Source organism: Peromyscus californicus, unplaced genomic scaffold (assembly GCF_007827085.1).
Source record: "Peromyscus californicus insignis strain IS unplaced genomic scaffold, ASM782708v3 Scaffold_8__1_contigs__length_139910024, whole genome shotgun sequence".
Taxonomy (NCBI): Eukaryota; Metazoa; Chordata; class Mammalia; order Rodentia; family Cricetidae; genus Peromyscus; species Peromyscus californicus.
The window spans coordinates 81385681-81457608 of record NW_026294606.1 but is presented as its reverse complement, the minus strand read 5'-3'; the positions used below and the strand labels follow the sequence as shown (position 1 = coordinate 81457608).

At 42.9% G+C, this 71928-nt stretch overlaps 1 protein-coding gene across 1 annotated transcript; it reads left to right on the top strand.

The window, feature by feature from the left end:
• The first annotated feature begins 14062 nt into the window (after positions 1-14062).
• Positions 14063-62229, top strand: Itgb1 (integrin subunit beta 1). The gene is made up of 16 exons (XM_052727805.1): positions 14063-14245; positions 34713-34779; positions 36717-36802; positions 39068-39290; positions 42413-42583; positions 43130-43368; positions 45570-45725; positions 46673-46768; positions 47056-47145; positions 49053-49193; positions 49579-49778; positions 51304-51542; positions 51755-51977; positions 53716-53948; positions 55030-55196; positions 61072-62229. Exons 2-16 carry the CDS (start codon positions 34713-34715, stop codon positions 61135-61137), a joined length of 2397 nt encoding a protein of 798 aa, XP_052583765.1. The 5' UTR covers positions 14063-14245; the 3' UTR covers positions 61138-62229.
• Positions 62230-71928: the final 9699 nt, after the last annotated feature.

Genomic DNA, 71928 nt, shown 5'->3' with positions numbered 1-71928 from the left:
CACCCATTTTGAAAAAGTATGCCTTACAAAGAATGTGAGGAAAGGATCCTCAATCTCTAGGTTTTGCTTCCAGATACTTCCAAGAGAACCAGGTGAAGCAGGAGGGAGAAGCCAGCTGAGGACTACGTGTGGGAGACTGGGAGTTCCTGTGCTCCGCTCCCTGCAGTGGACACCACTCACAGACGATAAGCTAAAGAAAAAAGCCTCCCGGGGTTGGGGATTTAGCTCAATGGTAAGTGCAAGGCCCTGGGTTCGATCCTCAGCTCAAAAAAAGAAGAAAAAGAAAAAAGCCTCCCAAACAACAAGCAGTCAGTTCTGGCCCGCAATTTTAAAGGGATGCTTGAAAACGAAAAGTTGATATATTCATATTTGCACTTTCCCCTGTAACGTTGGACTACACTGTGTTTTCACATTTGTGAGAAGATGTGTGATTTCGTGATTTGAAACTCACAGTGCAGTATCGGAACTTCTGCAGTTTCCCTGTTTTCTCAGGCCCTTTGGTATTATTGGGAAAGAGTGACAGTCTACGGGCTCTGAGATGATCTACTAAGATTTTGACCTGAATGGCTGGCACATAAATAGACTGTGACCTATTTTTTTTAATTAAAATTATTCATTCATGCATATAAAATGCCAAGAAATTGAAAAACCATGATGCTAAATGTCACTTTTGATTTTCAAATATGGAGGGCAGAGATCAAAGGGTATAATGGGGCATGGATATAACCTCGGTGTGTTATATGAGCATTCAAAACGTCACAACAAAACCCCTTATTTTGTGCCAAGAACCTGGGGGACCGTCTTCTCCTGGTCCCAAGAGCAAACTTCTCTATATTCCCTCTTCCTGCATTTTTTTTTTTCAGTACTGTGGACCAAACTCAGGACTTGACATTCGCTAAGCAAGTGTTCTACCGCTAACGCTAACATACTTTCCCAGCCCCTAATGCTTTTATTTTTAAATCTTTCCTTCTGTTTTAGTGTGCCATTGCTATAAAGTGACAACATGACCAAACCAACTCTTATGAAAGAAAACATTTAATTGGGGCTTTGCTTACATTTCAGAGGGTCAGTTCATGATCATCCTGGCAGGAAGCAGACAAGTATGATGCTGGAGTAGCGGCTAAGAGCTTTACATCCTGACCCACAGGCAGCAGGCGAGAGAGAAGACGCTGGGCCTGCCCTGTGCTTTTGAAACCTCAAAGTCCACCCCGAGCAACACACGACACACCTCCTCTAGCAAGGCTACATCTCCTAATCCTCTCAAAAACAGTTCAACTGTTCACCAAATAGATGAAGCATGCAAACCCATGAGCTTATGGGAGCCATTCTCAATCAAAACCAAGCCCCACCCCCCTACCCCACCCCCACCCCGCACCCCTTTCTTTCTATTTTTTGAGACAAGGTCTCACTCTGTAGTGCTGGCTGGCTTAGAACTAGCTTTGTAGGCCAGGCTGGCCTTGAACCCACAGAGATCCACCTGCTGGATGCTGGGATTAAAGCCATGCACCACCACCTTTTTTTTTTTCAATATTTATTTTCATTTATGTGTGTGTACAGGAGAGACTCACAGGCAGCTGTGAGCTGCCTGGTGTGGGAACCAAACCTGGGTTCTCTGGAAGAGCAACAGGAATTACTTACTCTGAATCTTCTCCCAGCTCCAAGTTCAAAGATCTTTTTAATTTTTTTTCCTGCTATGGATGGAGGAGAGGAACCAAAGACACAGTCTAAGGATAAGGAGGGACCTCTGTGCTATTCTAGGTATTCTCTGCAAGAATTTGGAAGGGGAGGAGTAGCTTATGCTGCCTGTGAGGATCTGGAATGTACGGAGGAGCTATGGGATAACACCAGAGTACCCAGACTGTGTCCCATTAGCACTGTGTTGTGTTCCTTAACAGACATCAAAGTAACGAGGCCTCCTGGTTTTCTTCTACTGAGGGTAATGTCATGCGACAGATTTGATGGCAGATATTCAGGTGACATGGATTGATGTCAGGGTGTTCAGCAGTAGACTGAGTTAGCCACGTCTAACTTCCACAACACTATCAATACATGAGTCTACATAAATTAGTGTTTCAGTGTTATTGGTTAAAAGTTACACTTAATTTCCGAAGATTAAATAAAGCAAAACAGAATGTACTACCACCTTTTTAAAGACAAGGTCTTGTGAAGTCCAGCTTGTTCTCAAACTTGCTATATAACTAAAAATAACATTGAACTTCTGGTCCTCTGATAGCCACCTTCCAAGTGCCAGAATCACACATGTGAGTCACCAAGCCTGATTTTTCAGTGCTGGGATGTACCCCAGAGCCTTGTGCATGCTGCGTAAGCTCTCTACCAACTGAACCACATACCCAGGCTTTATTTTAATGCTTTTATTTATAGTGACTTCCTTTTTAAAAAAAATATTTATTTTTATTTGTGTATGTGTGTGTGTGTGTGTGTGTGTGTGTGTGTGTGTGTGTGCGCGCGCACACACGTGTGCGCCTGTGTAGCACGAATCTTAAAAGTTCTTATTAATAAAATCAAACCTGAGCCAGTTATTGGGGTACATGCTGGAAGGTCAGAGTACCAGAACAAGCCACAGCTAACCTCACCTGGTCAACTTCTCAACTGGTCTTGTTTCCTCAGACTGGAAGCCTCTGTGTCCTCATATCCGAAAGGCTCTCAGCTGAACTGTTGCTCCAAAGCCTGAAAGCTTAACCAGCCAAATGCTTCTAGTTTCTGGTCCTCACGCCTTATAAACCTTTCTGCTTTCTACCACCACTCCCTGGGATTAAAGGCTGCTTTCTGGTATTAAAGGCATGAGTCACCATGCCTGGCTGTTTCCAATGCGGCCTTGAACTCACAGAGATCCAGAGGGATTTCTCCCTCTGGAGTGCTAGGATTAAAGGTGTGTGCTAACATTTTCTAGCCTAAGTATCTTGTGGCTTTTCTGTTCTCTGACCCCAGATAAGTTTATTAAGGTACACAATATTTTGGGGAACACAATACCACCACACGCCTGTGTTTACCTGCGTGAGTTTGTGTGCACCATGTTCATGCAGTTGTCCAAAGAGGCCAAACAGAAGGCATTGGATCCCCTGGAACTGAAATTACTGGAGGTTGTGAGTGGCCCATTGTGAGTGCTGGAGATTGGATCTGGGGTTTGCAACAGCAGTAAGCACTCCTCCCTGATAAACTATTTCTCCAGGTCCTAGTGCTCTTTCTTAGGGGCATGAATACATCATCAAGGGCATATTAAATAATCGCAAATTATTCCTCAGTGTGTATATTATGTGTGTTAATATGTGATATTTTGGGGTTTTTTTTGTTTTTTTTCTTTTTGGTTTTTCGAGACAGGGTTTCTCTGTGTAGCTTTGCGCCTTTCCTGGAACTCCCTTGGTAGCCCAGGCTGGCCTCAAACTCACAGAGATCCGCCTGGCTCTGCCTCCCGAGTGCTGGGATTAAAGGTGCGCACCACCACCGCTGATATTTGTTTCTAATCTGAAACTGATCCAGTTATCTCTCTCAGCTGTGATGTTTAAATGCTTGAATAGTTCTGAAGTCACAGCTTCAGACCTTGAGTCTAGGTGGCTCTTGAGAAGCCCATCGCTGTGGCTGGGGATGTAGCTCGGTTGTCCAGCACTTGGCAAGCATGTGCAAGGGTGTGGGTTGGTCCCCGGGACCACACAGAAAGGAGAAGAAACTTTTAGCTGGGTGTGGTTGAGCATCTCTATAATTGTAGCATTTGGGAAACAGAGGCCAGGAGGCTCAGTTACTTAAAAGGCATTCTTAGCTCCATAGCCAGTTAGAGGCTAACCTAGGCTACTTGAGACCCTGCCCCTTCCCCAAAGTAGTCTTCTAAAACTCCCCAGCAGTATAGAAAGCTCAAAGCTAAACTGAAAATTGACTCGAAACAGTGGCAATATTTCTTGTTTTAGAAGTCACACAAAACTTAGATTTACAGAAAAAACAAAAAAGAAGAAACTAGATGACTTTGAATGGCCTGTAGGAAGTTCAGATTTTCGAAAGATGAGAATAGGTATTCAACAGGACACTGGCAACATCAAATCACAGGAAAACAGAATAGTTAGTTAAAAACTGTTTCCTTCCACTTTTTTTTTTTTTTTTTTTTTTTTTTTTTTGCATAACACCCTGACTGCCCAGCTGCAAGATTTTTCATGTGCTTGAGTTGGTGACTCTGATTTACATGGCAAACCTGTCTTGGATCAGTCGTTCTGGTAAAGAAAACAAAAAAGGAGAAAAGAAAGAAAGAAAAACTGGCTTCGAGTATCGATTTTATGTCAATAATATCCTTGTTTTTCTTGTAATGTCGGGCACCAGCTTTGTTCTGCTCTGCCAGTGGAGCACCAGCGAAAACCTTTCTCTTTAATAACCAAAGGAAGAGGACATCCATCATTCAAAAATAAAAAACTCCAAGGAGAGATGAGAAATCATTTAGCATGTTCCTTAGACTTCCGCTTCGAGTTTACTAAATGGTTCAACAGTGAAGAACAGCCTTCTCCAGCGTCCTCTCGGTAGGTACACAGTGTAACTGACGCTGTTCTGGGCAGATAGGGTCACGATCGGTGGGTGCTTGGAAGAACATGACACAGGAAATAAATGCAAAGAAGTACTTTGAAGGGTCCTCCTTTTTTGTTTTACTCTTGAAGGAACACTAGTACCTGTTGGTGGCAGTACACTTTATGAAAATACCTCTGAAATTCACTTTTTTTTTCCTTTTAGGAGAACCCATTACAGTTTAGGGTCCTTTGTTTCTTTCTATGCATTAGGCCATGCATTTGTACAGAATGGGCTCCAGCAGCTCAGGCTCCTTCCCTTTAGTTCTCACAGTGTGTGTGTCTATGGGTGGAGCAGCCTGGCTCTTCAGCTGAAGCCAGGTGCCCTTCTCTTCGGCTTCCCTTTTTCTTCTGATCATTCTCCTTCACCCGTTTGAGGAAGCTGTCTCGACTCTTAGAGTGCTTGACGTGCTCAGTCTGCACAGTAATCCTCTTGGTGAGAGACTTGCCCTTAGTTTACAGTGATGCCTACAGCATGCTGGGTGACATGGTAGACTTTTCTGGTTTTTGCCACGGTAACGCTTGTGGGATATTCCTTTTTGAACAGTGCCCATTCCCTTGCTGTCTACAATATCACCCGTCTTGTAGAGTCGCATGTAAGTGGCCAAAGGAACAAGTCCATGTTTCCTAAAAGGCCCAGAGATCATAGTGAGCGCCCTCCTCTCTCCCTTTGTGTGTGTCATTTTGGCTGCCGCTGGAAAGGACATTCATTTTTTAAGGTGTCTCCATGTCCTTTTCAAGATAATTAAAAGAACCTAGGCTGTCTCCTTGTTTTCTGGCATACACCAATCTCATTTCACTTCAATCCGTCTTGTGTGAGGTTTCCTATTTGAGGTTGGAATCAGCCTCTGGTTGGCAAAGGGTGAGGTTTCTTTCCACTTGGCCGTGGTTTTAACACTACAGTGCATATCATTATTTCTAAGTGTTTTTAGTACTCCAAACTAGGGAATATGGTTTTTAAAGAATATAGTAAAGCATAACATAAAATTCACCATCTTAACGGATTTCAGAGGATGGGTCAAAAGTGTTAAGGATTTTCTCACTATCATGTGACCAGTCTTCAGAATGCTTTTCATCTACAAAGCTAATTCTCCGCCCATAAAGAGCAATGGCTTCCCATTCCCCATCCCTACAGACTTCAGTCCACATCAGCTGCTACTGTCTGTCTCTGTGATTTTCCTACTGCAGGTCCCACTGCACAGTATTTATGTGTTTTGTAACTAGCTTACTTTATTTTATTTATAACTAGCTTTTTAATGTTTACTTACAGCGCATGATATCTTCACATTCATTCATGTTGTGGCATGTATCAAGATCTCTTTTCCCATCAGGATGGAATATTATTCAATTGAACTTGCCATGGACCACACTTTCTTTTTGTTTCCATCTATTGTGGGTACACAGGCTGCTTCCACAGGCATGGCATGTAATGCTGCTATGAACAAGGGTGGCACATGTCTGTAATCCCAGCCCCAGATACACAGGAACTTTGAAGCTAGCTTGGGCTACATGAGACCCTGTCTCAGACGGGTAGATGGAGAGACAGATCGATAAAGTTCTCTTCAGAGTATATCCAGAGTGGAACCTGTGGGTCCTGTTTCTATTTTCAATTATTCAAGGAACAACTGTCTTTCAGAGCAGGTGCCCTGTCTTCGTGCCCGCCAACCACACAATGATCCCAGTTTCCTTGCATCTTTGTCCTACTTGCTATGTTCTGGGGGTTTGTTTTGTCCTAATAACACTCATCTTCATGGAAAAGAGTTTGTGACTTTATAGTAAGTGTAGAGAGAACTAATATAATTGTAGGCATAAAATTATGTTAGACACATAAGGGATGGTCACTGCCCTTGAGAAAGTTGGTACATATAAGGTCTCTAATAAATGTATGGAACTACAAAATCTGGAATGATTAGGCTGGATAATCTTCATGATGGTTGTATGTCCTTTTACAGTGATATGTAACAACTATAACATTGTCCTTTACATGTTTTTAGGTTCCAAGTCCTAGCACCATGTTCATGTCCTCAGTTCTTCAGAGAAACACTGAGATGAGTAAGGTGTGAGGAAACAGGAACTCGTTCTCTTGAGACTGAGGATTTCATAGAGGTAAGAACCTGTGGCTGCCTTGTTTTATTCCTCTGATCTTTCAGCTTTCACCCCAATATCTGGCTCCGGGTTTTTTATTACTAAGACCGTTTAGCAATTTGTGTTACATCGAAACAGGAACTCGCTCTCTTGAGACTGAGGATTTCATAGAGGTAAGAACTTGTGGCTGGCTGTTCTGTTTCTCTGATCTTTCAGCTTTCACCCCAATATCTGGCTCTGGGTTTTTTATTATAAGACCTTTTAAAATTCATGTTACAGATGGGGATATTACATCATTTTTACTGCAAATGCTGATCCTGGAAACTGGGCTTACTCATACTGATAAACTGTCTTTTCATTCTTTCTCCCTGGAGAATGGCCAGGCTGGCCTCCACAGTGGTGCTGGAGCAGAGCAGACATTGTTTCTGCAAAGTTATCCAGAGGATCAGAGGAGGTAAGTGCCCTTGATAAGCATGTGAACTCTGGAGTCAGCCTGTCTGGGTTCTGATTTCAGTAACTTAGTATTGCTCTCTTGTCTCTTTTTTCCTGACTGATAAAACACAGGTCATTCTAGTCCTATATCACTGCAGGGCATTTTCTCTATCTTGTTACACTTTAATAATTTCATTTTTGAATTCGAGACAGTTGGCCCAGCATGATGGTACGTTTGAAATCCCAGCCCATAGGAGGCTGAGGCAAGACGATTGTGAGTTCCAAACTAACTTGGGCCTCTCCACAAAAAAAACAAAACAAAACAAAACAAAAAACAGGCTGAGGATGTGCTCAGTTATATAGTGCTTGACTAGCCTGCATGATGCCCGAGTTTGATCCCTAACACCTCAGAAGATGGGCATGTGGTATACTAGGATCAGGAGTTCAAGGTCATCTTCAGCTACATAGCAACTTTGACAGCAGGCTACATTACATGAGACCCTGTGTCAAATAAAACAACAAAAAAGCAGTTAATTATTCAAGTTATTGAATCCATTCAATCATTCACAAGAGCATGTTTTAAAAATAGAAGATTCAGGGTAGAGAGATGGCTCACCAGTTAGGAGCACTTGCTGCTCTTCCAGAGGACCTGGGTTCAGTTCTCAGCACTCACGTTGGAGGCTGGCAACAACTTGCAGCTTCAACTTCAAGGGATCTATGTCCTCTTCTGGCCTCCAACCACAACACACACACACACACACACACATACACACGCACACACGCAGCAGGCATACATCTATACACATAAATAAAAATAATAAATAACTTTTACATATGGTTCAGGACTGGCGAGAGAGCCTAACAGGTAAAGGCACTTGCTGTGCAAGCCTGAAGATCTGAGTTTGATTCCTGGGGCCCATGGAAACGTAGAAGAAACTGATTCCATAAGGCTGTCCTCTGCTCCACCTAGGCACCATGACACTGATGTACCATTCCCATATCATACACAATAATATACAAAGTTTAAAAAAGTATAAACTTCAGTTCTTTCAATTCTATGAAGTGGGTATTGTACATCAGCATGAAATTTCGATTGAAAAGTTTTTATTTCAGTAGCCAAACTCCAAAGTAAAGAGAAAAAAACAGTTTAATTGATATTTCAGTCACACCGGGTAATTATAGACAATGGAAGGTTTATCTTTTATTTTATTTTATTTTAAAGATTTATTTATTTACTGTGTATACAGTATGTATGACTGCAGGTCAGAAGAGGGCACCAGATCATTACAGGTGGTTGTGAGCCACCATGTGGTTGCTGGGAATTGAACTCAGGACCTCTGGAAGAGCAGCCAATGCTCTTAACCTCTGAGCCATCTCTCCAGCCCCGGTTTATCTTTTATTATAAATGGAGAATAGTGATAGAGGATTTTGGTATAAATGCAGTTAAACAAGGGTGAGTCAGGTATATGAAAAGAGTCAAGAGCTGAACAGAACTGTCAAGAATTTTAGGCTGAGACCATTTCATCCTAGCTCAGGAAAAGCACACACAGAGCCAAATTCTCTCCATTTAAAACCCCCCAGCTGCCTGTGCAGCAGTACTAACCAGGGCATTCTGGTGAATGAAGAGGGAGGGGCTGGTGACATCAGCCACTAGCCACACAGCAATCTTAAAGCAGACTGTCTCAGAGCCTGTGGTGCCAAGGACCGAGTGAAAATGCTGGGGCATTTATCCTTAAAAGTCTAATAAGTGACTTCTGCTTTTTTTTGTTTTAACTTTTTGTATCCATGTGTTGTGTGTGTGCGTGCACATACCTGTTCATATATGTAGGATTTGGGGGCCCTGCTCTATCAAGTCTTCGCCTTGTTCCTTTGAGACAGACCCTTTCACTGAGCCTGGAGCTAGGCTAGCAATCCACAGTTATCTTCATGTCTCCATCCTCCACAGTCCTAGGGTGACAGGCTGGTGGGCAGGGCAGGTCCAGTATTTTGTTTGGGTGGTGGGATCTGAACTTGGGACCTTATGCTTGAATAGCGAGTGCTCTTGCCTACCGAGCCAGCTCTCCAGTTCTTATTCTTTTTTATTTTTTACTTCTCTTTTGGTGGTGCTGGGACTGGAGCTTGGGGCCTCTCACTTGCTAGGCAAGTGCTCTACCGAGCCATGCACTGCAGCCCTCAATCTGGATCATTTTTAGATAGAATTTGTTGAAGGCATTTCACTTCTACTGTCTAAAATGACGACTTTGTTTTCAGTGCCGGAGACTGAACCCTGGACCTTGTGCATACTAAGAAGTTGCTCTACCATTGAGCCACACCCATGGCCCTTAAACTGAAAATCTGAAATAAAAAGCTCTAGTTTCCTTTTGAAGTTTTTTTTCTTTTCTTTTTTAACTTTGGGGGGAAAAAAGCACAAACAGCTCTTCAGTTATGTAGTTTGATCAGAGGTCAGTTCAATTTCTACATATAAATAATATGCAATAAAACTATTATTATAAAGAAGTATTTGGAAGACCTAGCTAATGTGTTGAAACTTTTTTCAGGTACCATTAATGGATATATATAGCTCAAAGTCCCAGGGCAGTAGCAAAGATGTTTATTTAAGCACCTTGTTTATAGAAGCGACTATTTATATTTGTGCTTAAAATAATGTTTCTTAATATTTTGAAGCTAACATGTAGCTGAAATCAAAATAATGAAGATATGTATGTATATATGAAATTCTGCTTACAAATTTTGAGGCCTCAATGGTATTTTATTTATTGGTCTGAAACAAGGACTTAGTGGGACAAGAATTCTCACTAATGTAAGATGTGAGGATTAATTTGGGGGCAGTGAATGCAGGGAGATGTTCCTAACAAATATATTTTTCTTTTTTCTTTAGGAAAAGCAAGCCTTCCTACTTCTCACTGAATCTATCCTAAAAAGAAGCCATTTCTAATTCAGGATTGTAACTGCTCCATTTCTCCCAGATAATGTTAAGTTAAAAGAAGGAAGAAAGGACGTTGTCTCACAGTCAGTAGCCCTCTCTGCAGTCCTCATTTCCTGTAATGAGTGACCCTGGCTCCCAAAATAACTTCAGTGCTGTTCAAGTGCTCATGTTTGGCATATTCCTTCTTATTTAGGAAGGCACATTCCCTTCTACAGCTGGACAAACTCAGTGTTTGCAGAGAGCTGCCCCCAAACACTGCTCCCTCTAGGCCCTTAAAAATGTTCAGCATCTGAGTGCTGGCAAGGAATGCTCACACCCAGTGGAAACAAAACTCTGTGGCCCGAGCCAAGGAAAAGCAGGGATGCTATATATGGAGTGCAGGAAGCAGGGCCAGAGCTGACAGTCTTACTCATATGCCACCCGTACGCAAAGCCTTGAGTCAGGCACTACTAACTTACCTGGAAAGGGGGAAGACTTACTGACTAGCTGAAGCTGCAAGGATTGGAGCAGTCGTCTGCCACTTCCCAGCATGCTCTTCGGTATGCAGAGAAATGAAGGACTGCCTAATGCCTGAAGGCATGAGCAAGGCCTTGGGCTCTATCCCCACAATGGAAAACAAACAAAAACAAAATGAAACAAATACCACCACCACTAAATAAATAAACGGAAAGTTTAAAAAGTTAGCCAAGTACCCTGACACATAGGATGCATGCCTCACAGGTGGTTGTACAGCAGACTATCCACAGTTCCTCTTGTCGACTGTCTCCATCACACAGTGGAGACCTTCAAGCCCAAGTCAAAAACTTGCCAAATCAAGAAACTTCCAGTTTCTGTGCATTATATGACTTTTTGTATGTTATTTACTTATTCGGAGACAGAAAAAGCAGGAACTGAGAGGACTGTTTCACCTTTTTTAGTTTTGCAAAATGCCAGTAATTCCCAGGGCTGTTTTTTCACAGTGTTCGCGGCTTCAGAGTTGTGTTTTCATTTTTTTTTCTCAGTGCTGGGAATGGATCCCACAGTGCTATTCTATAGACCTATGCTCGACTCTCACAGTTTTGAAAAAGGGATTGTACTCTGGAGACAGGAGGATTAGGAGTTTAAGGCCAGCCATGGCTGCATAATGAGTTCAGGGCCAACCTGGACTACATGAGACCTTGACTCAAAAACAAAAAAGTGGTGGCGGGGGCTGGAGAGATGGTTCAGCGATTAAGAGCACTTGTTGCTCTTCCAGAGGACCTGGGTTTGAGTCCCAGCACCCACTGGCACTCACTGTAACTCCAGTTCCAGAAGATCTGATACCTTCTGGAGACCCCAGGCACCAGGCATGCAAAAGAGCCATGCACACACATGCACATTTTTTTAAATAAAGAAAAACATGCTATATTTAGGACAGAGCAACCTGTTTCCATTTTGCAAATTTGTACACACATACAGAGGTGACCAAAGAGTAATTTTGTCTTCTTTACAAGAAAATAAAGAGTGTTCTTCATCTTAATAGAGATGGAGACATGGAGACACCCTGTGCATACAAGCAAGATGACTTTTTCATTTCCCCTGTACCCTGGCTTTCAGGATGGAGCATTAGTCTACCATGCTGGTTGTATGGGAGATTCTGGTGCTAGACATCACACTGGGCCCCAGTAGAGGGATGGTGGGTACAGCGACTAAAGAAGGACTGTCCCTTATCTGAAAAATGTGGATTGTTTCTGACTGGAATTCAACAAGAAAGGGAACCCGTGGTCTGGAAAATACTGGCACATCTCATCTGTGACCACCTCAAATAGAAACTGTCTGATAATTCCAAATCCCACCACTGCTCAGACACCACAGTCCATGAGCTGGATACAAAGACAGCAAAGACGTCCAGGGGCAGCAAAATACGACTGAGGGGTCAGTTCAAACCTTTGCAGGGTGAGAACATGTCTAAGCTTGGACTCACTCACCTTCCTAGCCCGAGGCTGGACCTGTGCCTGCCAGTAGAAATCCTGATGACTTGGAAGAGAGTACTCTAGCACCTAGAGAAATGCAACCAATGAAGGATGCTGGGCAGGACAGGGGCTGTTCTTTTATTTATTTATTTGGTTTTTTTCGAGACAGGGTTTCTCCGTGTTGTTTTGGTGCCTGTCCTGGATCTCTCTCTGTAGACCAGGCTGGCCTCCAACTCACAAAGATCCGCCTGGCTCTGCCTCCTGAGTGCTGGGATTAAAGGCATGCGCCACCACTGCCTGGCTGGGACTGTTCTTTAAAATATAAAAAAATAAAATAAAAAAATAATACAATATATTTTGAAATTGTAGGACAGGAACTTTTGATGGCCCACATCACTGTTTCTTGTACATCACTCTTCACTAAAAGAATTGTGTCTCCACCCTTGAATTATTACTAAATAGGTGCCTCAGCTATTGCTGAGAATGACCAATACCACACTAATGCTCTAGTGGGGGAAAGGCTTATACCTTGAAAAGGCCAGAGGCAGTTTGTATTCCCTGCCCAGGTAGCTTCAGTCCCCCAGGCACAGGGTAAATGGCCGTGGGTGTAATATGACCTCAAGCTTCTGCCACTACAACCCACAATTTCCTTGCCAAAGATGGACTGTGCCCTGGAACTGTGAGCTAAAATAAATTCTTCCACTGAATAGCTTTTGTCAGGTATTGCCCCAATAAAAGTCAAGAAACTAGAACAATGCTCGTGCATTTTCGATAGCTAAGTAAGTGTCCGCTTCTTAACATCTGTATGAATTCAAGGACAGCTACATTTCTGAGCAATTGTTGCATTTATCAGTTTCTCCCTTCTTCAAAGCTCACGGCTTCGCCAATGGACATTGGACTCCTTCAGCTTAGGTTGACGCCCGGGGGAGCAGAACAAGACACATTTACTTCTGCGGCTCCTAAGTAGCTGTTGATAGCCCTTCTTGAGGAACTGATTTTTAGAGCTGCCTGTGAAGCCTGCTTAGGATCTTGTGGTAGATTGTTACCGCCTCCCCAAATCAAACACCCACGCAGTGCAGGCCAAGCATGGATGAAATATGTTTATATAGTAGTTTCCTGTGCAGAGACCGGGCGAATGGTTTAACTCTGAAGGGGTAAAATCAATACCTTTAAAGGCAAGGGCATGGAGCTTTACCACTGGGCTGATGATGCAGAAGTAGCCTCTAAGCTCCGTCATTTACTAATTAGGAAAAATGATGCTCATTTCTTGAGAGTTTAGTTCAACAATACATTTGATTGGCTGATGGGCAATATGTAACTTTTCCATAGTGATTATTTTCTATTGTATTTATTTGGGCAGCTCATTTTTTTTTTACTCTTCCAGAACAGAAACACTACTTCTCGGCTTCATAAACCTGGCAATGAGAGCTGTCTGTGCGGCAGGGCGCCCTGCTCCTGGCAGCTCACGCTGTGCTGTTCGGGTAAGCTGCTGGCACCTGCCTGCCACACGGCTTTCGGTATGATGTGGCAAGACCCAAGCTTCAAGCTTCTCATTTAGATTCTGAGACTGGTCGGCTCCTTGTCAACTCTGTTTTTTGTTTTTTTTTTTTTTCCGCAGAGAAGGGAAAATAAATCCGTATGCACAACAAATGCACAAGCAGCTCCCAGGCGGGCAGGGTGGCAGAGCAGGGGTGGAGCGGGAGGGAGGCTGCACCCGCAGGGTGCCCGGGAGGCTCGAGAACTGCCTGCAGAGCGCTACCACTCCATCCTCCTCGGCCCTCAGCGCACACACAGGTCAGGCCCGGGGTCCCTGGCGACGGGACACCGGCTTCGGCTGGGCCCTCCCGCCGGACAGCCGGCGCCTTCGCCGCGGCATCGCCATGCCCTCTGCAGAGAGGGCCAGGCGGCCGGGCTCCTTTGTCTGCACCCAGCCCCACCTCCCTTCTTCCTGCCGCCTCCCCCTCCTTCGGGCGCGGCTGACGCGGCGCGGAGGAATGCGTTTCCGGAGGGAGAGAAAGGCCTGGCGGCCGGCCTGGGAGAAGGATCTCCGCGGCGGGGGCGGGGCCGGGCCGGCTTCCTGAGGGAGTCGGCGGGCCGAGACTCCGCCCACGCGCTGAAGAGCCGCGGAGACCCGCCGGAGCGGCCGAGCCCCGCCGACACCGCCCGAGACCATCCGAGAAGCCGAGCCCCTCCGACACCGGCCCGAGACCCTCCGAAGGGCCGAGGCCCGCCGAGACCCGCCCGAGACCCTCCGAGAGGCGGAACGCGGCGGAGCCCGGGCCGCGCGCGTGCCGGGCGGGCGCTGCGGAAAGGTAAGGCCGCGGGCGGGCGGGCGGACGGGCGTGCGGGCGTGGGCTCCGGGCAGCCAGGGCTGGCCCGGCGTGTCTCATCGCGGCCTGGGCCGGGCGGAGTCCGGTCTCGGGGACTCGGCCGCGCCGCCACGTCCGGCTGCAGCTCTCCGCCCCGCCCGGCCTTGCCTAAGGGAGGGTCTCTCGGAGGGAGGGTCGCGAGCCCCGCCTGTCACCCCGGGGCGTGGCGGGGCAAGGGTGGCTAGGACCGGGGTGGCGGTGCCCAGGGACCCCTGCGGGGCTCTGCCCGCCCGGTCCCCCAGCGGGCGCCTTTCCCGAGCGAGCGCGGCGCGGGACCCCGGGAACCAGGCCGCGGCGTCCGAGGTCCGCGAGGCGGTGCCCGCCCGGAGCCTCGTGTCGTGTGGCTGCCTACCCTTTCTCATGCCTCCTAGTGACAGGCTGGGCTCATGACCGCCCTGATCCCGAACGCCACAGTGAATTTGAACTTTTAATTTGAAACCTAGCACTCGGTGGTAAAAATGAGTAAATAAATTGTACTGTTTCCGTTTCCTCATCTGTAAAAGAGAGAAGGAGCTCCCGCACTAATGATAGTAATAATGGTGATACTAGTGACAGGGTCTGACCCAGCTTCCATGTACTGACCTCACTGCAGAGACCCCGATCCATGGTGGTATCGGGACTGCTTATCTCCTTTTGCAAATGCAGAAACTGAGGTGCGTGCAGGAGTTTTAAGTAGTTGGGAGAGTTCATGGGCTCACCTCCAGAGCCCATGCTTGAACTTGAAGTAACCTCCTCACCTAATATAAAATAAAGTAGGCATGGTATAGGACAAAAGGATTCCAGGGCAGTGCCAGTGTGGACTTAAAAAAAAAATACAAGACACAGTAAGTAAAATGTAAAACCTCAAGCTTAGACAGTAATGCTCCGTGTGCATTGGTTCCTTTTCGTTGTTCCTTGGTACATTAAGAAGGTCTACAAACTTCTTAGAATGTTTTGGTAACATTAGGAAGGTTTCCTGGCTCAGCTATTCCACGTGGATATGAAGAGGGTAGTATGACTAAGTTTATTTTTACTTTTTTATTTTTGTTGTTGGTGCTCGAATAGTACAGAAATAAATGTTAGATGAATTTTGGTTAGAGTTCTTTTTTAACTCACACACAGCCATTGCAATAGGTCATATCCTAGATAACCTGTAGGAAAGGCTAAGAAATTTCAGTTGAAAGTTAACTATGACACATCTATGTACATTAAGGCCAGAAGGGAAGACTTTCAGTATGATATTCATATTTATGAGCGATTATGTTATTCGTATTTATATATTATATATTCATATTTAGAACATTATTTACGAGTGATTATATGACTTAATCTCAGTATGATATTCATGTTTATGAGTGATTGTGATTCATCAAGGATAAATGACTAAGATGATAGAATGACACATGTAAAACAGATGAAACGCTGGTACGTGGTATATAAGCACTTGGGGAGAGTAGAACACACTGGAATGACAGTTTCTTATGTGAATAGAAGGCAAATTCTCGCTTATTTGTATTGAATTCACAGGACTACCGTAGAAGAATCTGTGTAGTTGAAGTCTTTTTAAAAGGATGTGAAGTTGTGCACTGAGATGGTTTCTTTAATTTATAATTATTTTTGTGTGGGGGTGTAGTGACACTCAGGCGTGGAGGTCAGAGGATACATTTATGAGATTTGTTCTTTTTTGTCCACCAAACATGGATTCCAGGGATTGAATTCAGGTTGCCTGGCTCGGGAAAACGCTTTCATGTCCTGAGCCATCTCATTGGCCCAGGTTGTTACCTTTTTAAAAGTTTTTAATTTTATGTGGGTGGGCGTTTACTTGCATGGAAGTTTGCCCTGGGCATTGCAGCACCTGTGGAGGACAGGAGAGGGAGTCAGATCCCCTGGACCTGGAACACAGATGGTTCTCAGTCACTTTGTGGGTACTAGGAACAGAACCAGGCCCTCTGGAATAGCAGCTAGTGCTCTTAACCATGGAGCATCTGTTTTTCCAGCCCCCCTCCACTTTAATCTTCAGAATTCTGTACATGCACAGTACAAGTACAGAATTAACAAAGTTGAAAAAGCACAGATTTAGTACTCTTTCTTTCTCTCTCTCTCTCTCTCTCTCTCTCTCTCTCTTTCTTTCTTTTTTTGGTTTTCAAGACAGGGTTTCTTTGTGTAGACTTGGCTATCCTGGAACTTGCTCTGTAGACCAGGCTGGCCTTGAACAAGTCTCAGAGATCCACCTGCCTCTGCTTCCCTAGTGCTGGGATCAGAGGCATTCTTCACCACCCCTGGGCCCTGGATTTAGTGCTTTTAACACCAACTGCCAACTGTCTTTTGAATTTTCTGATCAGCCTGATTTGAATCTGTCCTTAATCAACATCACTGAAATGAAAATGTAGTTCTGTGTTGATTAAATGTAGTTCTGTGTCTGATCACCTCTCATCACTATTTATTACAAGGAAAAGTAATTGGTTTGACAGATTATCTTGAAAATTAATAAGTTTGTCCAGAATGCTTGCTGCCTAATGTAATTCCTTTACTATTTGGCTTTTTGCTAATAAAACCAGCCCTGGCTTACGGGCAGAGAGGGAGGTGTATAACACAGCATGTTGTCTGAAGAAAATATTTTTACTAGTGTTCTGTGAATGTCCTGCTCTTAACTATGCTGCCAGAGTGATGAGATAAACATGTTTTGACTGGTGAGAGTTTCAGAGGATTTTTTTTCCCTCATGATTTAAATGTAAAATTCTTGATGGGTAAGAAGCCCAGCTGGTTTGAAGATTCGTTGTGGGTGGGGTCCACGATTATATTCTGTGAATATGTTAAAATAAGCACTTACCATTTATCTGCACATTAGTGAGTTTGAGAATGATTATATTCGTGTTTTCTGTTATATTACTATTTATCGTGACTTTAGTTATATGTTTTCAGAGTTTGTTTATTGTGTGTCAATTAGGTGGTAGTCAAGGATGTGAGGATAAGGGGAGGAAAGAATAAGTGAGTTTTCTGGATCAGATCTGGAGTGGTAGCAATCAATCTCCAGTGTCAGAAAGCGCGGAGGTTAAGGGACAGTCCACAGAATACTGACAGGTTAGAGACTGCAGTAGGGAGGTGAGAGCAGTGTACCTCACTTTCAGGAGCTGCATGAAAAAGAACAAAGCTGTACTTTGTAAATTTCACACAGTTCAAAAACTTTACTTTTGGTGTGTGGCTTTAGAAGATAATAATTATCTTTACCTATGCATATGATCATGAAATGTGTACATGAGAAAAGAGGCTCTTTGAAATTTACATTTACACGTAAGCAGACTGTCTTAGATGGAGTTTCAATTGCTGTGACTAAACACCATGACCAAAAAGCAGGTAGGGGAGGAAAGGGTTTATTTGGCTTACACTTCCATATTGCTACTAATTATGGAAGGAAGTCAGGACAGGAACTCAAACAGGGCAGGAAGCTGGAGGCAGGAGCCGATATAGAAACCATGAAGGGGTGCTCCTTACTAGCTTGCTTCCCTTGGCTTGCTCAGCCTGCTTTCTTACAGAACCCAGGACCATCAGCCCAGGGATGATACCACTCACCATGGGCTGGGCCCTTCACCATTGATCACTAACTGGTAAAATGCCTTACAGCTAGATCTTTTGGAGGCCTTTCCTCAACTGAGGCTCCTTCCTCTCTGACTTGAGCTTGTGTCAAGTTGACACACAAAACCAGCCAGTACACAGACATACACGTATGCATATCTGTATGATACACATGCATGTGCATATTATATATTGTAAGAATTTTTATAAATATAAGAATATATGGGTATGTATACATACATTTCTTACTTACAGGAGCAGTCTCATTATACCAAGGCTTCAAAATACAGGTTTTTAACTCCAGGGATATGCAAAATGACTCATTGAACTGTAAGGAAGAACATTTTAGACAATCTGTTTATAGCTTCTAAATGTTCAAAGTGTTTATTATGATTGTGTTATTGTATTGCTATAGAAATAGGTATATTTTAATTTATAAATAATGGGCATGTGGATACTCCTAATTTTTTTTGATGACAAAAGAAGATTGAAAAACTTAGAGATCCCAAGTGGTCACAGGTGGGGAAACAAGAATTACACTGTTTAGGAAGGAGAATTGGTGAGATGGGTCCATGTTGACAGAAACAGAAAGGGAAATGGCTAGGGGTGCATTTACCCAGGGACGCAGTGGACCACAAGAGGGTAGGCTCTACAATGCTGAGCTTTTTAGAGGTGACCCCAGGGCATAGGTAGAGGTATGTAGTTTGGGATTGGGAATTATTCATCTGCCAATACTGGTTGACAGTGTAGGCTGCAGATAAAAGCACCAGAGTGTAGAGTAGGAAAGGGGCCCCTGAGGGAGAATCAGGGGACTCTTCGGGGTGGCTGGGGGAAGAGGAATAGGGGAAGCAGTTCACTCTTCCAGTTTCTTCTCTGAACTTTTGCTTCCTTTGCCAGCCATTTTAGAGAGTATATAGGGATTTGTGGGGTGTTCCAACAATTAGCGTGTTTAAATTAAAGGCTATCCTATTTTTTTTTAAGATTTATTTATTATATATACAGTATTCTGCCTGCATGTATGCCTGCGTGCCAGAAAAGGGCACCAGATCTCATTATAGATGGTTGTGAGCCACCATGTGGTTGCTGGGAATTGAACTCAGGACCTCTGGAAGAGCAACCAGTGCTCTTAACCTCTGAGCCATCTCTCCAGCCCCGACTATCCTATTTCTACATCCCTTCCCCAGAGCAGTGACCAGAGCCCCAGTTTGACTTAGGAGAGGCTTGTCCCTGGGAAACCTGGGTTCAGAGAAGTCTCTGCCCTGGATTTCTGTGACGTTGGTGCAGCACTCCTGAAGGCTTTGGTTTCACATCTGCACTCTGCTCTCACTCTGAGATGAGAGGTAGTGGCTGACTGATCGAAGTATTGTAGAATACAGTTTTTTGTTCTTTCATGAGAAACCATTTTCTTTAAATTTTTTAAAAATTATTTTTAATTATATGTAGATGTGTGTGTCTGCATATGAATTTGTACACATGAGTGCGAGCTCCTTCAGAGGCCAGAGGCTTTAGATTCCCCTGGAGCTGGAGTTACAGATGGTTGTGAGCCACCTGATTGATGTGAACTCGGAACTGAACTTGGGTTGTCTGGAAGAGCAGCAGTGATCTCGACTGTCGAGGCATCTCCAGCCCCCAGCAACCATAAGAAAGTGTAACTGGGGTGCAGATGATCTGGGAGGAATCTGCCAGTGCTGATTAGTCCAATCTCTTGCGAGCAGCCGTTTGTCTGGGCGTCTTTACTTGTGCATTTCAGTGTACTGAGACTGAGAGCATTGTATTCAGTGAGTGCAAACCAAGAGGTCCGCATGTCTTTGATTTTGAGTGAATTCCCTAGTTGGGACAGTTCTGTTCCACTCAGGAAAACATGACAAAACCAAAGAGTTGTTTATACAGTCAGTGTACCATGCCAGATGATACTCTCGGTTTTTGACTAAAAGGTCAGCCGTGGCTTAGGTGGTTTTGGAAGGTTTGGTGGAGAAGATGAGGTCTAACTGAGGAATGGGCTGAGCTAAGGTATGGATGACATGAATGATGTATTTAAAAGAGACCAAAAGACAGTGTAGCTGGGAGGCAGAGTCCTGCCTAATTTGACAAATGTTACTTGCATGTGACTGTGTGTATATCATAGAAACGTAAAACAAAGGCCTGAGTTCTTTTCAAGGTATGACACATGCATGAATGCAATTAGTTGAAATATAGTAAAAATAACAACACGTTATTGAGTGTCACTGGAAGTTGGCCATTTTTTTTCTGTGCTAGGCATCATTAAGATTATGTTTTTTAAAGAAAAGAATAAATTCTGTTTATTGTGGCTGTTGAAGATTAATGGCCCAAATAAAATAAAACAAAACAAAAAACAAGTAAAAGTCATAAAGGTAGAAGAAAATTCTCATTGCATTTGCTTAAGGAATGTAGTTTCAGTGGAGGGGTGAAAATGTTTTTTTTCATCTTTTTTTTTTTTTTTCTGAGACAGGGTTTCTCTCTGTAGCTTTGGAGCCTGTCCTGGAACTCACTTTGTAGCCCGGGCTGGCCTCGAACTCACAGAGATCCGCCTGGCTCTGCCTCCCAAGTGCTGGGATTAAAGGCGTGTGCCACTACCACCCAGCTTCAGTTTTTTTTTTTTTCCTCCTATGATCACTAAATACTTGCCAGCAATAAGAAAATCAGTGCAAAGATACTTGTTGCTAAAACTTTTCCATCAGGGTCATGCTTTATCCTTTCCAAAATTCTGAAATAGGTGTTACTCATTCCCAGCCTGCTCTTGAGTAATGTGAGAAATGAAGTGATTTCTGTCATTTGGTTTTGAACACTTGCTGCATAGAGTATGTATGCCTCAGTTGTGCTTGCTCCATCTACTGCAGGGAGAGAGAAAGAAGATAGGATAAAAGGTGATGGTCAGAATGAATTTGATCAAGAAAAAATTATGGAATAATCTGTTTAAACCAGTAGATAGATTATGCAATGTAGAAATGTATTGAATTGAAATTCTTTCTAATTGAATTACATATAGAATGAAAATGCTGTTGTTACCACTGACAGGTAGTTACCTTTCTTTTTTAAAGATTTATTTATTTATTTATTTATTTATTTATTTTTTTGGTTTTTCGAGACAGGGTTTCTCTGTGTAGCTTTGCGCCTCTCCTGGAACTCACTTGGTAGCCCAGGCTGGCCTCGAACTCACAGAGATCCGCCTGCCTCTGCCTCCCGAGTGCTGGGATTAAAGGCGTGCGTCACCACTGCCCCGCTGATTTATTTATTTTTATGTGTATGGGTCTGCATGTATGCATGTGTACCACGTGTATGTTGCTGCCAGCAGAGGCTAGAAGAGGGTATTGGGATCTCCTGGTTCTGGAATTATAGATGGTCTTAAGCTACCAGGTGTGGATGCTGGGATGCTGGGAACAGGACCTGAGTTCTCTGCAAGAGCAACAAGTGCTCTTAAGCACTGAGCCTTTCTCTCCAGCCCTCAGGTAGTTAACTTTTGTCAAGATCTCTTCACACTTACATTTGGGAACAAAATAAATTTTGCCAACTGAAACATTTGATAATTCATGTTTTCCTCATTCATAGGGAAAACAAAACAAAACAACAACAACAAAGCAGAAAGAAGGAAAATGTGCATATATAGAAAGTATAAAGGACAGCTTACTAGGTTAGTTTGGAAAGTTTCATTTGCTAGGTAATAGAGTCTTGGTGGCAGATGGGGCTGGGAAGGAAGGCAGTCTTTCTCTTCCTGTGGACTGGCTGTTCATATTTTGGCATAATAGCTCTGCTTAAAATGTTTTATTTTCAAAGTCCATCCTTTGGCAGTCAGTGGGTTTACTTTTAGTGTCTGATTTGAACTGAGCTTTCCAACATGGGGCTGCCCTTTTGGGTGAGGGTGGTGGGGAGGGATGTCAGTTGTCTGTTGAGTCAGCACACCGTCAGCACACTGGCGCATTTGCGCTTCCTTTCCTTTGCTGGCTTCTGTTTTGTGTGACATCTCAGGTTTGATCTTGTTTTGTTGATCGTATTCCTGGAGTTGATGATTTCAGAAGCGGATGTCTACTCTCATTTTCCTTGGGACGGTGGAATCATTACTAATTGTGTATTTCAGCTTGTACTTGTTTCTTTTTTTTTTTTTTTTTTTTTTTTTTTTTTTTTTTATAATTTTTTTAAAGATGTTTATTTATTTACTATGTATACAGAAGAGGGCGCCAGATCTCATTACAGATGGTTGTGAGCCACCATGTGGTTGCTGGGAATTGAACTCAGGACCTCTGGAAGAGCAGTCGGTGCTCTTAACCTCTGAGCCATCTCTCCAGCCCCTGTACTTGTTTCTTAAGGCATCTATTTGTGCTGTGAGTGAACTGTTTTCAGATTCCTTTGTGAGCTTTGGATCAAACACTTACTATTATTATTATTACTGTTCTCCTCCTCCTCCTCCTCCTCCTCCTCCTCCTCCTCCTCCTCCTCCTTATATTGTAGTGTAACCAACCCGGAACTCACTGTATAGGACAAACTAGCCTCAAACTACAGAAATCCCCTTACCTCAGCCTCCCTGCGCTGTTGACAAGCGTGCACCACTGTGCTCAGCCGCAGACAACAGCCTTCACTGTTAGAGTTTATTAGGCTCAGACAAGTGTTCTATTGGTTAGAAAGGGTTTTCATTGAGTGCTTCAGAAGTCTTTTTTCTGCAGTCAGGGTAGAGTTGTGGCTGGTTTTTAGGAGGCTGTCTATTGAGACTATTGTGTACTTGTAGGGCAGCAGGCTATAGGGAGGTGCTACCAATATTCCCATTTTGGATTACTTAGGCCCTCTTTTCTATCCTTTTTTTTTCTTCTGTGTGCTTTTTGATAATTTTTTGTTTGCTTGTTTGGGAATGGGTTTCTCTTTGTAGTTCTGACTGTCTTGGCGCTTGCTTTGTAGAACAGGCTGGTCTCAAACTCACAGAGATCCACTTGCTTCTGCCTCCTGAGTGCTGGAATTAAAGGTGTGTGCCACCACACCTGGCTCTTCTTGCTAAATTTTGTTAATATTTAATTTGTTCTTGTTATTAATATTTGGGCCAATGACTGACTCCCTAGTCATCACCACACCTCTTCCTGTTAGATAGAAAAAGTTGAGTATTAATTGTTCTTCCTGTAAGAGACAGGTGATCTCGCCAGGATCTGACTTCATCTCCATATCTCACCCTCAGATGATGCAGAGCTCAAAAGGTTAGTTTCTTCTTTTCAAGGTCTTTCTGTTTTATTATTGCTCATGAGTGACAGTAGAAGGAGCCATTTGTTTATTCCTAGAGTCTTTTAGTTTCCTATGTTATTTTTCTTGAATACTGATTTTTATGTATTAAAATCTCTTATTGACCTATTTATTTCCCTCCCCATTTATCCATCCATCCATCCATCCATCCATCCATCCATCCATCCATCCATCATTTATTTGTTTATTTTGGAGAGATAGTGCCTCCCTGTGTAGCTCTAGCTGGTCTGGAACGTCTTTATGTAGTCCAGGTTGACCTCAAACTCAGAGATTCATGTGCCTCTGCTTCCCGACACTGGGGTTAAAGATGCCCAGCTCTTTTGCCCTCATTAAAAAGCAGATACAGGGAATGGTGATAAAGCATTTAGGACATATTTATGATATACCTAAATATAAGTAGCATATTTTCTACTGTTAAGGTAAAAATGTTTAAAAATGCTATGATATAACAAAGGAAGTATTAGAATGATGTAAATCTTTAGCCTTTCATATTGGAAATCTAATTTTGTTAAGACCTTGCTTGGGCTTTGGCCTGAGGTTTTCTTATTGGGGCCTTTTTATTTATTAGCCCAGCATACACTAGGTATGCACTGTTTTCTCACTTGGTTAATTCGTTGGAAACAGTGCAGATGTGTCCATATTACACAAATATATTCTTGTAAGAAATAATCTGGTGGATACTTGTTTGTTATAGTGGGGATTGAATACAGCGTCTTGCGCATGCCAAGCTAGTGCTTTATCACTGAATTTCATCTCTAGCTGTTGGGTACTTCATTTTGTATGACTTGTTTTACATATACCTGTGGAGGCCACAGGTTGACAGAGGGTATTTTCTTCAATTGTTCTCTACCTTATTCTGTAGAGACAGGATCTCTCACTGAACTTGGAGCTCAGGTTTGGCTGTGTTGCCTAAACAGCAACCCCCGGGATCCCTTTGCCTCTGCCTGCCCACTCCCCAGGTTAGGGTTATGGGCACACACTGTTGATAGGCAGCTTTTCGCATAGACTCTAGGAATTTGAATTGAGGTCCTCATACACACAGCAAGTAACTTTGCTGACTGAGATATTTCCTTATTTTTAAAGTAATTTCTCCCAAAAGAATAATGAATTTCTACAAAGGTAGTAGGGGTTGAGCATCCTTTATCTGAACATCTTTAATGGTCCAAGATGTAAATCTCTGAATGTCATCATGGCACAAATGGAAAGTTCTGCACCTAGTGTCCCTTAAGGGGTCAGTGGTATGAAGGTACACTTAATACTCAACAGAACTACCGTCAGGCATGTGTGTAAGGCACATGTTAAGCATAAGGGGTTTTATGTTTAGGCCCTACAAAGCAAGCTACAGGCTATTTCTAAGATATTTCACTATGCAGCTATTTCAACGTCTGAAAAAAGGCCAACACTTTTGGACCCCATGCAGTTTGAATAAGGGGTACTCAGTCTGTATATGTCAAGCTTTAAAAGATTTCATTTGTAAATATAAAAGGAGTGTACATCTTTAACCCCAGACCTTGGGAGGCAGAAGAAAGCAGATCTCTATGAGTCTGAGGCCAGCCTGATGTACACAGAGAGTTCCAGGCTGCATAGTGAGACCCTGTCTTTAAAAAAAAGTAAAAGGAAATACCAACTGAGTTATTTACATTTTATTAAAAATTTAGTAAATAGTGTTTAAAGATTCAGAAAGGCTTAATTTTGAATAAAGAGAAGTGTACTCCAAAGAATAAAACAGTTGCATAAATGTGGGCTGATTCTTACTAAATGGATTATTTGTAAGCTATCCTTAATGTTTTGCTCAGGAATGAATTATGCCACCTTAGATAAAATTGAATATGGTTAAAAAAATCTAAGCTTGAGATGTTTTTGTGGGAACAGGATACAAAACCTGCTATCTGTTTGGAGATGAAAATAACGTGTTGGCCTCCATTCACTTTGAGTGTTTAATAAATAAACTCATAGAACAACATCATAAGCTTTTTCCATTTGTGTGCTCTGAATCAGTTAACTCTAGACGGATGTTCATTCTTTTAAAATAGTAGCTAAGTAGGTCTTCAAAGATTATACTTCATGAAGCACAGAGTCAGGTCATAGCTTCTGAGTCCAGGCGGTCAGGTGACAGTTCCATCTGTGTAGTTATTTAACCTCTCTGGGGTTTGGATTCCTCATCTGTAAAACGGAGATGGTCTCATTTCTTTCTGAGTTCATGAGTAATGTCAGAGAACAAGATCATATAATTTGATATAGTCCAGCAAAACATTTTGAGCCGGGCGGTGGTGGCGCACGCCTTTAATCCCAGCACTCGGGAGGCAGAGCCAGGCGGATCTCTGTGAGTTCGAGGCCAGCCTGGGCTACCAAGTGAGTTCCAGGAGAGGCGCAAAGCTACACAGAGAAACCCTGTCTCGAAAAAACAAAAAAAAAAAAACAAAAAAAACAAAAAAAACAAAACAAAACAAAAAAAAAAACAAAACATTTTGAGCATTATCTTTTCTTCAATATTATAATATAATTACAGCATTTCCCCCTTCCTCCAAACCCTCCCATATACCCCTTTTCGCTCTCCTTCAAATTCATGGCTTCTTTTTATTGATTATTATTGCATACATATGTGTATAATATATATATTCCTAAATATAACCTTTCCAACCTGTATAATGTTACATGTATGTATATTCAGGACTGATTGTTTGGCACTGGACAGCCAATGGATGTACCCTTCCCTGGGGAAGACCACCTCTCCTGCTCCCAGCTTTCCTTACTTGCCTGTAGTTCTGGGATTTTCTCCATCCAGTTTGGCATGTCCATTGGTGTCATCCTTGTTCAGCTCATGCTTGAGCATGCATGTTGGAGGGGCTTCATGTGTGTAGCTTCTGATGTTACTAGGAGACACAGTCTGACAGCAACTCTGATATTCTGGCTCTTACTCTCTTTCTGCTGCCTCTTCCTCCATGGTCCTTGAACTTTATGTGTGAGTGTTTTGTAGATGTATCCATTGAGACTGGGCTCTGCAACTCTATATTTTGGTTTGTTTTCTGTAGTGATCTCTGTTGCAAAGGGAAGTTTCCTTGGTGAGGGGTGAAGACTACACTTATCTGTGGGTGTAAGGACAGATGTTTATAGATTGTTCGTAGGAGTTATGTAGGTTTAGTAAATCAGAGGTTGTAAGTTCTCCAATAACTCTGTGCTAGTGAATGACTTCACTAGGACTGAGTAGTTTGCTAGGTTTCCAGTGCTAGGCATGGTTTCCTTCTTGTTGAAGTGTTAAGTTCAATTAGAGAGCTGGTGGTTACTGCCAAGGTATGCATGCCACTACTGCGCGCTGGAGTTACTGTGCCATGCTGGTTGTTGTTGTATTTCTTAGGCACCATAGCTGGGTAGGACTGTTGGTTCCCTCCCTCTTTTTGGAAGCTTGCATGGTGCCTTTTGGTACCATGAAAGGTAGTCCTCACGGTGGGGACATTCAGGTTGAGCATTATCTTTGAGCCAAGTCCTTCTGGTGCTGCATCTGTGGATAAGACACTAAGATCTTGTTCTCTTGGGGTCCCAGATCATTGGGGAAGATCAGGGATTAAAGTAGTTACAGGTGAGCAAAACGTTAGAATGTGCCTTTATAAATTAGGGTGTACAGTGGCTGCTGGGCCCATAGCTCTGCTCCATAATGCTATTGACCATTTCCTGTGTCCTCAGTTGTCTTGGTTTCCAACTTGAGAAGGAATTGATGGAGCAGTGGCTCTGCTGTGGCAAAGACTAATGCCCATATTCAGGGTGGTCCATTCATATAGTCTGGGTGACTGCTCTGCTGCAGGGAGGCCTGCTTTATCTTATGTCTCTTCCCTTTCCATGTCTTTGCCCCTTTAAGTCTGCCCCCAGCCCCCCCTTTTTTCCTGGGTTTTCATTTCATCATAATTTCAGTTACCACCTGGATGATGATCTCTAGTGTGACTATCTAACCCCAACCTTGTAGCAGGCTTTCTTTTGGCCTCCAACCAGCTCCCAAATCATGACAAGGAGACTTACTATTAACTGTGAATGCTCGGCCTAACTTATACTTGTCCCACTAGCTCCTATAACTCAAATTAACCTGTTTCTCTTCCTCTGTGCTTTGCCTTGGGACCTTTTACTTTTCTTTCTGTGTGCCCTACTTTTACTGCCTCTTGTCTATGGCTGGCGGCTGTCTGGCAGCTGGCCCTGGGCATCTCCCTCTCTTTCTTCCTCATTCTCTCTTGGTCTCAAGCCTATATTTCTTCTCCTACTTATTCTCTCTGTCCACTAGCCCTGCCTGTCCCTCTACTGCCAAGCTATTGGCCATTCAGCTTTTGATTAGACCATCAGGTGCTCTAGGCAGGCAAGGGGAAACAGCAACACATCTTTACATAGTTAAATGCAGCATAAACAAATGTAACACATCTTTGCCTAGTTAAAGTAATATTCCACAACACAACCTATCTCCTGAGATCCGTATCTGTGTCTTTCCTCCCTAGAGGTGGCTTTCCTAGGTCATCTAGACCTTTTACATTCCACATTTCTAAAACAAGTGTATCACTTCCTCCCCCAGCTCTATTCCCATTGTTGACCCAGTTATTTTAGAAGTGAAGTCTTCTTTCTCCCACTTTCCTTAACTAAGCAAATATCAGAGCCTGTAAGTAACGACTAGTTGTAGACTTGCTTGTGTTTCCTCCATTGTTGTTGTGTACATTTGGACACATTGTACTTTTTAACTTACAGACTCACCATATATTCTGTGCTGGCCTTTGATTCGCATTCTTCTTGCCTCAATTTTTCTGAGTGTTGGGATTATAGGCAGGAGGCACCACATACCTGTACTGTGTAGTAAGCTCTGCCTGTCTGTGAGGCATCTATATTGCCCCCATCCTGGTCCTGACTAATTTCCTGCTGTGTTTATATAATCATGTTCTATCTTATCCCAGGTTTTTCTGTTTGTCTGCTATGACAGTAAACAGAGTTTATCCTCTTTAATCTGGCTCCTGCCTGCATGGTTGCTCTTACTCAGTTCCTGCTATTGTCAGCTCCTAATTCAACTCTCAGAAGTACTTTAAGATTTTAAAATACAATGTATGTTTATGGTAAAGACTTGTGGTGGTTTGAATGAAAATGCCCCTTATAGGCTTCTAGGGAGTGGCACAATTAGGGGGTGTGGCCTTGTTGCAGTAGGTGTGGCCTTGTTGGAGGAAGTATGTCACTAGGGGTGGGCTTTGAAGTTTCATGAGCTCGAGCTCAAGCCAGGCCCAGTGTCATTCTCTTCCTGCTGCCTGCTGATCCAGATGTGGAACTCTGCTGCCTCTCCAGTGCCATGTCTGTCTGTGTGCCACCAATCTCACCATGATGAAAACGGACTAAACCCCTGAACCTGTACGCAAGTCCAAATGAAATTCCTTCTTTTATAGGAGTTTCTGTGATCATAGTGTCTCTTCACAGCAATAGAAACCCTAAGACAGCTTTTAAAAATAAAATAATCGTGGGGTTGGGGATTTAGCTCAGTGGTAGAACGCTTGCCTAGCAAGCACAAGGCCCTGAGTTCGGTCCTCAGCTCCAGAAAAAATAAATAAATAAATAAATAAATAAATAAATAAATAAATAAATAAATAATCTCACCAACAACAAAACCATAAATACATGGAGAAAAAGTGACAATTCCAGTGTAAGGGAGACATCCCAGCATACATGCTTAGACCCAATATTAGGAAAAGATTGTATGGATTTTCCCCAGGCCTCCCAGCATTGCATGTGCAGGCTTGCTGAAATGTCTTCTCGCCATTCGTCTTCTGCACATCTCCCTTAGCCTTCCATTCTAGCTGAAACCCTGCCATCTCCATGTAGTTAGACAGTTACCTGTGCTCTGTGCATCATGTCCTGTGTTGATGTAAAACACAACTTTTACCTCAAAAAAGGATAGTGTATTCTAATCAAATACAAGTGACCATGACCTGGGAACACAGATTTTAGGTTATTCTGGATTCCATGTTCCAGTGTGATAATAGTTTTATGTAACAGAACAAAGAAAACCATAAATCAAGATAGTTTCAAAGTATAGTGGTTGAAACATTAGAGAGATGGGTTATAGCAAAGCAGGGAAATCTCAGCTGGCCTCAGATGCTAGCTGGTGATTCTTCTAGCTTTTGAGTTGGTGGAAGCTAGTCATCTGCTAAGTCAATACATTCTAAAAGATAACTTTGGAGGACTGTAGTGGTTACTTTGCTGTTGCTGTGATAAAATGCCATGACCAATATAAGTTAAGGAAGAGTTTGTTTTGGCTCATGGTTTCAGGAGAGTAAGAGTCACCAAGCCAGAGCGGCATGGCAGTAAATAGTAGGCATGGTAGTTTGAATAAAAAAGCTGAGAACTTATATCCTCAACCACAAACGTGAAGCTGAGAGCGAACCGGAAGTGGTGGAAGTCTTTCATTCTCAAAGCCCTCCCTCAGTGATGCATTTTCTCCAGCAAGACTAAAAGTTCCTTAACAGTTCCACCATGTGGGGACCAAGTGTCCTGAGCCTGCGGGGGGCATTTCTGAAGCAAACCACCATAAGGGCGATAGATGCTGTTAAGAGGGCTAAAGATGGCACAAGATAATTTGACTCTGAACTTGCAGCATTCCAGGCTCTCCATAGTCACTGAAGTTCTAATCAGTTAATCAGCCTCACAGATGATTCAGTTTGAAGTGCAGTTTCTTTTGGAGACTATGACTTACAGTTCCTCTTCTTGGGCAGGCGTCACATTTTGTATATGTGGTAGTCACATTTTATTTATTAAATATTATTCACATTTCCCATCTTTAGGAAAGGCTTGATAGAATCTGATGTAGATCTAGTTGATTAGTAGGCAGGTGAGCAGTCTTCAGGGGAGAGAAATGTTTGGTGTCATAGCTTCAGCTGTCAACTTGACATAAACCTAGAGTCATCTGGAAAGAAGGAACTTCAATCGGGAATATGCTCCATCGGATTAGCTTCTGGGTGTGTTTCAGGGCATTTTCTTGATTGCTAACTGATGTAGGTGGGCCCAGCCCACTGTCTACTGTGCTATCCTTAGGTTAGTAAACCTGGGCTACATAAGAAAGTTAGCTGAGCAAGCGAGAGGAAGCAGCCCAGCTCTGGTTCTACTTCAGTTCCTACCTCCAGGTTCCCATATGAGTGAGCTCCTGTGCTGACTTCCTCCAGGGTTGGACCTGGAAATGTAAGCCAACCTTTCCTTCCCAGGTTGGTTTTGGTCAGTGTTTTATCACAGCAACAGGAAGCAAATCAGACACCTGGTAAAGCCATTAAGAAAAAAAAATCTAGATTAATTATATCATCAAAATCTACTAGCCATTATGATCCAGATCTGACCTCCCACTCCCCCACGCCCTCTGCAAAAAGACAGGATTTTTCTGTGTAGCCTTGGCTTTCCTGGATCCTGCTCTATAGACCACCAGGTTGGCCTGGAACTCAGAGGTCTGCCTGCTTCTTCCTCCCAAGTGTTGGGATTAAAGGTATGCACCCCCACACCCAGCAAAAGTTCAAACTTAACTTTTCTTTCTTTTTTTTTTTTCATGACAGGGTTTCTCTGTGTAGTCTTGGCTGTCCTGGAACTTGATCTGTGGACCAGGCTAGCCTTGAACTCACAGAGATCTTCCTGCTTCTGTCTCCCAAGTGTTGAAGTAGTCTGCTAAGTAAATACATTCTAAAAGATAATAGTGCCCTCTTTCTCCATTCGGAAGGATTTACCTAATGGTCACAAAACTGATAGGTCATGTATAGAGGAAGGCGTTCTGGTGCTTTTTGTCAATTTGACACAAACCTAGACATACCTAGGAAGAGGGAATCTCAATGGGATGAATGCTCCCATCAGATTGGTGCCCCACCTGGGGGCATTTCCTTGATTAGTGATTAATGTGGGTAGGTGTAGCCCACTGTGTGTGGGGTGCCACCTCTGGGCAGGTGGTCATGGGGTGTATAAGAAACCAGGCTGAGCAAGCTACAAAGAGCAAGCCAGTGAACAGCAATCTTCCATGGTTTCTGCTTCAGTTCCTGTCGAGTTCTTGATGATGGACTATAACCTGTAAGCTAAATAAACCCTTTTCTCCTTAAGTTGCTTTTGGTCATGGTCTTTTTATTTATTTATTTTTTGGTTTTTATTTATTTATTTGGGTTTCTCTGTATAGCTTTGGAGTCTGTCCTGGAACTCACTTTGTAGACCAAACTGGCCTTGGACAGAGATCCACCTGCCTCTGCCTCCCGAGTGCTGGGATTAAACAGGTGTGCCATCACCACCCGGCTTTGGTCATGGTCTTTAACTCAGCAATAGAAAGCTAAGTAGAATATCGGGCAATAAATGACTATTACAGGGAAAAAGTTGGCTCAAGATAATTTGGCTCTGAACTTGCAACATTCCAAACCCTCCACAGTTGTTAAAGTTCTAATCAGCATTGCAGAGGGTTCATTTTGAAATGCAGCTCTGTCTGGAGACTTTATCCATACTCATCCTCTTCACAGAAGTGATCAACTGTATTGTAATTGTTTGCGGTTTTGTCTGTGAACTGTTGTTCCTTGGGGATTTGTATTTTGGAGATGACGCAAAGCCTGACGTGACCATCTGAAGAAGGACCTTCAGACAGTAAGAGAACGAGCCAGTAGAGTCCAGTTGGCAAGGAAGGCTGGAAAGGATTGTTCTGTTTACTTTTCTGTTGCTGAGATAAAACACTGACCAAAAGCAGTCTGGGGAAGGGTGTACCTTATAGTCAAGTTTATAAGTGAACGGTTGTAGACTCTAAGATAAGGCCTGAGATGTCTTTTTCAGGATTAGTCCACATGTGATAAGGAGTATCTGTCAGCTGTAGTAGTTTCAGGAGATGAAATGCAGACCAGACCAGTTAACAACCTTTGTCTAAGAAAAGCAGACCAAGGATTAGGACCCGTCTCATGGCATTTTCTCTTGTCCCCTCTCTCTGATGATGATTTGTCTTCAATGAGATGCCCTTGATAGGGTACCTTTAATCCCCTTTTCTCAGCATAAGGGTCACCTGCTGAGCAGGCCTTGCTACCCCAAGGTTATGGGATAGGTTTAGGCTTGGGAAGGACACCTAGGTGAACTGGGACAGCCTTTCTCAAGCCTTCCCCCACTCTGCCTCATGCAGAAGCCAGTGTGCTGCCTCCCTTAGGGTGACTCTCAAGTGTGGTCTCAGCCTCAGGCTCCCAGCACGTGCTCTTTCTAGTTACTGTCATTGTCCTCAGAGCCTGTTGGATTCCTAACTCCTTCCCATCCCTAAAACCCAGCATTCATGGGTGCCGCCAAGCAACAACAGCACCTCTGCCAGCTTACAGACCTTTACAGGAGAGTTGACGACTGTCTCCAAGCTGTGTCCAGAGCTGCCCGTGTTCTCTCAGCTGTTCTTGAGCACTGGAACTTGGTTTTGTCTGCCTCTGGGCTTGGCACACTTACAGAGGGCCTTAGTATTTTCTTTGACCTATCAGCTTACAGTAATGGCTTAAAGTGCAGTATATTGGGAAACATCATTTTCATTGGATCATAGTGTGTCTCTCTGCCTTGTATGGTATTTTGAAAGATTTCTCAAGGCTGATCAGCAAGTATCAAAGTAGCCTGAAGGAATGTATTTATTCTCATGCAGATACTGTGATCATCTGCTTCCGCAGGAGTGGCATGTTCTCTGTTCTTAGTCATCAGTGGCAGTATTTGAGTTGTTGAGAATTACATTGATCTTAGACAAACCTTAGAACATCATGCTTTTGTGACACTCAGGTTTTAGTCACCACTTGGATGCAGTCCCAAGCCATCTGCAGCAACCTGTCAGCTCCAAGAAGGACTCATTTCTTGGAGTAAGTCTGATTGCAGGTGGATGGCTCCTAGAGCTACCCCTCTCATGTCTCTGGGAAGTCTGCATGAGCAGAGGAGCAGAAGTGTTCATCCCAGGATTAGGACCATGTCTCATGGCACAGTAATATGCCTGTCTTTACTCTTCATATGAAAGGGGCCTATGACCAGAACAGAAAGTTTTCTGTGCTTTGGGAAGAGCTATTTGATATATAAGGGCTTGAAGATGAAGAGCTTTAAAAGAAATAATCAGTGTTAACATGGAATTTAAAGAACTTTTCTTTTTTAGACAAGGTCTTGAACTTGCTATGTAGGGGAGGATTGATGACCTTGTACTTCTGATCCTCCTGCTGATCCTCCTGCCTCCACCTTCGGTGTTCTCTCTTTTTCTGTCTCTCAAGACTGTGATTTTGCTGTGTAGACCATACTGGCCTTGAACTCATGGTAATCCTCCTGTCTCTGCCTCTTAGGTTTTGGGACTATGCTCATGCCAACATTCCTTGCTCCCCTTTCATTCTTTGGTTGAGGCAGATGCATATGCATGTTTACTAGACTGGAGGTGTCCATGAGGAATAGACAGTTAAAGTGTTAGCTGACCAGTCTCTGATCTCAGCCATCTTTGAGTATTAGGAATGAATCTTGGAACTGAAAACATTGGTCGAATAGGTAATGGGCTGTATAGGTAATTGGCCTGTATAGGTAATGGGCTGGAGAGTTGGCTCAGCAGTTAAGAGCACTGGCTGTTCTTCCAGAGGTCCTGAGTTCGATTCCCAGCAACCACATGGTGGCTCATAGCCATCTGTAATGAGATCTGGTGCCCTCTTCTGGCCTGCAGGCATACATGCAGACAAAGGACTGTATATAATAAATAAATAAATCTAAAAAAAATAAAAAAAGAAGAAGTATAGGTAATGATTAGAAGTTGCCTGGTTAGCATACAGACTAATACCTGAGTGTTGTGTCATTCCCTCTGCCCCCCATAGGGATTCTGAAGGACACTACAGACTCTGGGTCTATAGTGAGGCTTTTGTTGTGGAAAGTTGAGGGAATCAAGCTTAATATTTTACCAATTCCACGCATAGTTGATTTTCTTGCAAAAGAAAAAAATAACAAGAAAGGAAACTAAACAGTTGAGTCAGAGTCTTGCATATGATGTGTTTTAGCTTGAGGAGAAATAAGAACTATAGAGGAGATGTCAGTATGGAGATGACTAATTCAGTTCTGGAAAGTACCATCAGTTGTGAGGTGACTGGGCCTCTGGATGTGCCTGTTGGGCTGAGAGCCCCAGGAGAGTGTGAGGATGGACAATCTACAGGATAAGCTGCCGTAGCTTTCTGCTTTTAGGAATACTAACTTGTTTCCTTTAGGACATACACATTATTATTATTATTATTATTATTATTATTATTATTATTATTATTTCCTTTGAGACAAGGTTTCTTTTTTGTAGCCTTGGCTGTCCTGGAACCAGCTCTGTAGACCAGGCTAGCCTCGAACTCATAGAGATACACCTGCCTCTGCTTCCCAAGTGCTGAGATTAAAGGCATGCACCACCACCGCCTGGCTTGATGTATAATTTTGTGATATTTAGTTGAATGCTAAGACATTTCACTTAGAGAGGACAGGAACGCATTCTCCAAGTATGTGAAGTGTTGGATGATGTGGGTGAAAGGTGTGGTAAGCACTTAGGGAAGAAAGGCAGATGACAGTGTAGAGAAGTTTGGAGACAAGAAAGAAGGGAAGGTTGACATAATAGATCTGATATTTTCTCTCAGTAATGATACACACTTTTCTGTTATAGATGAATTTGCAACTGGCCTTCTGGATTGGATTCATCAGCTTGATTTGTTCTGTATTTGGCCAAACAGGTAAAAAAATTTTGTTTTTCTTGTTATATTTTTATTTCAGCATCTTGTATCAATAGTCTTTGGTCAGTTAGATTCCTGGGGGAGTGGGGTGGGAAAACAACCCTCTATTAGATCACACTACTCCTGAAGTTTTGTAGCAGGCCGTGTCACTGTGAGTGAGGGGCAGAGGTTTCCAAGGGGCCTGCAGGGGTTTTCACCATCACTTAATCACCCCTCACTTCACTGTGAGGATAGTGAGATCCCAGATGACAGCATGTCATACACACAACAACACTTGGGAGAACCTGAGAGTGCTGAGGGGACCAGAATGAAGGCAGAGGCATGTAATATATTCATAAGCAAATAAGATAAACATGGACAGTGGTGGATTATGAAGTAAGTGTCCATTGGCATCTAAAACACTGAAACTAGATGGGGCATAGGGGCACATGCCTGTAATCCCAGCACTTGGGAAGCAGAGACAATCAGGAGGATCATGAGTTTTAGGCTAGCCTAGGCCAGACACAGCTACTCCCCCCCACAGGGTTGGGGATATAGTTCAGTCAAAGCTCTAGGTTCTGAGCAGGCAGAAAACAAAAGAAAACCCAGGAGCAGTTTACTTTCTAGAAGATACTCTTGTTCTGTGATCAAGAAGTCTTGAATAGTGTTAGCATATCTATAAGAGCAGGGGGCAAGCTGAAGACATTATGCATTTCTCTGGCAATCATGACCATCTACATCTGGAATAATGGATGCTTGGTCCTACTGTCTAAATCTCAGAAAAGCATAATAAATAGAATAATTAGAATGGTCTGACCTCAGGATGGACATGTGAAAATGATGAAAGATACTGAATAGGAAACTTGATACATTGGATACAGAAAATCTACAACCACTTAAAACTTGTATCCCAAGGACCACACCTAAAAAAATTGTTAGAAGAATTTTCTTTTAGTGAGTAGATTGTGGGAGATCTCTAAATTTGTTTTTAATTCAAGCATAGTTTATATTCTAATCAGAAAAGATAAACTGGAGACAGTCCTACTAGTGTTTACTACAAGAAAGGTGTGCCAGTCTAGATTGAATCAAAGAAATGCAAACTCAAGGAGATTTGTAGCTCTAAGTTTCTCCAGTCCCACCTGGCCCCGTGGTCCCACAGCCACTTATAAAATAATCAGTCAGAGGCTTATGTTAATTACAAACTGTATGGCCCATGGCTTAGGCTTATTATTAATTAGCTCTTATAACTTCATTCAACCCATTCCTATTAATGTATGTTTTGCCATGTGGCCGTGGCATTACCGGTCTGCTAGCATCTTGTTAGTTAGGGCGGTGGCTCAAGTCTCACCCAACTCCGTCCTTCTGTCCTTCTTCTCTCTTGTGTCTTTGCTTGGATTTACCCCCTGGCTGTAAGCTTTACTTGCCATAGGCCAAACATCTTTATTTATTATCCAATGGGAGCCACACATATTCACAGCATATAGAAAGATATCCCACAGCAGGTTTTGTATTGGATGAATATGGATTCTGAGTTATTTACACACTAAAAGTGGAGTGGAAGCCGGGAAGATACTTATGGGTGTGGGATTATAAGTCATAGGAATAGATGAAATCTGACCTAGGTGTAAGAATACCAGGACATCTATAACTATTCAGAATGATAGATGCTCAAATTCAACAGAATGATCCACTGGTGTACAGCTAGGCTAATGGTTCCTAGTCTGTCATACAAAAGACAAGATGACTGCCCTTTTGTGACTCTCAGTGTCAAGGGAATCCCAGACCGTTAGGTTTTCTTTGGACTAGGCTACTATAGCTTAGTAACTAGACTGGAGTGTTCATATTTAACACATATGTTTATCTTCATATCATCTGTCTCTGTCTTTAATTGTGATCTATTCATTTTTTTAAATTTGAAACTTTAAAGTTGCTTTTTTTTTTTTTTTTTTTTTTTACAGATAAAAATAGATGTTTAAAAGCAAATGCCAAATCTTGTGGAGAATGTATACAAGCAGGGCCAAATTGTGGGTGGTGTACAAATACGGTAAGGTTTCTGATACTGTTTGATTTCTTCTCTGATTTTTGGATAAGGCTCACATTCAGAGCCTTATCCTTGGGAAGTACCTGATAAGATATACATTTGAATCAATATTTATTGAGTAGTGTGTAGTGGTCAGAACTGTGCTGTTTGACACAATACCCACTAGACACTGCTAATTTTCTATTGTTGTGACAAAACGCCATGATCAAGGCAACTTATAAAACAAACAAACATTTAATTTGGGGCTCAAAGGCACTGGAGTGGTAGCTGAGAGTTCACATCTTGATCCATAGTACGAGGCAGAGAGAGCTGACTGGGAATGATGTGGGCTTTTTAAACCTCAAAACGTAGCTTCAGTGAAAGGAAATAAATGCAAATCTGAGTTCAGGATTTTCGGATTTGCATTTATTTCCTTTAAAGATTTTTGTACTTTGCCTGATGTGATCCCTTAAAGAAAGCTTACTAAAACTACAGTGAGTTAGCTTGAGGTTATGCTAGGGTCATTGTGGATGTCTTCAGGCGGGTGTTTGGACCCAAAAGGCCTAACTGATCAGATGTCAGATACCACATGATGATGCGACAAGGTGAAAGATAAAATGAGTTTTTGTTTTATTTCAGAATGGTATGCTGGGGGTGAAGTTGGGGACATTTAGGAAAGGCTAACGGAAGCTCTTGCCTTCCTTCTCCAGAAAATGAACATAACTCATGCTTTGCCAATTGTTGCGGTTAGAAATGGTGGATCAAAAGAGACAGGTTCATGTCAGTTTCTCTTGATCGGGCAGCTGCTGACACCATCAGCATCCATTTTATGGGCCCAGGTTTATCTGTAGTTGAAACTTAGCTAACCAAAGTTGCATACTTTCGCTTCTGAAATCTGGGACATAACTTCTCAATTATTAAGGTTCCTGTGGAAAGTGTTCAGTGGAATTTTATTTGGGTTTTATGAGGCTCCCTGGATTGGTTAAATACTTGGAAATGAAGAATTCCCTAGGAGCTTGTACTATGTTGGATTTTGAGGTTTGATAGTAAATAATGTATTTCAGTTTTGACCCCTTGGCCCTGGTCATGCCCTTCCAGGTGTCTCTATATTTGTATAAATGCTCTTGCTATGTTACATTTGTCTTGTGCCACGTGTGTTTGCATTAGAGGTGAGAGGAAACAGCAGGGTGTCTTCTCTTTTCCAGCTTGTTTTTTAGTGGCAAGATCTCTTTCGGAACCTGGAGCTTGCTGTTTGAGCTAGACTGGCTGAACACTGGGTCCCAGACAGTGGGTCAGAGAACCCACTGTTCTGTGCTCCACTTTTGGGAGCCAGGGTTGCAGATGTTCACTGCCATGTGCAGCTCTTCTGTGGATGCTGGGGATCAGAACTAAGGTTCTCATGTTTGCAGAGCAAGCACTTTACCCACTAAGCCACCTCCCTGGGCCCCACCTTAGTTTTTGTGTATTCAGTCATAGAGTATTAGGACCTTTAATTTAGAAGAGTTCAAGGTCAAACATAAAAGTCTGGAGGCTGGAGAGAGCCCTGGAGAAGAGCACTATCTGCTCTTCCAGAAGACAGACTATTCTCAGCATTCACATGGTGGTTTACAGTAAATGTGTAACTTCAGTACCAGCAGATCTGACACCTTCTTCTGGTCTATGTGGGCACTACAATGCAGAGATGCACAGGCAGGCAAAACACCTTTACAAATAAAATAAAAGTTAAGAAAAGCAATAGTCCAAAAAAAAAAAAAAATCAATCAGTCAGGAAAATTTGTGCTATATTTTCTACACACACACACACACACACACACACACACACACACACACACACACACACGCCCACGCCCATTATTGATAGGGGTGTATTTAGGTTAATGTGCTTTTCCTAAATATCTAGTTGTTTAATGCTCTACTGAGAAGGTATTACATAATATGAAAGACCTTCTGAGGACTTTTCTAAGAGAAAGTTTTAGAAAAGATTCTGGTGATATCTGGGCTCATCTATAAGAGGGGCTGCGAGGCTGAGCCTGAGAACTGAAGGGTGTGGTTGGTTAGTGATGACACACTCTGAACTTGAAAGGGGGACGTAGTCTGGGGAAAGATAGTACTTTCTCAGAGTTGATTTTACTTGGTTTTGTATACAAGCACTTACTATGATGTGGATAAAGGGAAAATCTTGTTAAAAAGCTAGAAATGACAAATTTTGTAATTTGTTTACATGCAATAATAATTATATCAAAATGATTGTTACTCTTTGCTCATGTCAGTAATTTACATGTCATTTAGACATTTTTACAAGAAGGGATGCCTACTTCTGCACGTTGTGATGATTTAGAAGCTTTAAAAAAGAAGGGCTGCCAGCCAAGTGACATAGAAAACCCAAGAGGCTCCCAAACTATAAAGAAAAATAAAAACGTCACCAACCGCAGCAAAGGAATGGCAGAGAAGCTCCGGCCGGAGGACATAACTCAGATCCAACCACAGCAGCTACTTTTGAAGTTGCGCTCAGGTACCTCATCCCCACTTGAGTCTCCATAGCAACTTCACACAAGCTTTTCCTCCAGTCTAAGATATGATACAAGTTAAAGTTTTAGCAGACATAACCTTTTTGTTTGCTTGTTTGTTTGTTTTTGTTTCTGATTTTTGAGTCAGGGTTTCTCTGTGTAGCCCTGGCTGTCCTGGAACTTGTTCTGTAGACCAGGCTGGCCTCAGACTCACAGAGGTCCCCCTGCCTCTGCCTTTTGAGTGCTGGGATTAAAGACATGTGCCACCACTGCCTGGCAAACTCTGAGTTTTAAAAATATTAGCATCCATTTGTTACTATGATTTCATAATGTAAAAGCAAAGTTTTAATGCATGTATATGTTTAGTACTATTTAAATACTGACGTCTTTATAAGTACCCATGACTGTCCCATATCTGAAATGAAATAGACAGCAGCATACCCTTTTTCTGCCCGTCGTCCTTCCATCCTGTTATTACTGCCTGACTAAACCTCAGCCTAGGCAGTAGACATTGTGATAGTTTGAATGGGAAATGTCCCATCCAGGCTCATGTATGAGAACATTAGTTCCTGGCTCAGTGCTGTTTTGGGAGGTTGTGGAATCTTCAGTTGGTGGGGCTTGGCTGGCAGAGCGGGTCTCTGGGGGTGGCCTTTGTCTTCCTGATTTGCTGAGGAGAGCTGCTCCCTCCTGGTCCTGCTGTTGAGGACAGACCTGTCCGGCTTCTGTGGCCTCCCTGAAAGTGAGCCACAACAAATCCTCCTCTTCAGTTGCTGTGTCATCGTTACGTCATAGCAAGGAGCACCCCTGTCACCTTGGAGCTGCAGACCTGCAGGACCCTTGTTAGGACAGTCATTATGCACTTGCCTAAATTGCCATTTTATTTTCATCATTATTACTTTAAAACATTTTTTAGATGTTTGTTTTGCCTGTATGAAAATATATGTGTGTACCATGTGTGTGCCTGTTGCCTGTGGAGGTAGGAAGAAGTCATCAGGTCCCCTGGAACTGGAGTTAGGGGTGGTTGTGAACCACCATATGGGTGCTGGGGAGCAAACCTGAGTCCTCTGCAAGAGCAGCGAGTACTCTGAACTTCTGAACCATCTCCAGCCCCACATCATCGTTATTACTATTTTTAAAGATTTATTTATTTATTATGTATACAGTGTTCTGCCTGCAAGTATCTTTGCAGGCCAGAAGAGGGCACCAGATCTCATTACAGATGGTTGTGAGCTATCATGTGGCTGCTGGGAATTGAACTTAGGACCTCTGGAAGAACAGTCAGTGCTCTTAACCTCTGAGCCATCTCTTTAGCTCCCCCCACATCATTATTACTTTCAAACCTTTCTACACTATGGGGTACTCGAAAGAGGCTCTGTGCTTGGACCTCTGGAGCTCATGATGTCGCTCCTTGTTTTTCTCAGTTCCTTTCATGGCTTCCAGTTTCCTTTTTGTGTTTTCTTCCCTTCATCCCTCTGCATTTCACTTAAGAGTTGGTTTTCCTCTCAAGTCCTTGAAACTCATTCATAGTCTGCAACAACACAGGCTTTCCAGCTTAGCTCTGCACCCCCTCTTCCAGCTGCCTGCCAGGAGACCATGGAGAAAAGACTAACAGTTTTTCATCCAGACAGACAAATCTCTTTGCACCCAAGCCTTCATTTTCTCCCATGTTTGTAAGTGTTTTGTTTGTGTGCTGGAGAGAGAACTTGGGACCTCTCATGTGCTGGACAGATGGTCCACCACTAAGCTGCCTCAGCTCTGTGCTTGTGAGTGAGGAACATGGAACGTCTTTTACCTCTCACCTTCCTAGTTTTCAGTTCATCCTTCGTCTCCTGCAACTGACCTTCCTGTAGTTTCTAACTAACCTCTTTACCCCTGTAACTTTCCTTCCTTCTTTCCTTCTTTCCTTCTTTCCTTCTTTCCTTCCTTCCTTCCTTCCTTCCTTCCTTCCTTCCTTTTTCTCTCTTTTTTTCTGACAGGGTTTCTCTGTGTAGTTTTGGTTTGCTTTGTAGACTAGGCTGACCTTGAACTCACAGAGATCCACCTGGCTCTGACTCCTGAGTGCTGGGACTAAAGGCGTGTGCCACAGCCACCTGGCCCCTGTAACTTATTTTTAGAACTCTAAAGTAAAACTAGATTGTGAGTGGGTGTCGGTGGCACACACCTTTGATCCCAGCACTTGGGAGGCAGAGGCAGGCCTGGTCTACAGAGCGATGATCCAGGACAGGCACCAAAACTACACAGAGAAACCCTGTCTTGAACCACCCCCCCCAAAAAAAAGAAAAAACTAGATTGTTATTCACCTAACGTTAGCAGTGTCTTTTTACACAGAACATTCCACTCCTAATTTTAATTTCTGCCTGTCCATTGGACTCTATAGTGTGCTTTGCTTTCATTCTGCCAATGTTTAAGATGTTCTGTTTTCCTCATAAATTTGTGTTTGGATCAGCTTGTGATTACAGTAACAACTACTTGAGATAACTTATAAGAAGGAAAGGCCTGTCTGGGCCCACAGTTTTAGAGGTTTCCATCTAGGGGAGTGGCCTGTTGTGCTAAGCTTGTGTTGAGGTGATAGATATGTTGTGGTGGGGCATCTGGGAGGTGATATTACAGTGAGGAGGTCTCCTAGACTCCAGCGCACATCACTGTAACCCAAACTTCCTGCTGGTCCCCACCTCTCAAACTTCGAACTGCCTCCTGTTGGTGCCAACACATGGGCAGATCCAAACTGTAGCAGAATTATTAGTGTCTTATGGGTTACTGGTAGGGGGTGTTGCATTCATTTTTCCTCCCAAGTCTTGGTCTTGTGAGTAGTTTGTTAAATGAAATCAAGTGTGTGCCTGTTGAGGCTCTAACAGAATTCTTAAGGGCTAGCTCTGAATATGTAAATTGGACTTATTATTATTATTATTATTTTTTTGGTTTTTCGAGACAGGGTTTCTCTGTGTAGCTTTGCGCCTTTCCTGGAACTCACTTGGTAGCCCAGGCTGGCCTCGAACTCACAGAGATCCGCCTGGCTCTGCCTCCCGAGTGCTGGGATTAAAGGCCCCCCCCCCCTCGGACTTATTATTTTTCTAATTGATTTTGATTACTGTCTACCTAATCTCAATTTTTGAATCTGTTTAATTAGGAGAACCACAGAAGTTTACACTAAAATTCAAGAGGGCTGAAGACTACCCCATTGATCTCTACTACCTTATGGATCTCTCCTACTCTATGAAAGATGATCTGGAGAATGTGAAGAGTCTTGGGACAGATCTGATGAATGAAATGAGGAGGATTACTTCAGACTTCCGAATTGGTAGGAATGTTTGGAATATAGTTTGCTTGTGTGTGTGTGTGTGTGTGTGTGTGTGTGTGTGTGTGTGTGTGTAGGCTTCTGCATGTATACAGAGCAGGATGTTGAGTGTCTTGCTTTATCACTGTCTGTCTCCTTTCCATGAGACATGGTTTATCACTTAACCTAGGTTGGTGGCCTGTAATCTATCTCTTCTGCAACAGTGCGGGGGTGCAGGTGTGTGTGACCGCACCTGGCCTTTTACCTGGGTGCTGGATCTGATCTCATCCTCGTGCTTGTTCAGCGAGAGCTCTTGCCCATCCCGGGCTTATAAAAAGATGTATGTTTAGAGTTGGTAAATGGCTCAGTGGGTAAAGGTCGCTGCCCGCAAGCCTGATGACTGAGTTCAGTCTCTAAAACTAACCCTGCAAGTTGTCCTCTAACCTCCAGACGTGCATTGTGGTCTTCGTGTGTGCGCCCTCCCCTTCAATAGATAACTAAACATCAATTTAAAGCGCTGTGAGTTTGTCGTCTGCCCATTCACCTATCCAAGTGCATTCTTTTCTCTAGGCTTTGGCTCATTTGTGGAGAAAACTGTAATGCCATATATTAGTACAACCCCAGCAAAGCTCAGAAACCCTTGCACGAGTGAACAGAACTGCACCAGCCCATTTAGCTACAAGAATGTGCTCAGTCTTACTGACAGAGGAGAGTATTTCAATAAGCTGGTCGGTCAGCAGCGCATATCTGGAAACTTGGACTCTCCAGAAGGTGGTTTTGATGCAATCATGCAGGTTGCAGTGTGTGGAGTAAGTGGCTGGTTTCTACAGGGGACTGTTGGCATTCTCTGCCGGGATTTATTTTAAGTGTGTTCTTACTAGTGGTAAAAAGTTAGAACAAAATGACCTTGAGCTACTGTTCCACGATCGCCCTGGGGGTACTGATGTCAGCTTTAAGTTCCCTCCACTGCTGCTTTCTCCGCTGCCCCTAACCCCTGCATCTCTATTTGTTCCAGGTAGGGAGTTCACTCCTAAGGAGCTTTAAAGGCCAGTATTCTATTCATTCAAAACTGGAGCATAGACTTTAGCTGATTTGGGTTTTTGGAAGAGGCTGAGGTGTCCTAACTTGGTGGCTCTATACTGGAGATGTCACTGATGTTGCCTGGGGTGGCTCTAGGCACTGAACATGCTGTGTGGAATAGTGCCTCACACCATGTTCCTCAGGGCGGTTTTGTGCTCTGCTTTTGCCTTGAGACATCTTCCTCTTCTGTCTTAATAATAAAAGGAAAGAACTTTCAAAGGCCTGATTGAGCTATATGACAACTTATGCTTGTAATAAAAGGAGAAATGAAATGTTTGTGGTTTAATTGTAAGGTTTTCAGGGTTAGTAAGCCTATTTCTATTGGACTAGGGACCACTATTTATCATCCATGGGTATTTTTGATTGATTTTGTTTTGTTTTTTTGAGACATGGTCTTGCTGTGTAACCCAGGCTACCCTTGAACTTGTAGAGATGTTTTTGTCTCTACTGCCTGAGTACTGGGATTACAGGTGTGCTCTCCCACCCCAGATTCTCAGTGATCTTTTAATGAGAACTGAGACTGAGAGTAGAAAGCATTGTTAGGTCAAGAAAGCTAGTCTGGAGTACTTTACTGTAGTAAAGGGGAAAGTGTGGGTGTCCCAGATAGTAAGTAAAGCACTGTGGTAGTGTGGAGGGAGGATTTTTCTGTCCTTCCTGCTCCCGGGCAGTGACTTGGTGTCATTGGAGCTGTGTCTTCTGGAAAGGATAACGACAGCTCATAGGACAGTGGTAAGATACCATTGCAGTGATCTGTGTGAAGTCCACAGAGACACTCAGCACATAACTGACCACTGTCTTTACTTTGGCCTTATTGTGGAGTACTTATAATTTAAAGAAATAGTATTCCAGGTGTCCATTCTCTAAAAAGCTTTGTTTCTTGGTATGGAGAACATTTTCTGGGCTGCCTCTGCTTTAACTAACAGGATGAAACTAATGCCCACTCCACTCCCACCTCCAGCTGTGGCTCTTTCTGCAGTTGTCATACTTCAGGGACAAAGCAGGTAACCTGCCTTTGAAAGATGATTAGAATCAGGAAAGTTTCGGCCCAGTTCTGGTGGTGGTGCACACCTTTAATCCCAGCACTCAGGAAGCAGAGGCAGGTAGATCTCTGTGAGTTAGAGGCCAGCCTGGTCTACAGACCAGGACAGGCAGGGCTACACAGAGAACCCTGTCTCAAACAAACCAACAGACAAACAAAAAACAATTAAGAAAAAGAAGGAAAAAAGAAACTTAATTTCTACCTTCAAAGAATTTACAAACGTGTTGAGTCAGTTTAAATTTAGGAAAAAATACAATTTTCCCATAATAGAAGAGGATTTTCATATTACTTAAGTTATTTGTTGAATAAGCTAGTGAAATTTCATGAGCTAGAATGAAGAGATTTATAGCAGGTCAAGTTCTTTAACAGATTTTCCTGCAGTCAGAAAAGGAAGGTAGGCATGGTTGTATAAGTCTATAACCCCAGCATTTGGGAGTTAGGGGTAGGGGGGTTGAAAGTTCAAGGCCATCCTCAACTAAGTAGTAAGTTTGAGGCTATCATGGGTTGCATGAAAGCATGTTTCAGTAAGGTAAAGCCTAGTGTAGAGGAGAGGGCCAGTAAAGGAGACATACGGTGTAGTGGGCAGCAGGGTGCACATCACGGTGGGTGGAGATGGAACCCGGCAGGTGTGGACTCTGTCTCTCTATGTATTCATCACATACTCAGTTCCCCTAAAGGCAGGCTCTGAACTGAGATGTCATAATGGATGACCAGCAAGAGGCAGCTATAAAGTACTGGAGGAGGATCATGGAGGCTCTGCTCTGATCGGCAACATTAGCCTTGGACGAGAAAGACAGTGATATAGAATTAGGTTAAAGTGCAGTTGCAGCTGAAAGGATTTATGTTGAGTTACTATGAGCAGTGTTGACAGTTGACCTCTTCTTATTTTAGTCACTGATTGGCTGGAGGAATGTAACACGACTGCTGGTGTTTTCCACGGATGCCGGGTTTCACTTTGCTGGAGATGGGAAACTTGGTGGTATTGTTTTACCAAACGATGGACAGTGTCACTTGGAAAATAACGTATATACAATGAGCCATTACTATGTAAGTACTGAAGCCCTCACCTAGTGAGTGGGTTCTGGTGGATTTTAGTGTGTAATACTGAGCGTGTGGGACAGTAGGTTTGCAGCTTTCTTATTTTGGCAAGTGTGGGCCCTGCTGACTGCCGGGAGAGCTGCATTGCTGTTTGTGAAACTCTGGCATTGTGCTGTTCCGTCTGGGTGGCAGGGTGCTGAGACCCATCTGGTTCCTCATTTGCGTACATCATTTGTCAAGTTCCTGGTCATGTTTCTAAATGTACATTTTAACTAGGCTTACCCTCTGTATCTTATGTATATCACTTAAAAATATGCACTCTGGCTTTCATTGGAAGTAAATATAGACAAATCACCCATGGTCTAGGAGTAATCCAGTATTGGTGAATCTTGGTCTTAAGTGCTAGATAACAGGATCCTTTGTTTTTTATTCATTAACTTCACTGTCCTTACATTTAATGTACATAGATGGTCTCACATTTAAAACCTCTTAAAATGGGTCTGGAGAGATAGCTCAGCAGTTACGTGCACTGGCCGCTCTTGTAGAGGATCCAGGTTCAATTCCCAGCACCTACATGGTAGCTCACACTTGTCTGTAACTCCAGTTGCAGGCTCTGACTGCCCCCCTCCCCCACATACATGCAGGCAAAACACCAATGAACATAAAAATAAATTATATAAAATCTCTTAAAACATGGAAGTCCTCAAACATACATAAAAGAGAGGAACTTAAATATACACATGACCCAGCTCAGCAATTATTTGATATTTGATGTTTGATATTCTTACTTAAAAGTGGTTGTATGTGAGTGATTTGGTTATGAATGCATATCAACTCAAATACTGTAATCTTAGCAGTTGGGAATCCAGCCTGGGCTGCAGAGTGAGACCCAGACAAAACCTGTCATTGATTATACAGTGTATTTATATACTAAATTATGTTACTTGATTCCTTAGGATTACCCCTCAATTGCTCACCTTGTCCAGAAACTAAGTGAAAATAACATTCAGACAATCTTTGCGGTTACTGAAGAGTTTCAGCCTGTTTACAAGGTAAAAAGAATGAAAGTTCTAGATTGTCCCTATTGTTTAGTTATCAGTGGCAGAATTATGTCTTTGAAATGTAGGAAAATGCTACCAGGGAGCCAGACTAAATTTGACAAACATTGTTTATGTTCATTTTAATCTCATATTATTAGGATTGTTACCTTTTTTTGATTTGACTTTGAAAGATGCTTAGGAAATGAATAGAGTCCCAAGGTGTCAAAAGAATTGTTACTTTTCAGTGGATTCTACTTAGTTGAATCAATAATATTTATGTTTTACATGTTTAATTGTAGGAATTGAAGAATTTGATTCCTAAGTCAGCAGTGGGTACACTGTCTGGAAACTCGAGTAACGTGATCCAGCTGATCATTGATGCCTACAATGTGAGTGTACTCTGAACGCTGGCAGCGTCACACCGTGCCCAAGGAAACACCTGTATACACACTGCAGCAAGCTGAAGGGGCAGGGCAAAGCGTGGTTTAAATTCCATGCCTGGAGGAAAAAACTTGATACTGTCTTAGTCTTAGGAAAGCATAATTTAAGCAAAGCAATAATATTTAGGTAAAGGCTATGGGTAATTTCCAAGTTCTTGTTTAGGCCATTTATCTCCTAGTTGGAACAAGAGTAAAACACAACTGACATTTTGATGTACACCCCCCACCCCCATAGGGTCTTTGTATATAGCCCTGGCTGACGTGAAACTCACTCTGTAGCCCAAACTGGCTTTGAACTCAGAGATCCACCTGCTTCTGCCTCCTAAGTGCTGGGATGAAAGATGTGTACCACTGTGCCTGGCTAAATCCTTTTTTGATGGATGATGCCTGAGAAGGATTTTTTTTTTACTTCTTTTGCAAAAGACAAACTCCAAGGACATACTTTTCTTTTTTCAGTAGTAGTCACACACTCTCGTATGTATGTACATGCGTAGGCATACCATTTGGGGACTCAAACTAGCAGAATTCTCTCCATTTGGGAGCTTAAGTCAGAATGCCTGTGATGATTCCCAGTAAGTACCAGCCAGTGATCATTTAAAATGTCCCACAGGCACCTGGAGTTTTGTGGTGACTATTATGCACTATTATATACACCATTTCCTAGATCTCTAGTCTTTAGTAGGTTAAATTTAGATTAAAAATTTTTTTGACCGAGAGAGAGAGAGAGAGAGAGAGAGGGAGAGGGAGAGGGAGAGGGAGAGGAGGGAGGGAGGGAGGGGGAGGGAGAGAACGTGTGCGCGTGTATGTGTGTGTGTAGGTTACAGGACAACTTGTGTGAGTTAGTGTGTGTGTGTGTGTGTGTGTGTGTGTGTGTGTGTGTGTGTGTGTGTGTGTGTGTGTGTAGGTCACAGGACAACTTGTGCGAGTTAGTGCTCTGCTACCATGTGGATTTGAGATCAAACTCAGGTCGCAAGCTTGGTGGCAAGCTCCTTTTACACTCTGATCCATCCTGCCAGCCCTAGAATTTTTTGAGACAGTATCATGTGGCCCAGGCTGCTATGACTTCTCAGGATAGCCCAGGATCTGAACTTGTGAGGTTTCTGCCTCCACCTCCCAGGCGTGTTTCATCATTCCCGGCTTTTGTGCCTCGGGTCCCAAGACATTTTGGAAAGACTTGACTCTGAGGGGTTTGGCAAAGACAGAAGATTTTAGTTGTTTCACATCCTCCCATTCCAGCCTTTGTCTGTCTTAAGAGGTTGTTTTCCTCACTGCTCACTGTCCTGAGATGTCTGCTCTTGTAAAGAAGCACTGGCTGCACTCTGGCTTGTCTGCTGAGCCCAGATTTTATCTTGGTCAGTGCTGAGAACCAAGCCCAGGGCCTGTGGCTGCTGGGCATTGATGACCATGGAGCTAATCTCCAATTCTTCAGGCTCTAGGGGCTGTTACCAGGTGACAAGATAAGAGTGATCCCCAGTAAACCTGTGTATTCTGTTGTCTGGTCTCTAGTTAGCTGGAAGCGGGTAGGCCAGAGGAAAGCTGTGGACAGCTGTGTGAGACCGGGGACAGCAAGCTTGTGTTCTGTGTTCTTAGGATTCCTCATAATCAGGCCATTTGCTCTGAGATCATTCTAATTTTAGCTGAATAATAAAAAGAAACACTTTTACATTGTCTATATTATTTTGGAGGTTGGACCCTTTTTAGAGTCGGTTACTTTAGATCTTCTAACACCCTGTTAGATTGAATTATATTGGAATGATAGTATTTTCATAACATCTCATTTCATCCATTGATTTCTTCATGTGTGTTCAAGTTATAGTTTATTTTACCTCCCTGTTCATGGTTAGTCTTCCTTTTAGTCCCTTTCTTCAGAAGTCATTCTGGAAAACAGCAAATTGCCAGAAGGAGTAACAGTAAGTTACAAATCCTACTGCAAGAATGGGGTGAACGGGACAGGAGAAAATGGACGAAAGTGCTCCAACATCTCCATTGGAGATGAGGTATGTTGTGTAAGCATTTCCTGTGAAAAAGAAAAGATATGTGTAAAAAGACTTAATTTCGGGGCTGGAGAGATGGCTCTGTGGTTAAGAGCATTGGTTGTTCTTGCAGAAGACCAGGGTTTGATCCCCAGCATCCATATGGTCATGGTGGCTCACAGCCACCTATAACTCCAGTTCCAAGGGATCTGATGCCCTCTTTTGACCTCTGTGGGCACTGTATGTACATGGTGCCAGATATGCATGCAGGCAAAACACCATACACAAAAATTAATCTTACAAAGTTAAAAAAATTAATTTTGTATATGAGAAAAATTAAACAGATAGTTTTTGAAATATTTTTTATATTCATTGTTAAGTTTGTTAATCTAATTTTTTCCCCTTTAAGGTTCAATTTGAAATAAGTATTACTGCAAATAAATGTCCAAATAAGGAGTCTGAAACCATTAAAATTAAGCCTCTGGGCTTCACTGAAGAAGTAGAGGTTATTCTTCAGTTCATCTGCAAGTGTGATTGCCAAAGCCATGGCATCCCAGCAAGTCCCAAGTGCCACGAGGGGAATGGGACGTTCGAGTGTGGAGCCTGCAGGTGAGTGCGGCCTTGCTGCAGCAGGACAGACACATTCTGGGCAGCTTGACTGGGGAGCCTGTAGAAAATCAAATCATAAACCCTTGGTTCCAGTGGCTTGCTCACAAACTAGGATCTCTCTGTTCTCCACAGTGAAGCTTTAGCTAGGGAAACCGTGTCCCAGGTTCTCAGGGCAGTCTTTGGGCTTTGCTTTCCTGATGGCAGCCCCAGTTCTCTGCAGCAAAACACATCTGGGGAAAAAAAAAAAAGACAGAACTATGTTTTTGAGAAACGGTGAAACTGGTAGGAGTGACTTTCTTTTTAAATTTTGTTTTACTTTGAGAAAGGATCTTGCTTTGTAGCCTAGGATGACCCCAAGTCTATGATCCCACTGTCTTAGTACTTGGGTTATAGGCAGAAGCCGCTACTGCCAGTGTTAACTGACAGTTTTGTCTATGAATTAGTTAGCAAGGAAAAGCAGTGCTTACCTTGTACTGCATTAATTTTATATTGCTGGGATAAAGAGAAAACAGTACTTAAAGTGTACATTTATTCATTTGTCTCTGTGTGTGTGTGTGTGTGTGTGTGTGTGTGTGTGTACACCCACGTGTCATGGCGGGCTTGTGGAGGTGAAGATAGTTTTGGGAGTTGGTTGTCCGTCTACCATGTCAATCCCAGGGATTGAATTCAGGTTGTCAGGTTTGGTGGCAAGTGCCTTTACCCCCTGAGCCCTCTCACCAGCCCCCTTGGCTACTTTTTAAATTAAAAATTAAACTGTGTTCATAATACAGCCTTTTCTTTAAAACAATAGAACATTTAAATCTAAATGTCAGTCCTACATCACCGTGGTTTTGATTATTGACCCAAGAAAAATGAACAGCTATGTTTACCATCAATTTTAAGTTGCCCCCCTCTCCCTCCCCCCCCTCCCCCAAGATAGGGTTTCTCTGTGTAACAGCCTGGGCTATCCTGGAACTTGCTTTGTAGACCAGACTGGTCTTGAACTCACAGATATCTGCTTGGCTCTGCCTCCTGAGTGCTGGGATTAAAGGTATGTGCAACCATAGTCTGGCTGCCATCAATTTTTAATTGCCCATTAACTAATAATGTAAATATTGTCTTTTTCTGTGTTGTATATTTCTTGTTTGAGTCATGGCGTAGTGATGTTACACCTTTAATCCCAGCACTGGGGAGGCAGAGGCAGGCGGATCTCTTGGGTTCAAAGCCAGCCCAGTCTACAGAGAACCTTATTTCCTGAAAAATGAGTTTGTTTTACTTTTCCATGTGTTCTGTTTGCTTGTTTGTTGCTAGAGTGTTTTCATTTTGGTCGGAATGGTTCCTTGCTGAAGATGAGTTTCCCCAAAGCTGTGTTCCATAAGAACTTGAGTTGCTGCTGTGTGTGTGCATGTGTATGTATGTGTAAACACAGTGCGCTTCTCTCTCTCATGTCTGCATGTGTGGGGTGGCCGTCTTTACCTGATACTTGGCTAGTGTGAGGAGATTGTTACATTTTGCTTTATGTGGCTGTGTTTGGATCTTTCCACAGGTGCAATGAGGGGCGTGTTGGGAGGCACTGTGAATGTAGCACAGATGAAGTGAACAGTGAAGACATGGACGCTTACTGCAGGAAAGAGAACAGCTCAGAAATCTGCAGCAACAATGGAGAATGTGTCTGTGGACAGTGTGTGTGTAGGAAGAGAGATAATACAAATGAAATTTACTCTGGCAAATTCTGCGAGTGTGATAACTTCAACTGTGATAGGTCCAATGGCTTGATTTGTGGGGGTGAGTAAGCACCAGTACTAGCTACACAGTGCAGGTCCCCTAGTGAGGTCAGCTATCTCCAGAGTCACCGGGTGAACACACAGAAAGGGGCAGCAGTTAGGGCAGGCCTTCCATTAGATTGGCTTTCTCTGTGCTGTGGCTTGTTTTTAACTTAGGAGTAATTGCAATGGTACATTTTGTCATAATTTTGAAAAACGATGTTTTCGTTGCAGGAAATGGTGTTTGCAGGTGTCGTGTGTGTGAATGCTATCCCAATTACACTGGCAGTGCATGTGACTGTTCCTTGGACACTACTCCATGTGTAGCAACAAATGGTCAGATCTGCAATGGCCGGGGCGTCTGTGAGTGTGGTGCCTGTAAGTGCACAGATCCCAAGTTTCAAGGGCCAACCTGTGAGACGTGTCAGACCTGCCTTGGTGTCTGTGCAGAGCACAAGTAAGTACTGCCTAGCTGCTTCCCATAGTTACACTCACTTTGCTGACCTTGGCATCTGTTGTTACACCACTAGAGCCAGAGGAGAGTGCCAGTACATTACACTTCAAGGAGAACATTTGCTGTTTTCATGTAGCCCATTTTTTATATCCTAAAAATTCTTAATAGTGAGTGTGGATTGTGTAACACTGAAGTGTCATGTGAGTTGTGCTGGGTTTTTGTTTTTGATTTTAATCTGAAGTCTTTATATGTATTTATAAGTATTGATATGATGAGTCTGTGATATTACTTTATGTAATTGACACTACTGTCGTTCATTTTTAAGCTTTAGTGGTAGGGATAGAGCTCTGAGCTCTACCACAGAGGCATACTCTGGCCTAGTTGCTACCTTTGCCTCAGGAGAATGGAAGGTTTTTCTCCTTAGTAAACTCTTACACCAATAATACATGGTGTAAGTTATTGTGGTTTTATATTACGTATTTAATGTGTGACATAGGTCCAGTTTTATTACCTGTACCTTAATTTTATGCCATGGAAGTGTGTATACATACATGTGTATATGTGTGCATGGAGGTCAGACAACCTTGGGTTGTTGTTTCTCAAGAGCCTTCTACCTTTGTTTACCACAGGTCTTTTCATTTACCTGGAACTTTGTCAAGTAGGCTAGGACAAGAATCCACCTACTCGTCTTCCCTCACTGGAATTACAAACGTGTGCCCTCATGCCTGGCCTTTTATGTGGGTTCTAGTGATCTGAACTCAGGGCCTCATGCTTGTGAGGCAGACACCTTATGAACTGAGCCATCTTCCCAGCCCCACCTTTATTTTTTTATTGTGATTTAATTAGCATTTTGGAGACTAGCATTTTTATTAATGGGAAATTTATTGTAAGAAAAATCCAAGTGTTAGCATTGACTTGGAAAATGGATTCGGTTTACTTATAATTGTTATAAAGCTCAACTGCTGGTTTGTTCACTGAAACATGTTGAATTATGTTAATACTTTTTATAAAATTTACACCAGTTTAGAATGAGAGACCTTGCTATTGAGCATGGGCTGTCCTTGATCTTGAGATCCTTCTGCCTCAGCTCCCCATGCTGGACTGCTAGGACCCATGCTTGATACCACCAAGGGCTCAGACTAGATTTTTACATATGTCCCCCAGGTCTGCAGTATGCTAGTTGGTAGTCTTGGGGATACCTGTTACAGGTTTGTCATGGACATGTGGGTGTCTTTACAAAAGGAATCCACTGTGCAGGCCTCCCTGGCATCTGCACAGCACCCACAGCTGTGCTGTGGACGTCAGGTCTGTAGCCAATAGGAAGTAAGGTTTGTGAGTCAGATGTTGGGTGAACCCTTGATAAGGCCTGGTGTTACCAGACCCCACAGGCGCTGACTGGCCTTTACTGAAGTTCTTTATTCGGCCAGTGGAAGACGAGAGCTTGCAGGCAGCCTCTGTGGCCAGAGGCTTCTTGAGTGCTTTGCCACCAGTGGACTTGGTCCAGGGTGGGTCTGGAGAACACCTTATTTGCCCCTTCCTTTTTGACAGCAGCCTTGCCAGCCAGGATGATGCTGGCCTCAGCTTGGCTGAGGCTGCTGAAAATGGGGCTCTCTTGTGGAACACATTGCCTCTATTCTCTCTGAGCTTATGCTGCCCTCAGGTCAGTGTGGCCATTAGTTTAGCCTATGAAGTACTCTACACACATCTTACAACATGCTAAGTGTACCGATTTCTGTCTTAGAGAATGTGTTCAGTGCAGAGCCTTCAATAAAGGAGAAAAGAAAGACACGTGTGCACAGGAGTGCTCCCACTTCAACCTCACGAAGGTGGAAAGCAGAGACAAGCTGCCCCAGCCGGTGCAGGTCTACCCCGTGACCCACTGCAAGGAGAAGGACATTGATGACTGCTGGTTCTATTTCACCTACTCAGTGAATGGCAACAGCGAAGCCATCGTGCATGTGGTGGAGACTCCAGGTAGAAGTTGAGAGATGCCTTGCTTCTGTGCTGGCTTATTGCTGGCCTCTGACATCAGAAACAGCCTGGGTTCTTACTATTTAAGCTTACGTTGGGAAGTTTCCTCTCAACGGTTAAAGTAGAATTTAGCTAATTATGTAACAACTAAGGAGGAGAGAGATCAAGTTTGAAGTTTCCTGAGTCTGTCCATAGACACAACAATGTTGATGATACTTACTTAAATCTGAGTTCAGTTCAGCTTTAGGTATTGGGAGAGGTTTTCTTTATCAAATGTTACTGATGTTGAATTTGTTCAACTTCCCCCAAATTAAGCACATTTTACCTTTTTTTTTCTAGTAGCCTTTGTAGATTCTTTGTCATTCTTTATTATTAGTGCATGGTTTTGTTTTTGTGTTTTTTGTTTTTTATTTTTTTGGGGTGAACATATTTTAGAGCATATGATAAGCATCTGTTTAATGTTACAAAAACTGTCCAACTTTTTAGTTTTTTAAAAAAAAGAAATATTTTTCTTTTGTGTGTATGTGTGTGGGGAAAACTCACTTTGTAGATCAGGCTGGCCTCGAACTCACAGAGGTCCGCCTGGCTCTGCTTCCCAAGTGCTGGGATTAAAGGTGTGCACCACCACTGCCCGGCAAACATAATATTCTTAATTACATATAAGCTTGTCATCATTTTTGATGCTGTTATGATTCTTAAATTTTTCAGTCTTTAGGGAAAGAAATATATTCTATAGCCCCTAAATAAATGACCTGATTGATGATTGTATTTCCTGCTGTCTTGTAAGCTCCCTTGTTAGAACCTTAGTAATTTGTTTGTTTGTTTGTTTGTTTGAGACAGGGTCTCACTATGTAGTTCAGGCCTCAAACTCATAGAAATCCACCTGTATCTTGAGATTAAAGGTACATGCCACCATACCGGGCCTATAACCTAATAGCTTTTAGATAGGTTTTGGGGATAGTGTGCAGTCTCTTGAGTTTTTAGTACTATTAATTTTGTAAGATCCCAGCAAGCTCTTTGTGGTCATGAGAACTTTGTGTATACTCAGTCCTTGTATGCTCACCTTTAACCTTTTCATTTGCAGACTGTCCTACTGGTCCTGACATCATTCCAATTGTAGCAGGTGTGGTTGCTGGGATTGTTCTCATTGGCCTTGCCTTGCTGCTTATTTGGAAGCTTTTAATGATAATCCATGACAGAAGAGAATTTGCTAAATTTGAAAAGGAGAAAATGAATGCCAAATGGGACACGGTAAGTTATGAAACAGCTACTGAGAAATAGGTTGGCTCATGAAGTATATGTAACTTTAATGGTGAAACTGATCTTTAAAGTCCTCTTTAATATTTCATTCCCCAAAGTTCATTATTCAGAGAGTTTGCATTTGCTGAAAACTAGAAGCTTCCTCTTGCAGTAAAATATTTATGAGGATATATATTCTACGTACATAGTGGCCAGTGTTTTTAGTTCTTTAATAGGTCTGATTCTAAATATGCTCTGCTCATTTGTCTACTGTAAAATAGAATCTCAAGTGACTTCACCAGTGTCTCAATCTACACTAAAGAAAGACCCCCCACCCCCACTACATGCATCCAACATGATTCTCTTCATATGACTTCTGGGAAACACAACCAGATCAGTGATTCTGGGGATAGAATGATGGGAGGGTGACCAGACGGCCCTCTTGGGCTCTTCTTGGGATGAGTTCTACAGTAGGTGTGTTTGTGCATTTGGAAGTACTTGGCCTGAACTTAAGGTATATTTTGTTCTGTTCAGATTGTATGTCTGTAAAATTTACTTAATAGAAACACAGGCTTTGACTGGTGTGTGCTAATTCAGTGCTTTCAAAATAGAGTCAGGTGGTTGGCTAAATGTTGGCCCTTATATATTCACATTTTGACACAAGAAAGAGTTGATGTTTTCAGTCAGTATTCTTAAATTGTAAATACAAATAGTCATGTGCCTTTTATTACAGTTAGTTTAGGTTTTTTAAAATTTAGAAATTTCAGAAGTGTAGAAATAGAGTTTCATTTTATGGTATTTATACACACTACATACCAATTTTCTTTCTGATGAAATCACTAGAAACCATTTCTTTCACTTTAGCAAGAAAATCCGATTTACAGGAGTCCTATTAATAATTTCAAGAATCCAAACTATGGACGTAAAGCTGGTCTCTGAGCTGCCGTTCGTATTTCCCTCCACTTTCTTTCCTCGCATGTGAACTTGTGTCTTCACTACTGCACCATGTGTGTTTCTCAGCATCCCTGCTCTTGGTGTCTGGCTTCATGTATGTGGCTGTCTGTGGCTTCTCTCATATGTTAACTTAGTGCTTGGAAGGACTTTACAAAAAGTAGGTATAGAAGCACCTCCATGTTGGTGGAGAGAGAGAACGTTTGCAGCCAGGCAGCCTGCTCAGCCCTAGCCCTTCTGCTCAGTAAACAGAGCAGCCCTGAGCTCTGTCACCTCCCTGGGGCTGCCCTTCTTATATCTTCGGGGTGGGGGGTGGGGGGTTAATGCTGTTAACCGTCACATGGGGTGGCTGTGTGAGGCAGTTGGAGTACAGTCCACCCAATCTCCGATACAGTCCTATTTTAGAAGGTTGTTACATAGTGAATCACCTCTTGGATTTGAATAGTGAAATGGAATATGAAATCAAAATTGCAAAACCAAGGCTAAAACCATAGTATAGTGTTTGTATTGTTCACAATTACAATTCATAGAAAGATTTTGAGATTTTTTTAGTTCTTGATTATGTGGGAATTCCACTGAGAAGCAAAATAATGCTGTATGTTTCTTACTACTTATTAAATGGTTCTGACTTCCAAGTTTAAAACAGAAAATTTTTGTTGCTTATTTTTTATTTAATTTTTGCTTGACAATGCCTTATTATGTAGCCCTGGTTAGCCTGGAACTTGCTGTGTAGACAGGCAGGACTTGAATTCACAGAGATACACCCCTTTTTGCCTCTCTTAAAACTCTCCCTGGGCTGGAGAGATGGCTCAGCAGTTAGAGCACTGTCTGCTCTTCCAGAGGTCCTGAGTTCAGTTCCCAGCAACCACATGGTGGCTCACAACCATCTATAGTGTGGTCTGATGCCCTCTTCTGGCATAAAGTCATGCATGCAAATAGAGCACTCTTACACATAAATAAATAAATCTTAAAAAACAAAAAACTCTCCTGTAAAAAGGATTGCATTAGCATCAAATTCTTTTCTCAGGTTGGATAGAGCCTGGGAGGATTCATGTTTTCTCATCTCCACTTTCTGTAGACAGTGACAGTGTTGGTGGTAGCTACAGGGTCTTCCTGTGTTTCAGGAATGTTTCTCAGTACCCTGTATTCTTTGTTAGTCATAAAATAGTGGGAGCTATCTTTACTCCCATTTTATGTAAGAGAAGAGTAAGGCAGAGAAGCCAGGTTCATACAGAGGTTACTGAAAGGAGGTTCAAACCAGACTGTCGGGTTCTCGTACTTACTCCCTGTCCTCTGCCCTGCACCTGTCAGCAGGTGGGCAGCCACATTCTCTAGGAGAGCGTTACCTGGTTAGGAAGGACTAGAGCACTTTACAGAGCTGCCTTTTGGACTCTGTTGTGACTTGGGGCAATGTTGCTGGGCAAGCGTCCTGGGGGAATCACTTTCCTAATCAGAACTCAGCACTGCTGTTAGGATTACTTATCTGCTAGTGAACTTTGAAAGCCCAATTGAGGGGCTGCAGATGTGCAAATGTGGGAGGCCTGCACTTCCATCCCCAGCCCTATAATTACTCAGTCATGAGTTAGTCAATTAATAAAAATGGACTTGCAGAAAACTCCAATTATGGGAATGTTTTGTATGTTTAAGGGACACAGGAAGTAGCAATAATACTAGAAATCATGACTTGCTGGATCTCTTTTATTGCTAAGAAGGTTTTATTTAAGGTTTAGCTTGTTGGTAGAAAGTTATTGTCAAGCTCACATGTATTTGAAAACTTGATGTGTTCTTTCAGTCTCACTTTACAGAAGTAGGAAAACTGATTAGCTAGTCAAATTACTAGGGTTTTATATATTTCTTTCCTTTATGGAAACAATCAAGTATTAACAATTTCATAGAGATACTTCTCACAGAAGAATTTCCACTTGTTTTACTGAGGTGAATATTTGCCCTTTCTGTACATTTAATAGCACTTTGAGTAAATAATCAGTAGTTACTATTTATACTTAATGTTTATATTCTTGATTTAATTTTTAGCTATAGTATACCTTCTTCAGCTAAAATAAGGATTTCAAACAATTAAAAAAGCAAGGGTTTCTTAAATTTTATTTGCATATTATTGAAATGTAAGAAAATTTATGGCTGTAGATTATATATCCTAAGATGTTTTCTTAATAAAAATTATAGTAGAAATTAGCAATAAAAATTATTGAGAGTCAATAGGTCAGAAAAAATACAAAACCATTTTTGTGATATGGGACCAAGGCTTCCCACCAATTAATTATACCATCGGCAGACACTGTAATTGTGTGAGCGTATAATACTGCCATGTGGGGCACTGAAAAGATGGTCAGACCTGTCCTTCCTGCCATGGATTTCAAACCCCAGTTTGCGTTGTACACCTCAGACACCATGTACATGGCATTTCACAGCCACACTGTCAGCTGCTCCGAGTGACAGACGAGGGACGCACGGCAGAGGAGGGTAGCCTCCACCTCAGATGCAAACGTGCTTTGGCTTCCTGGGCAGGGGCTGTGCCCTGAGTGACTCGACTAATCTGAATTACTTTAGTTTACCTCCATTTAAACTGATGCCTAATACACATAGTGAGTTTAATTTTATCTCTAACTTGCATGTTAAACTTTTGTGTGATTGGACTTTGAAATAATAAATATGTTTGTGTGTATGGCAAAGCAAACTTCTCCAAAGGTAAGTTTTTTCCATATAAATTCTGCCTTAGACTCTGTGGCAATAAATATTGAACTTCTCTTTTTTTATGTTTTGCTTTGTTTTGTTCCCTTATAATTCTTAAGCACTAAATATTAGATTATGTTAAGACAGTTAAATGGAAGTTTTAAAGCCTTAATATATTTGAAAACACAGCAGTTCTAGTATCCCACCCAGATGGAGGCAGTGGGTTTCCAAGAAGGCAGCCTCTTCCTGAAGGGGGAGTGTTGTGACTATGTGAAGGGTTGCACTTGGCCCGGCTGGCCCGAGCAGAGGATCTGCGAGTCTGAGCGTTGTTGTCAGTGTGGGGTGTTTGTTTCGGGGGTCTTGTGTTGCTTACTTTTTGTTGCTCTAATAAAATACACTCCATGAGCAGCTCAGCAGAGAAAAGCTGTACTCCGGCTCACAGTTAGAGGGTGCAGTCTGCACAGTGGAGAAGCCACAGTTGGAGCTTGGGGCAGCTGGTCACATTGTATCTGAGTCACAAGGCAGAGTGACAGAGGCTGGGGCTCAGCTCACTTTCTACTTCTATACAGTATTCAAGCTCAGGAAATGATTCTACCCACAGTGGGCATCCCACCTTAGTTAACTTAATCGGTATAATCCTCCCCAGACATGGCCCGTCTCCCACATGATTTTCGATGTCATTAGATTGACATTGACATTAACCATCTATTCTGGTTTGCATTGTGTTGTATGATAAACACCGTGACTCAGAGTACCCTGGAAGCAAACGACAGGGTTTACTTGGCTTACAGGTTATTATAGCCCATCATCAAGGGAAGCCAAAGCGGAACTCAGGGCAGGAACCTGGAGGCAGGAACTGAAGCAGAGACCACCAGAGGAATTGTTACTGCTGTGTACTGGCGTACTTTTTCTGGCTTGCTCAGCTGCCTTTCTTATACAGCCCAGGCCTACCTACCTAGGGGTGGCACCCCCCTCACCCCCTCCCCCCAACCCCGTGGGCTAGGCTCTCCTACACTAATTAGAAATCAAGAAAATGCCCCAAAGATGTCCACAGGCCAGTATGATGGAGACAATTCCTTAATTAAGGTTCCCTCTCCCAAGGAGACCTTAGTTTGTGCCAAGTTGACCAAAACTAACCCGCGACCCAGCGCAGATCCTCCGTGCTCAGAAGAGTTAGGTTTGAGGAGTGGGAGTGAGGGTCAGGTGTTGCTCCTGTTCTGACTGTATTCACAGAGCTGCTGCCATCTTGTGGATGCTCACCTTGCCCTCAGGGCTGAGTCCACACTGCCTTCCTCTCTTGTCTCTGCTCCATTCCCAGCACCTCAGAACACATTGTATGTATGTTGTATGAATTGTATGTATCTACCTAGATAGGGCATTCTTTGCTCTATACCTTTGCTTTGTTTATATTTCTATTTGTTTTTCAATAATTTATTTGTAGTCAGTTTCTCTGTGAAAGTATTCCAAAACTTCTCATGTTGCTCTCCCTTTCTACTGTTCTCATGTATATAATTCTGTCAGATCACCTTCTTTCATATCTTCACACACCGTATACTATACTCTCATCCAGGGTAGAGTTGTGATTTGTAATTATGATTGCTATTGCTCTGCTTAAAACACCACAGTCAGTATGTTTTTCAATCTTGAGAAATGTTTGTGGCTTTGAGTCACTTGCTGAATTCGCAGCGGTCCTCACTCAAGACAAGAACTGTGATCTGCAGCATCCTTAGGCTGTTGAAGACTAGTAGTTTCCTGAAGAATGGTAATGAGTTAACATTCTAGCGTATGTTTGCACAGTGCCTTGGGTGACACTGACAGACATGCCCAGGAATCAGTCAGTTCTGTAGCAGATCCCAGGAGCACAGCGCCTTCCCTGGGGACAAAGCCAGCCGCCCCATTTAATTATCAAGTGCTCCTGTGCATTAGGGTGTGGAGTCATCAGGTCCTCAGTGCTTCTTCAAGTTGGGTACCAGACCTTCTGAGGAGCCTCTGATGGCACCTGTGGAGGCCATTTGTGATGCAGCTCTCCAGGATGGTGGACTGGAGTCAGAGCACAGCATTCCAATAGCCCAGGACTCCTGGGACAAGGGTGTCCTTTTCACTTCTGTGTCAGACAGTGTCTCTGCCACCTAAACACAGTGACACTAGACATTGGAAGTGACTTCTTAAGAAAACTGCAGCTTTTGATAGTGTTTTGGGACGCTGTGATTTTTAGAGAGTAACTGGTGATTTTTGTTTGTTTTAGGGTGAAAATCCTATTTACAAGAGTGCCGTGACAACTGTGGTGAATCCGAAGTACGAGGGAAAATGAGTCCTCCTCAGGCCGAGTTTGCGACACCGAGCTCACAGCAGCATCGTCTTAGTCACGTAGGGTAGCTTTGGGGCTCTGTGGCCAGGGGCTTAGTCACGTGCAGGTTTGGAAAATGTACAATATGTATAATTTTTTATTTTTTATTATTTTGAAAATAATGTTATAATCCATGCCAGGGACTGACAGAAGACTTGAGAAAGGATCTTTATCCTTGTCAGCTGAGGTCACAGTGTGCCTTTTTAACCCTTCCTCCCGGATCCTTGGGATCAAGCTCTTAGTGCATTAAGTGACACTGCTAGGGCGAAGGCAGGGCAGAGTTGAATTGAAGCAGCAGCAGCCTCACAAGAGACTGAGCTCAGCCAGGGCTGCTTGCACGGAGTCCAAAGTGCAGTCCGACTGGCAGCTTGGGGCCTGCTTCAGCCTGCTGGCTGCCCACTGGGCATGCCCAATGATGCATCTGAAAGACAGGTATGCTGACAGTTTCCAATTAAATAATTTTGACACAGTTGATTTACAGAGGCCATTGGGAAAATTCAGAGAGGTGGAAGGAAAAACTTAGCTTTAAAACCTGCGTGCCATTATGAGTTACTTGATCCTGTAACTCTGATGCCTTCTCTTATAAATCCAAGCTTGGATAAAAGTCCTGGGAACTTCTCTGCTAAGGAGTCCCTGATTTAGCACTATTCACATAAAGGCCATAATTTTCAAAGCATTTGCTGAACGGGAACCTTTTGGATGAGTTTATTTTACTTCACTGTTTTTGTTTAATTCCTGGTGCTCCTTTATCACCTCCTCTAATCTTTTAATGTGTCTGTTTGCAGTTTGGGGTTAAGACTTTGTATCATTACCTTTTCATTTACTTGGCTGTACATTTGCCGTTTTCACAAACACTCTAAGCTGTCCTGCTTGCAGGGCTACAGGACCTGGGCAGGCCCCCTCATCGATTCAACCACTGTGCGCTTTCTGAATTCGCCTTCCCTTCTGAGCTTGCTCTGTCTCATACTAGTCACAATCTTGTTTTAAGTGCCTTTTAATTTTGACAATGCTATTAACTGAAGTTATTTATTAAAATAAAAAGGCCTAAAATACTTACGTGGTTTGTTTTGGCTCTATATTTTTGTTAGTTTTGTGTGTGTAGTTTTTATGTGTTAAAAGGGGAAACCCCTCAATCTGCTCACTAAGGCGCAGTGATTCATTTTAGACATGGGGGCAGGTCGGGAGAACAAATCGCAGGTTCGTGTCCCCCTGAGTTGGGAACTGTTTCATTCTTACATTAAGCAGAACCTTTTATGAACACCATAGACTACCAGATGCTGGAGAACTAATATTTAGGAGAAGGGTGAGATTTTTTGTTCCTAGGAAGAACTAGGAAATCTTACTTTCATCTGGTTTTAGTTTATTTTAATGTAAAACTGTATTTCCATAAAAACACTTGTGTAAGGTTTAGAAGGACTTGGGTTGGCAAGATGGCTTAGTGGAGAAGAGCTCTTGCTGTGGAGGCTGATGATTGGAGGTCAGTCCTTAGAACCCATGCAAGGGTGAAGCAGAGAAGCAACCCCACAGACTTACCATCTGACCTCCACACATGTGCTGTGGCATATGCCTCCCACCCTAGATGCACACACAATAGTAATATATTTTAAAAATTTTAAATAGAAGTATCTATTTCCTCCTTGGATGTGCAACAGATGTCAGGACGATATGAGGAAGGAATGGTTTGAAGTTTCCACAGTGGCTCTCTGAGGTGTTAGGGTAGAGATGCTTGCTACCCAGCCTGATGCCCTGAACTTGATTCCCAGGACCCACATGGTAGAAGCAGAGAGTGGAACTCTAAAAGTTGTCCTCTGTCTCATGTATGTGCTCACAAGCACACACATGTGCATCTATGAATGCACACCCCACCCCATCCCCCATCCTCCAACAAATAAATAAATAAATGTAGCTTTAAAAAGCTTCAAACTCACTATTTATGCTGAGTGGTATTCTTTTTATTTATTTCTCTTAAATGTGATTCCTAGTTTTGACTAAAAACAAATTTGATGGTAGAATTTACATTCTTGCTAGTTTGTAAGATCCATGAGAAAGGTCTTGTTCATGTCTTACCCTGTGTTACTTTAGTGGATCCTGTGTTCTGCTGTTCATACCCCTGCTTAGTCTAGCAAATTTCCTTGTGCTTTTATATAATAAGTACATATATATATGGTTTATACATTTTCATTTCTAGAATGCAGCTCTTAACCTCATACCATAATAATAAAGTTTGTTTTCTACAGCACCCACCCCTCCCCAACACACATGTTGGTTTTTAAGGATGGAATGGTGACTTTTTACATTTTGTATTACATCTAATAGGAAAAACAAAAACCACTTTTCTGACTGTAGAGATGTTTGGAACCGAAACAAAAGTGGAGAATTGTTGCTTGGATTCTAACGGCTCCCCCGGGGGAGGGGGTAAGAAGGCGCGTCGTCAATGACTCAGACACTGGGAGTCTGTTGAAAGCAAATAACAAACTCATTTATTCAATAACAGGAAAGGCCTTATATAACCCTCCTCCCAGCGCCCAGTCTGTGTGGTTATCCTTCATTGGCTGGGCATGATCAGGAACTCTGACATTGACTGTTGCTAGGCCTTCAGGCAGACTCCAGGTTGGCTCTTAAGGAGTGTGTTATGTGCATGCCTTGGCTACTGCTCTCAGCCAGTTTCCTCCACCCTATGGGCCTGTCCTACTACAGAGAATGATTCAGGAAGACATCTGACATCACCTCTTGTTAACATGTGCATGCACATCCACACATGTACACACAAAAATTTGTCAGGCTGGTGAGATGTGTCAGTGGGTGAAAGTGCTTTTTGCCATGCCTGACGACATGAGTTTGGTCCTCAGAGTTCACTTGGTGGGAAGAAAGAACTGATTGCTTTAACTTGTCCTCTGACCTCCACACACACACACAACATAGCATGCACATATCCTTCACATTAAATAAATAGAACACCGTGAAGGTCTTTTATTTTCTTCCAGTGTTAAATCAGGTGGGAAGATGTCTTTATTTGACCTCTTAGCATTTAATCTGGTTAGCTCTGCCCTTTATGTTATATTTCATCAAGTCCTGCTTTTCCTTCACTGCACAGACTACTCCCTGTTAAGTCACCCACTGGTTCGTCCTTGAACCTCCAATGTCAAGGTGGCATGTGGAGTGAGCTCCATCTTGGGGTCACTTCTCAGCTACACAGACACCCTTCAGTCTGCTCCACTATTGTGACTTGCAGTATCCTGTTTATGCATCATCCCCCAGTGGCTATCCCAGCGGAAGTGTGGAGAGAGGCTTGCAGTCAATGGCAATAACGGAAGCAGCCTGAAAAAAAAATGACTTTACTGGGTGAAAAAAGACCGTGAGTTCCACCTGTGAAGAGCTGGATGCCTTTTCTTCTTGGAAGAATGGCATTCATATATTGGCACAGTAATTGCTGTTGTGGATGCTTTAAAGTGGTGATGGTGGCAGAGGGCTGAGGCTGTCCACAGGTGGGCTTCAGATGCCCGTGTCTGGAGCTGGATCAGGTGTCTGTCCCAGGATCATGATGAATGAAGAGGGAGGACAGAAGGGCAGCCAGGTGCAGTGTCTTGAGAAGTAGAGAAACAGCTGCCTGTGGCCAGGAGGGGGCTCAAAATGGGTTCTCTAGTAGCGTTTTAGAGTCTCTGAGCTCACTGTTAAAGAGTTTCTGGAAAGCCTGCTCCCTCTGAACTGGTTCCTGCTGGTTCTGTCAGGATAGGCAGGCATTTGATTTTACTTGAGCCTGTAACCCTGAAACTGCCTAGAGAGTAGGGCTGCCTTACTTAACTCCTGTCAGCAGCTTCATGTTCACAGCAGATGAGCCATACATCATTTTTCTATGAGCATATATGTAAGTCAACTGAACACCAAAAGAGGCAGAAATGGGTGAATCATGGGGGGAGGGTGTGTGTGTGTAGAAAATAGGGAAATGTCAGAATTGTTTTCTAATCAGTAGTTACTTTGTCAGTAACTCCTTAAAAGGCAGAGGTTGCCGGGATGAATAAAACTAGAACCACAGTCTATAACAGTATGTGCTTCTCCAAGGTTCACTTCAGACCTAACGATGAAAGTAAAAGAATAGAAAACAATAGCTCGTGCTAACACTAGATTAAAATAGGCTCTGAGGGCAAACCAGAGGCACAGCATACAGTGGGAAAATAGGCCAGTTTATCGGGAGGACTTAACAATGGTAAATATGTACATCAAACAGCAGAGCTCCCAGACATAAGCAGCAGTCGACAGGCTTGAAAAGAGAATTGAAATGCCTATAGTAGCTTTTAGAAATGAACAGAACAGCGTCACAGGTGAGCAAACAGCTAAGCAGCTCTGGCACTTCACTAGATTACAGCTCTAGTCAGCAGCAGCAGAACATCAGTTCTTAGACACAAGAAAGGGAATGTCAGAACTGAGGGGATGACTGTTAGCTTGATTGTAGTAGTGTGTAGATAATGTGTCTCTGGACATCATCTACCTGTAGTGTACCTTAACCATGTACATTTTTTCTTTTCCAATTGATGTAGTTAGGGTTTCTATTGCTGTGAAGCGACACCATGACCATGGTATCTCTCATAAAGGAAAACATTTAATTGGGTGGCTCCCTTACAGTTTCAGAGGTTTAGTCCATTATCATCAAGGTGGGACATGGTGGCATGCAAGCAGATACGGTGCCAGAGAAGGAGCTGAGAGTGGAGAAGGAACTACATCTTGATCCTGCAGGCAACAGGAAATGGTCTGAGACATTGAGCATGGCTTGAGCATATATGAGTCAAAGCCCACCTCCATAGTAACACACTTCCTCCAACAGTGCCACACCTACTTCAACAAAGCTGCACCTCCTAATAGTGCCACTCCCTATGAGCTTATGGGAGCCAAGTGGCTACCATTCAAACTACCGCATCAGTCATACCTTACCAAAGATGAAATGAAAAGGAAAAACTAAAACTAGGTTGTACTTACCAGGGTGCTCTGAGACTCTGGTTCTTCGTCATATTAAAAAAAAACCTTTAAAATTTATTTGTTTATTATTGTTCATGAGTAGATAATGACCTGTGTGTGCATGCACACATGTCACGGCATGCCTGTGGAGGTCAGAGGACAACTTTATGGACTTGTTTCTCTCCTACCTTTCTTGGGTTCGAGGATTGAACTCGGGTTGCCAGGCTTACGTGGCAAGCGCCTTTACTCACCGAGCCATCAAGCTCTCTTGGGTCATACTTTTCCCTAAGAATACTCCTTATCCTGGACACGTGCGTGAAAGCCCACTGATTTCCTTCAGCTCAGATCATGCTCTGGATGTCAGTGCTCACCTGAGCCGAGCCTTCCTCCGTCTTTTAACGTCATCAACACCCTAAAAAATCTTCCTTTAGGGGCTTCAGAGATGGCTATCAGAGGATCCGGGTTCAGTTTCCAGCACTCACATGGTTCCTCACAAAACCCACTAGTAACTAGTTCCAGGGGATCCAATGCCCTCTTCTGACCTCTGTGGGTACCAGGCATACATGTAGTGCATATACATGCATGCAGGCAAAACAAAATAATTTTTTTTGAGAAGATAAAAAATCTTTCTTTAGTTCTTCTATTCCTTATACTACAGCTATTAAAACCCCCCACTGATGATGCCCTAGACAATCAAACTGTTTCTCATTTAAATCCCACTCACCCTTCCTGCTTATATGTTTCTACTTAGCCGGACTGCTAAGCACGACAGACATAATCCAAAAATGCACTTTATGGAAAACAAAACACTAGTTTATCTATCTATCTATCTATCTATCTATCTATCTATCTATCTATTTATTGTTGTTCTCTGTCAGCCCATGAATATTGGCCCAGGAGGAGCGAGGGGGAAAGACTTGAGATAGTATCAAAAAGTATTTTCCATTCACTGACTGACTACAAATAGGACTTACCCTCTACAATGAACATATTTTATGAGGTCGTATTTATCTGGGACACAGATAAATTCCCTTTCGTATACAAAATAGAAGGGGCTGTGGCCCACAGATTAAAACTTGCCTGTTTTCTAGGCATGGTGGCACACACCTGTAATCCCAGCATGGGGGTGACAACTGAATTAGAGGCTAGGCTGGTTATATACTGAGACAAAACAACAAAAAACCTATTGGAGTAACAGCCTGCTGCTGATTTCTGCCTATCTGCTTTCCTAGCAGGAACTCCAAACCTATGTAATCACTCAGTTGGGATTGGCCTTAATGACACTTAGGACACCCTTGTGACAAAGTCTGTGATGCTTTCCCCACAGCCTCCTGGAACCTACCTTAGAAATTGTTTAAATGTCAAACATATCCTCCAGGAAGTTGATGAAATTAAAGTCTTGCAGACACTCTTGATGATGCCTATTCTGTCTTTAATGCTTCTGGGTACCCTCTACACCCTCTTTTCAATAAACACATGCAGCCAAATCCTTCCAAAATGCCATAAGTCCAACTCAAAGTGGTTCTGCAAGTGGGCAATGATGCAGGGATTCAGTCTTCTGCCTTGAAGACCACCTGACTACCCACTGTCAGTGGTGGAAGGGAGCCTCTGACTCAGGAACATTCAGTCCAGCAGGAAGCAGCTAGGGGCTGAGTTTGATGCTCACTAATCCCTTGACCCATCTCCTTTCTATAAAATGATTCCTGCTTGTCTTTACATAAGAGAGCTGGAGATGTTAGAGCACTCACTCCCCTCCCCCCTTAGCCACCGTAAGCAGTGTGAGAACACATGCAGCTTCCCCTGGGATCTAAGGCGGCCTATGGTTCCGTCTTTGCAGGTAACACACTATCAAAGCTCTACTTCAATGCCCAAAGAGTGACGATGTAACAGCCTGAGTCACATGTGTCTCTCCCCTTTACCTGTCACACAGCACAAGTCACTTATTAACCAAGGCTGCTTTCTCATGGTGCAAGACCTCTCCTTTCCCTTAGAAACTTCCAAGTTGACACCTTGCATTATCTGAAGGGCTGAATCCTTTTCTTAAGACCTCTACCATACTGCCGGCTGTGGCTACTCAGCTGTGGCTGAAAGGACGGTTTAACTCAGTATCTTTCTCTTGAACCTTTTCTCCCTTTGTTCAAACCTAACAGCAACGACTAATGAAGGTGACATTTATCTCTCAAGTTAGTCAAGCAATTTAATGTAACCCCTATAAAGTTTTTATGTGGAAGTGAGGAAGCAGGTAAAACCCTTCTCCCCCCATGTGAATACTCTATAAACACTTGGGAAAACTCTTTAATAACTCATCAGGTTCTGCCTAATGCTCAAAGAGAAACTGTCCTCACACAGAAATTATCTGCACTTTATCTCGATCCTGGCCTGTAACATTTCACATATGCTGTCATTTGTAAACTCTTTTGGGTCCCAGCCCCAGGCTACCACTTGAGCAATTTAAGCATGTTCTACAGAGACAGAAATTGCAAACTGGGTCGTTTTGGACAAATGAGAGATTTACACAGTAGAGATGCAATCACACAGCTCTCTCTGAAATAGACCGGAGAAGTGGGACAATTCACAACACAAAGAGATTGTCGTAATTATTTTTGAAGTAGAGCAATGTTGTTATTTGGGGACAGCCGTCACCCAGGGCCATCCTTTCTGCTTGGCAGAGTTATGCTCTTCCTGATAGAGAAGCAGGACTTAACGGTGGCCATTACCCATTCTTCCCCCTTGATGGAGGGGTATTCTTTGATGTTGGGATGGGGCCTAACTAGCACAGACTACATGAATGAATCTTTACAGGAACATATTCTCAGCAAACATAAACTTCAATCTATGTTACAGCAGCAAATTTTCCCTACGATTTCTAAGAAGTCTGGCTAGTGTAGTACTACTCAGCCTCGAGCGCTCCTTCGGCCCAGTTCCACTCTGTGTAACTTAGTATTTCTAGATCCTTTAAAACATCAGCTTGATACTCTCAGTTCATTACTTCTCCTATCAGAATAATAAATAACTAATACTAACTTTTAAATAAAGCAAGATATGCATCACCCTCGTGGGCACAAGGCACAATGCAAACTGTACCATTACACATTGAGCAGAATACCACCAACTGATGACCAGTTTCAGGGGTACACATTGGCACCATATTGAAGTAGCCAGTGGATCACTGGATGGAACAACACTTAGAGAAAGGACACAGTAGGGCAGCTTCAAGGGCACAAGAGTCGTCAAGGTCAGCACGTGCCTCCAGCAGCTCATGCAGAGCAGTTTGCCTAGGCACCTGTGTGGAGAAGGAAGGAGGCCATTGCGGTCTCTGGAGTCTGAGGTTCTAGCAGCCAAGCCTTTGCTTTAGGGCTCCTGATGGACAGTGGATTCACAAGGAAGGAACACACCTTGAGTCTTAGGCACAGGCTAAGTGTGGGCACTGATTTCCTCCTGATAAGGAGGTGCTCCGGGGTGGAGGCAAAATCTTGAGCGTGGCCAGTAATGGGAGTGGAGCCCAGGAGCCTTTCCCAGTTCAGCAACAAAGGAATGGGACGTCAAGGTAGGAGCCAATCAGAGACTCAGAACGGCCAGTGGGAATTTCGCTGTTAATAAACGATGGTGGCAATGTTCGGTAGATGGGGCTGAGAACAGCAGGATGCAAAAAATCAAACTGGATCTCTCCAGTCTAGTACGCCACATAAAATCATCCCCCCTTGGATTAAAGCAATATCTATTAAAGTCTGATGCCAACTTTTTTTTTTCTTAAAAAAAAAAAAAGATTTTATTTTATGTGTATGAGTGTTTTCCCTGAATGTCAAGTGTGCCTGATACCCAAAGACGCCAGGAGAGGGCGCCAGATCCCCATGGAAGTGGAGTTACTGTGCCTAAGAGTGTTTTTTCTGCACTGCCAGATACAGGACCACGAATATTTCCCTCCCTTCTATGGTCTTCCTGAGGGCTGCCTCCTCACTGCGCTGCTGGCCTTCTTTCACGCACAGGCATTTTCAGTTTTGTTGAAGGCCAACTTAGGACTTTCCTTTTGTGCTTTTATTTATTGCCACACCCAGTGTACTGAAGGCCTTTCTTTATAACCCACTTCCTGTGGCCAGGACTTCTGGCAAGACGTGGTAGATGTGACAGAGTGGCTTCCCTTTCCTTGTCCTGGCATTAGAGGAAAGTGTTCCTCTTTCCCCACTGAGCATGTTAGCTGTGGACTTTCATACATCACCCGATGCTGTAGTGGTTTCCCTTGTTCCGAGTTTGCTGTTTTGGTCGTAGGAAGGTGTTGAATTTTGTCAAACTTTTCCGACCTCAATTGAGAGAATCCTGCTGTTTATTTCCTTAGTTCTGTTAATGTGGTCTACTGAATCAATTGATTGTAATCTGCTACACCAGAGGTGTACTCGTGGCATAAGTCTACTGTGTCGTGATGTAGAAACCTAGAGTGTGAGCTGGGTTGACGCCGCGGCCATACTGCTTGGGATTCTCACACATTATTCCAAGTTATTGAGACAACGAAGGCTTTAAGAACGTGCATGAGGATGCTCCTTCTTTTCAAGTTTTTGGAATAGTTTAAAAAGGATTGACATTAATTCTTCCTTGAATGTGTGATTTCTGTATGAGGTCATCAGTGTTTTCATTGTTGGGAGGTTTCTGATAACACATCCAACCTCATTGGTCTATAGTTCTGTTAAGAGTATGTATTTGTGATTCAGCATTGGTAACTGCATTTCAAGCAATTGGTTCATCGAAGTTCTCCAGTCTGTTGACATACAACGTTCATAAGACTCTCTTTTGTTTCTGTAGAACTGGTGGTGATGCCCACTGAGTGTACGAATTTGCAAGTCTATCTAAAATCTTGTCAGTGTTGTCTAAGAACCCTCAGTTTTAGGAGTGTCAATATTAATTATCTAATATATAACGGGTCTCATTATGATATTGTCATCCATGTATATAATGTATTTAAGAGACTGGTTCTCTCCTCCCAGGATATAGATCTTGGGGGCTGAGTTTAGATTGATGGGTTTGATAGCGAGTGCCTTTATCTGCTAAGCCATCTTGCCATCCCAGGAAAAGATTTGTGCATGCGATCTGCCTTTCAAAATCTACTGATTCTGAATTTGTACACTAATATATGTTCTATCCCTGAGATTTCCCATGTCTACCCAGGGAGAAGGAGAATGCAATGGAGTGACTGGCGTTTATCTATTGGATCTCATTGGTGTGTGTGTGTGTGTGTGTGTGTGTGTGTGTGTGTGTGTGTGTGTGTGTGTGTGTGTTGTTCAGTCTTGCATTTCCTTACTTGCAAGCCTTACAGTCCTGTCGTTGTTGTGCAGTATTGATATCTCTAGCTGTCTCTGTATAACTCTTACCCCTTCCACTTTCTATGTACATGTATTTGTGTGTGCATGTGTATTATCACTGCTACTCTTCAGTGATTCTCCATGTATTGATTGAATTTATTTATTTTGTGTGTACACATGCATGTACCACAGCCCATATATGGAAGGAAGGGTTGAAGGAGTTGGTTCTCCCTTTCCACCATGTGGATTCTAGGGACCAAGTCCAGGCAAGCAAGCAGCTTTACTTAATGAGCAGTCTTGCCAGACTGTGCATTTTTTTTTTAGACAATATTATACTCACTGAATCTTAGCTCACCAATTGGGATAGATAAGCAGGCCAGCAAGCCCCAGGAATTCTCCTGTCTGAGCCTCCTCTGCACTTGGATTGTAGGCTTGCACCAATATGTCTGGCTTTTATGGGGTGCTGGGAGTCTGACTAAATTTTCATGCTTGTATGGCATGCACTCTGCTGACT

What these genes read in the sequence shown, in the direction of transcription:
- Itgb1 (XM_052727805.1), top strand. Translation starts at nt 34,713, where the DNA reads ATGAATTTGCAACTGGCCTTCTGGATTGGATTCATCAGCTTGATTTGT. An exon ending in GTGGGTGGTGTACAAATACG is followed by an intron (nt 36,803 to 39,067) that starts GTAAGGTTTCTG and finishes CATGTCATTTAG; the next exon opens with ACATTTTTACAAGAAGGGAT. An exon ending in ATACAATGAGCCATTACTAT is followed by an intron (nt 45,726 to 46,672) that starts GTAAGTACTGAA and finishes TTGATTCCTTAG; the next exon opens with GATTACCCCTCAATTGCTCA.